This window comes from Ceratotherium simum, chromosome 1 (genome assembly GCF_057802395.1).
Source record: "Ceratotherium simum simum isolate JZ-2026a chromosome 1, ASM5780239v1, whole genome shotgun sequence".
Lineage (NCBI taxonomy): Eukaryota > Metazoa > Chordata > Mammalia > Perissodactyla > Rhinocerotidae > Ceratotherium > Ceratotherium simum.
In genome coordinates, this window is record NC_141900.1 from 41,842,177 (window position 1) to 41,914,265 (window position 72,089).

Genomic DNA, 72,089 nt, shown 5'->3' on the forward strand with positions numbered 1-72,089 from the left:
ATAGAATGTTAAATTTTGAAAACATGTCTATATCTTAACCAATTGACTGTGAATGAAGTTACCAGCTTCTTACTTAGTGTGAGCACATTTGTGGGCTTGTTTTGTCATTCCATTTGATTTCAGCTTGTTTTTAAGACTTCCTTATTGCCTCCTGCTATAAAGGCAGCTGTATTCCCAAATGTGTTCGACTTCAAAGTTATGTTGTAATTCTTCTAAGAAAAAAAAAGATGTAAATAAGACATAGGTAAAAGAAATCCTGGTAAAAAATCGAATGGCATGAAGATGTTGCTCAATTAAATATTTGTATGAGGATACTAATGAGAGTTCTGAGTACATTTCAAGACCCAGAGAACAAACTACATTAAATATAACGGAACCAACATAATTACTTTCATGACTCAGAGGCAGAAGTTGAGTAAGTAAAAATAAATGGAAAACCACACCAAGATATAAATGCTATTACGATATTGACATTGACATTCTCACTATTGTCTGTAATTGAACAATTATGTATATATATAATATTCACATAATCAATTATAAGTGAAAATTAATAAATATAAATTAGAAAAACTAAACATGAGTTAAAATCCTTAATCTTATTAACAAGCATTGTGATCTGGAGCAGGTTATTTAACTTCTGTTTGATTACCTGTAAAATGGGGATAATCAAGTCTACCTCACACAGTAGTAATAAAGACTACAGACGATGCATGGAGAGCACCTGAATCATGAGATTCTTAGTTGTAAAACACCAGAAACCAACTCTAACTAGTTTAAGCAGAAAAATATTATTTAATGTTTTTAAGTAACCACATGAGCTACAGGAGGACCAGAGCAACAAGCTTAGAGGCTACCGAGCTTTAAATCAAATTGTAGACCAACTGGAGACAGCATTTTGGAGACAGCATTGCCATTCCCACTGAGTATGGACATAGTGGTTTGCACTGACAACATCAGTATTGCTGAGCATAGGACACAAGCATTAGAACCTCTGTCACTGCCACCTCTGGGAAACTGGATGTATCTTCTGTCCACCAAGTCGGAATGGATTTTGTACGGCACCTGCATCTAGCAGAGAGAAAGCTTCAAACACTGGGATGGGTGTGTCCGACTGGCAGAGCCTGGGTCACATATTTGCACGGAGCCACAATGAAGCTGGAGAAATGGGTTTCTGGTTTCCATAGTGAGAAGCCTACTTACTGGGTGGAAATTCTCCCAAATTTAAAAAGGATAAAAAGAGGAGAAGCCAAAAAGTATGGAAAATATCCATTATAATCCACTCTTTTGACATCTCAACTTCCTCATATACTCTTCTTCCTTGTATAAACTTTCAAGCAGCTACATCCATTACTGTATCCAGCTCTAAGTCCAGGATCTCTGGGGTATGTTTTTCCCTCCTTCACTTCACAATCCCATCTTGAATAACATGTAACCTATGGATTATAAATATCACCATCAGCAGACTCTATAAAATTATAGGGGACAAGAAGAGGATAAAAAGAGTAAAATAGGTATATTTGAGTACATATATTTGTCACATCAGTCCATTTTTCTTCGTCTCAAAGCAATAGTTAATATTTATGATTTTTCTTTTACAATGTACATCACATGTCTTTGTCCTTAAACCAGCAACACAGCTGGCTGTTGTCTTCATCTGATGAGGTGATGCCAAAGTTTATTCCTGAGGGATCTGATTCTGTGGCAGCCCTGCCTGAATGAAGCTGCTGTAGTCTTTCATTAACATTTACCACACACTGTGCGTGGAAGTACTTCAAGGCACTCCAGAGGATCCTCGGGTTACACGCATACTCTGTCCTTTTCTCTCTGTTCTTTCATACTCTGTTGTTTTTCTCCAAGTAAAGAAACCACATCTGGAGCAGCAGCTGTAACAGGAGTCATTATTTGACTAAGTGTATGACAATCTGCTCACATTCTTAAAGTGCATCTGACTTCTGTATAGGTGAATTGAACCAGAATGTGGTAGGATAATTGCTTGATTAGCTGCAAGTTGATGAGGGCACTCATCTCTGTAATCCCAGAAGTGCGCAATTGCTTTCATTTACTATTGTGGTACGGAGAAGCAATTCTATGGACTTCCAGTTGGTTTTTTCTACAATAAGAACCCTCAGTCCACAAATCAATAAGCCAATAAGGGGACTCTGCTAATTACTGAATATGTCTATCCCAATTCTGGATTCTGTAACTGGGAAATTAACCAAGAGGTGGATTTGTGGACTCACTGGACCCACTGTGAGATGGACCTGAACCAAAACTTCATTAATCATCTGACTTCCATAAGCTTCCACTCTGACTGATGGACCACAGTGGTAGAGAATAGCCACTACAAAGCCTTTCAAGGATCCTGCTTTTCCCCACGTTGATGGATTTTCAAAGTCCTTGGTGAAGGGTACATTCCCTAGGCCAATCTGGGAGTCATAGTTAAGGGGTAGTCAAGTAGTTTGTACATAATAATTCCCATCTCCCTAAGCTTTTGCATTCCTTTGTCTACAGTCCACCAAGGATGTTCTGGCATCTCATCTTCATTTAATATATGAAATTGTTGGGTCTAGATTTCAGTCAAACAACCAAGAAAATGGTTGGAGCCACACTCAGCTGCTTAAGTTAACACATTGATACCAGAATCTCTGGATGACACATTCACCTCAATAAATTCAGTCTAATCCAACATAATATTCTTTCCACCCTGGTCTAATACAGTTAGGATTCATTTCCATACATATTCACTATGTTTCTGCCAATACAAATTGGCAAAATCTTGCAATTTTTGACTTTTATGGTCCTTCTCTGAGACATCTTTTGAACCTGCCTCCTTGGAACTTGTTTGTATCTGAGTCCTGTTATCGGTCTAGAAACTATGAAAGACAGGGAAGGTGAGTTTAGCAGGATCAGCATTTCTCTGTAAGACCTCAGGAGAGTTTATTACAGATTCATCAGTTAAGGCAAAGCTAACTTCCTCAGACAAGGGAAGAAGGATGTTTCTACTGGGAAGGGAGGCTCAGAAGAATCTGAAATAAGCCCAGATGTCCCCATCTCAATCTTCAGGGTTCCACTCTTTCCCAGTTAATGCCCTAACTTTAAAATGCAATATCTTATGAGACCATGAATTCCATTTGCATTGTGATTCAGCTACCTGTAGGATCTAGACCATGTGGTACATGAGATACGTATTTGTTTCAGGGCCATCATGAAAACTTTCTGTGTCTTTACCTAAACCTTGACCTGTAAATATAAAGGGCTGATTCCATGATTTTCTTTGTCTAAGTTCTCCAGCATGCTGAGAAGCAACAAACTCACCTGCAAATCTTATAGTTTTTATTCCCATGATAATTCTTTATTGCAGCAACTACCTGTCACCCTAGTCTTCTATCAATATTTGACTGCAGGTGACCACAGTTTGATCATTTAAGTATCTATTTGGCCACTGCCTGTCATGGATTACTAGACCCCCATTTATCACTTACAATGGGGTCATTAATGCCTTTAAATCTACTCAGATCAGAGAACTAATTCCAGATTCCCATGAAATTCTATTTGTCAGTGAAGCAGAGCCACAATTGGTATTACTGGAATAACAGTTTTAAAATAGGAATTATGGCCTACAGGAATGCAGGGGGTACTAGGAAAATAAAGCTCTGGAAGGAGGAATCTAGAAGAGAGAAATAGTCACTAATCACTTTAGTCTGAAGTACTGGCATGGGAGGAAAAGCCAAACATGGGGAGTGGGGGGAGTCCAAGAAGCCTCATGCACCGAGACCCAAAAGGAATGGCAAGGTGGGAACTTATGGAGGGGTCTGTGGAGGCCACAACCACCAGGGTGTTAGAGCTTCGGAGAATGTCTGTGATGTCCCCACAACTGTGATTTGTGCAGAGCACTGTGGAAGCTGCAATGTCTGTGGAAACCAATGCACTGACCAAGCTGCACCATCTCATCATCTCACAACCCTCCAGTAATAACAACTCTCACCTCATCTCCTCCTCCAAAACTTTTCTACAACATTCTCATTGGTAAACTTTAACTCAGAATTCAGAAGGGATTGGTGATAGTAGAGCCAAACCAACAACAACCAATCCAGCACAGAAGAAAACTATCCTGTCTCAAAAGTGGCATCAGGAGAATTTATAACCTCAAGCCAAGCCTCCCAAGAATCTTTGAATGAACTTATGCTACTTGTGTTGGCTAAAAATCTAGTTGGAAATTTGATTTAATGTAATCTTTGGGGAGTAACATTCACAGAAACCTACAGAAGTAGACACAACCTCTCCACCCTCAAGCTATAGCTCTTCGTGACCCGTCAGCCTCCTGCACTGGCCAAGCAAGTGAGATAAATGGAGATTATTTTGAACGTCACTATCCCTCTATCTTTCAAGTCTTTATGGCAGTGACTTCTGCAATTTTCTCTAGAGATGTGCTATTGCTTTTGGGTTTCTATTTCTATAGGAAGGGGGAACTCTAATGATTTCCACTTAGCCCTTAGTATTCTCCTTACTCCACAGACCACGGTGCCAGTCTGAGAATTCTGCTTGTTGCTGAAAATGTAACTCAGAAGTTCCCAAACTTCCTTGGTAGACTGTATCATTGTTGTCACATAATTTCTACATAGTGTCTTTAGACCAAAAGAAATACCTAACAGTTCTGTTGATTAAGTAGATAAGTTTAAACAACTTAATAAATAGTTCTGTCCTAAAAAATTAGTAGCTGTTTGAAAAAATAGTATACCTTATTGAAATAAAAAAGTATTTTTATTTCATTCATGAATAAACAAAACCATTTACTAATGGGATATGTACATCTCTAGGGCACTCTACAATTTCTCAGATCTTGGAATCAGATTAGAAAATGCCATTCTCATTTCCTATTCCACATTAATTTTTCACATAATATTTGCTTTTTATCACAGCAACTGTCAAAAATCCAGCTTTGCAAATATATTACACTATCAAAAAATATAGCACAAACTAATGAAACTTTGAACTACCTTGAGCTGGTAGTTCTCATGATGTCTAACAGATGTCAAGTATCACTGTGTTTCCCTCAAAAATTTAAAATGTCCTGCCATACCTCTGAGACTCAGAATGCTTAGCACACAATTCAGGAACTACAGGTATAATCAGCACATAGAATAGGCCAGTCTCAGGGTGTAAACATGAATAAATCTTATTTTCTCTCACTGACTCTTTGAAATTTACTTACTTGGAGAAATTTTCTCCTGTTGCTGAAGTGTTGACTCTGATTCAGACACTGTTCTGAGCATGTTACAACTAGCATGTTACAACTCTTAACTGATTTAATCTTCATAATTCAAGGTAGTAGCTACGATTATTATTCCTAATTTACAGATGATGAAACTGAAGCACACAGAGGTTAATTAACTGGCCCAAGATCAACACAGTTGGTAAGTGGTCAATCTGGGATTCAATCCCAGGTAGTCATGTGGTTCCAAAGTCTAACGCTTTTAGTCATCACATCAAGCTGCCCCTTTACTATGAAGTCACTACTTCTACCTCTTTCAAGTGGAGACAGTAACACCACCACCAACACTGGGCACTGAGAGTTATCACTGAAACCTCTGCTTTCTCAGGAAAATGCAGAGGCAGCAATACCTACTGCTATGCAAGCAGAATGTAATTTGTTTGGCACCTTTTTCATTCACCACTAGCTTCTGACTGGTATAGCCTACGTCAAATGGTCAAATTCTTGCACTGTATGAAATGAAAGATGGGAAAGAGATTTATATTTCTATAGTGGGATATAGGGGCTTGAGTTGGAATCACCCAATATAAGAAAGTCATGAATGTCCAGGAAGAATGGCAAATGTCTTCTGTAGAGCACATAATACTGTCTTGCACATATTTAGAGATACACATGAAATATTGGCAGTAATAATTATTGCCAGTAATTATATTAAACAGGCAATGTGTGTTCTTACATGGTGTCTAGATTTTATTGTAATGAATCTACATTTATTTACGCCCTCAACTCCACAAAATGAGTCTTCTGTCCATAATTCTCACTAACTCATAGGAATATGTGCTATGTTGTTTCTTCCATTAACATTCACCAGGCCTACACTGTCATAAACTAAAAAAAAAAAAAAAAAAAGATATAAAAATACATCAACCCACATGCTTTTGAAAAAGAAAGAAAGGTTTTCTCTCCTCCCCATGGTGATTCGCTCTCCTCTAACTTTTCAAAATGTTGATCTAAATATAGGTTTAAATGACTTCTCAGAGCATAATGTACTACATTCCAAGATATTATAGACATGTTCATGTTCTCCTCAAATCCATTTTAATGGAAACTGGCCTAAAATTTAAGGCTATTAGACATAGGAGATAATTTTAAGTTTTAACTTATCTTTGCAGTTGGTGACTCAAATCTTAAAGAAAAATCATACCGCGTCAGAAATAACAGAAGAAGTAAAATGTTTGGGTGTGTTTATGTGTAAATATACCCACACTAACTAGAGAAAAAGAGAGACCAAAAATGAAAACAGGAAAAGGAACATTTTATTATAAGGCTTCATGAAGCACATTACCGAATCAGACCAAAAGTTCAACCAACTTAATATTCTGTCTCAACAAGAGCAGTAACAGTTCCCTCTATGGTGCGGTCCATTTGCCAGACCCACTTGAACTTATCAGATCTTACATTAAAAAGTGGGCAGAATACTACCTATAGCAAAATGTTTTCACATCCATTCAAATACCATTAATTAATTAAAAATCAAAGGATTATTAAGACATTAAAAAATGGCTCTAAAGTCACTGAGAGCATCACGTGACTCTTGAGAAACAGCACTCAAATGCCCTGAGAATGTCTCAACCACTGCTTATGGCAGTCTGCTTCCTGTAGGTTGGATGAGGGAGCAGCCTAAATAATTTCAAGAGATTTTATAAAGAGGCAAGAGGTACATTTATTTGCTTTTCTCCCGGGGGAAGCAGCTGTATACAGAGCTACCTACCACTCACAGTGACACTGCTTGAGTAGAAATGGTGACCTCGACCTCGGCAGAACCAGGTTGCCCCAACAATTCTTTTCACAACCTGCTTCTCACCACTGTCTTCCATCTCCAGCCTTTCCTTCTCCTCCCCGACTCCGTCCCACGTGATACCCTTGACCTACCCAGATCCTTCCTCCACAGTGCCACCCTAGATCCCAACTCACTTGCTCCCTTGCTGATTCCTCCAGCACACTCTTCCCTTGCCCACCCCCTAATCAAAACCTGTTTTTAGAACTGCTCCTTTAGGAGTTTACTCTCTGCTCTTCTAGAACAATTAAGTAATCAATACATTAATGAGGGATAAATTGTCAGTGGAAAATAACGCTCTGGTAAATTATTCCTCTAGGACAGCTGCATCCTAAAATGGGATGCCTGACTCTCCATATGGTCTTCCCTGATTCCCCTGGGTGAACTCTCTTCATCTCTTATCTCTATTATACAACTTAAATGTGACATTTTTCTATCTTATACTATAAAATTTATGAGCATGTCAATCTCCACTTTTAGATTATAAGATATGAGAGGACAGCACAACAGATTTTATATCCCCAAAACATCCAGCAATGACACCATTGAATTGTGTCACCTCTATGAATAAAGCCTGATGGAGGAAGCAGGTTTTTCAGAGCACACAAGTCACACTGCATAGGACGCCTCCTACTCCAGCTTTGCATAAAACCCCTCTGGAATTAGGCAATGGGTGGAACTGCCAGTGGGATTCCCTCCCTTGCCTCTCTCTCCTCCACGAGCCCTGTTTACATTTACATCTACATCCAGCAGATGGGCTCTTCAATGTTGGTGTGACGGGGGGAAGACAGTGAGAGAGAGAGGATATGCAGCAGGTAATAAGGCCTCTACAAGAGAAGATTTCAGGGAAGAGAAAAGAGTGAGAGGGATGATATTCTACAACTTTTCTACTTCTAGGAAACTATTGAAAATGACCTAGAGGAAAGTGGATAAACAAGTGCTATAGAAAGGACCAAAGCATTCCTCAGCACTCTCACATTGTTTAGTGAGACCATGTCCAAGAGGCTGTTGAGTAGTGGTTTTCCTGGCTGTGAGAAATGATGTGATAAGAAATTACTCCCACAGAGCTAGTCAGCCACTTAACCCAGGAAAATAAAATGCGCAAGATTCTAACAGCACGGCATATCGTATCATGTTAATATGCAGAAGGGATGGCTAAAATGATACAGTATGCTAATAAATTTGAGAAAATCCCATTATTAAGAGATATGTTTCTTTCCATTCAGACAAGTGTCTTTGGAGAAAATATTCACATTGTAAAATTAAAGCTACCAGATCCAAAGACAAGATACAGGTAGTTAATGGGACCAAGAATGGAAAGAATGAGAAAAAGAGGAGATGAAAAGAGAGGAGGAAGAGGAGGAGGAGGAAAGGAAGACTCTAGAGTGTCTTTAAGCATTTAAAATATTTCTAGGAGCAGGGATTATGTTTCAGACACATGCCTGTCATATTAATAATTATTTTGAACCGAAATTCTTCTTAGCAAATGCTACAAACTTTGAAAATATAATCTGCACCTGGGGTAAAGACCAGCCTCCTGCTTTGAAAATGCTGAAAAGGGGGTCAGCTTTCCTACTGGGCTACTAAGTGCAGCAAAGAGACACAGAAAAGATACCACTCTGCCCACAGAGGTCCAGCATTCCAGAAAACTTTGTAATAGAAGATGTAAAAAAAGAAAATATGTCAGGAAAGCTCTCAAGTCGAAAGGCAATGAATACAACTTGATATTCTAAATAAACAATCTATCCAGAGGTGGGAGGAGAGCCAATTAGCAGGGAATTTATTCATTCATCCTTTTAGGCATTCATCCATTAATCCATGTATCCTTCTTTTCACCCATTCAACAAGTATTTGTTGAAAACCCTCTACCTGCCAAGTCCTGGAAATACTGTGCTAAATAAAGCAAACACAGTCACGGAGCATATATTTCTCATTAGATAGTAGGCTTTTGCTTTTACTCCAAGAAAGATTATGGAGAAATAATATATTTTGGTCTTGTCATTAAATGGCAGAGTACAGCAGACACTTGATGAACCCCCTCAGGGATGTTAATTGGACTTGGTGTTACTAAGAATGCAATAAATTGATGTTGCAACAGAGTATACTGTCATTAATTACAACTGGCCTCCCTCATAAATATTTCAGACAACATTCTTCAGCTGAAAAGGAAACTAGGGGAACAGAATTTTAGAATACAAAATTTCATAAACTGAAAGATATATAAAGGGGATTTATTTCCTATTCAGTCTCAAGCAGATGATTCATATGAATGTCAATGGTAACAGAGAATTACCAAACTTTGTTCTCTGTCTCTAAGGATTTTACATTTTAAAAGTTGAGTTTCAAAATAAGTGGAAACCTCAGAAGCCTTTAAAAATTATAAATAAGCAAAAACGAGAATATGTTTTGCAAACATTCAGGTTGTCACGACACCCTTCACATACTGCTTTCCAGCCACACTGCCTCTCAAACTGATTTTAAACCTCATATACTCTTTTTATTTCATTGAGAATTTATTGTCAAAAAATGTAATGTATTGAACCCTCAGATCAAGTCTGTCTACTAAATGAAGCTTAAAATCTAGGGCCAGAAAGTGCTCATTGGTCATCTTTAATCTGAAATTCTAGCAGTGAAGACAAATGTGGTTTCTCTGAATACCCTCCCTCCTAGTTTTAGCTGGTTTCCAGTCATCTATCCAAGCCTACTTTTCATAGCCCTAACGTGGTGCTTTGTCATCCCTTACATAGGCTTCCCCTACTCCCACCTCTCCATTTTTTCCTGTGCTCCTCCTCGCATTTGGAGGGACCCATCCCTCCCTCTCCACACATCCAGTTGAGTCATGACCTTCCTTCAAGGTCTAACTCAAATACTACTGCCCACGGACCCAAGGTCTGGGGCCTGATCAGGTTAATGACGCCGCCTCTACTATCTTTGAATTCCTGTAGCACTTGTACTTTTACTCCGCACTTGGACGCTTGGCCAAATATTGATAGCCTCTGTTCTTTGAAGAGGAGGAACTGTTTCAATCAATTAATGAAATATTATAGTACAGAAATACTTGACCAACACTTACACCTAGGTTTTAGAAGGAAAGTGAAAGTCCTCTTTCTTGCTGTAAATGCCTAACTTTTCTCCACCCTCCCATTTTTAAAACTCTAACTTCAGAACACAACAAACACTGAACCTAAAAGGTAAAGGGTCCTCTGGCCTTCCTTGTTCAAGTCATTTGTCCTTGTTCCAAGTATGATCTAACTTAATCATTGAATTATTCAAACTAAACTTGCCCTGGGAAATTATGAAATAAGCGAAGTTTGCCTACAGTGCATCTCACCTTTCCTTTTTCACCTAGACTCTAAGCCACTCTTTCTTCTCAGTGATCTAAAAGCAGAATACATATCTGCTGTCAAAGTCAGGTAAGCTCATCCACTCTACTGAGTGTAGTCTTGAGCCAAGGATCAGGGGAGGTTCTCTTCTCTTTGCTGGGCCCCAAGTTAGTTAGTAATTTTTTGGATAACAGTGAGCAAATGTTCAGATCTCCACTAGAGCAACATTAGGCAGAAAGAGTTTTCAATAAAATCACTCTATTTGCTATCAAAGGTGGCATTAAGGAATACTAATAGCTACAATTATCTGAACACTTGCATAAGATAGCTCATTTAATCCTCTCAACCCTTTAAAAGCAGATCCTACTTCTAATGGCTATCCACCCTTGCCCCATACAACCCCAGTCTATTCACAACACAACAGTCAGAGTGACTTTTTAATACCCTAAGTCAGATTATGTCACTGCCCTGTTCAAACACTCTCAGTGGTGCCCAGTCTCTCTGAGGGTAAAAGCCAAAGTCTTTCCAATGGCCTACAAGATCTTCCAGGATCCGGCCCTCTGTTCTCTCTCTGACTTGACTTCCTACTACTCTTTCCTCCTGTGCTCACTCTGACCACCCTGGCCTTCTTGCTGTCCTTCAAATATAGAAGAACCCCTCGACCACCACCACCAGGGTCCTTGCACTCGCCATTTCCCATGCTCCAATGACAGCTTCCCAGAGAGACTATTCTTTCAAAAACTTCAACACCCATCCCGCCCCCACAGTATTCCCTGTTCCTTTATTCTGCTCTATTTTTCCTAACAGTTATTATCATCTTTGATAGTATTTTATTTATTTGTTTGTTGGGGGGTTTTTTTTTGGTGAGGAAGATTAGCCCTGAGCTAACCTCCGTTGCCAATCCTCCTCTTTTTCCTGAGGAAGATTGTCCCTGAGCTAACATCTGTGCCCATCTTCCTCTATTTTATATGTGGGCCACTTGCCACAGCATGGCTTGATAAGTGGTGTGTAGATCCACCACCGGGATCCAAACCTGCGAACCCCAGGCTGCCAATGCAGAATGCACACTTAACCACTACGCCACCAGGCCAGCTCCTGTAGGCTTGTTTCTTTAGTAGGTTTTGTTTATTGTTTCTTCCCCCTACTCAAGAATGTAAGCTCCACGAGGACCAGGGTTTTTGTGTTTTGTTCACTTGAATTCCTAGCATTAGAACAGTGCCTGGAACACAGTAGGCACGCAGCAAACATCCACTGAATGATTGTATTGAATGATTGTGTGGAAGAAACTGAGGTACAGAGAGGTTAAGACATTTGTTCAAGGACACACAGCTGATAAGAGGCTGAAATGGGATTTAAACCATCTCTGCACAATCCAACCTCTAAACAACAGCAGAGGGACTGTCTAGGGCTGAATTCCTCAGCAGCAGACCCTGAGGCCAGGATTCATTTACAGGTGGTTTGTGAGGGAAATGTTCCCAGGAGGAACCTATAAAGGAGTCGGGGGACGGGCCAGGAGAGGAGGGAGTCGAGAAGGGTGAGATCTCCAGCAAAGTCCTGGAGAGTATTGCTTTTGCCTGACCCCACAGAGTATGTCTGGAGTGTAAGTCACACCCCAACTCACAATAGTCCTAGTCAGACTCAAAGCAAGGGAGCGAGGCTTTAGTGGCCCCTCACTTGGCAGTCATTGGTCAAGGGCTGGGGAATGGGCAAGGCGCACATTCTCAGGCACTTCCTGCCCGTTCTGTGCTTAAGGGCAAAGTTGCTCCACTAGCCTGACAGCAGCTGGGGATTAGAAGCTGGGTATCAGAAGGGAAAGCACACCACAGGGCAGGAAGCTGGAGTAGGGGGTGGACACTAACATGTCTGCTACAGTGGTCTTTCAATGTCCTTCATAATGCCTAAGATCATGCCCCAACTCCATATTGCGGCCTAAGACCCCACATCATCTAGACCCTGTCAACTATTCAAGCCACATCTTGTGCCACTATTCCATGGCTCACTGACAACAGGTCCTTTGCACCTGTTGTCCTCTCCTTCTAGAACACTCCTTATCTAACTTTACACGACAGTCAGCTTTTGATATTTCACAGGCAGCCAAAATATCCTCAAAGAAACCTTCTTTAAGCACTGAACCATCACAGTTTTTATTTCCTGAAACATACTTATCACAATCTGTAATCATTTTTGTTTCATTAGTTTATCTATCTGTTTATTTATTTTTTGCTTGTTTTCTGTTTCCCCACCAAAATATAAGCCCTATCAAGGTAAGGACAATGTCTATCCACTTGCAATATCCCTAGTGCCTAGTACATTATAGGGGCTCAAAATATCTCTTGAATGAAAAGAAACACTGGGAGAGAAATCACTAACCATGCAAGATCACAGTGGCATCCACCTAAATGGATAAAATGGCATCCACCTAAACTTTGGATAAAAAGTTAAATTTATCCAAATATTGAATGAGGCTGGAAAGATGAAAGACATACTAGTTTGGTTAGTATTGTGACTTTTTACATGATAATTTTAGCATCAGAGAAACCCAGCCTCTCTTCACCCTCAGAGAAGACATCACTTTAGATACAGTAAGTGAGACTACAGGCTAAGATTGAGAGCTAACAACAGAAAGGTTTCATTAGCCCATAATTTTGCTAGATTAGTTAAAATTACCCAGGCACTTCAAACAGAGGCAGCCCAGAAGAAAGTATAGAAAAACCTATATTCTTCAGCATCCGTTGACTTTCCCATTTCTCTCTTTTGTGAATTGGAAGACAGTGCACCAAATGGAATGGACAAGTCACATTTTTATCTTTTCTTGTATCAACACTAGAATAAAAGCAACTCTCTCCCCCAAAATCAAAATAGCCATTTTCTTCTCTCTTTAAAAAATAGACTGTTTTGACAAACACAAATTTTATAGCAGATACAAACAGAAACAGAACATGAATTTTATTTTAGGAATTGTTTAAAGTCAAAACAAACCTCCCGTTTGTTGTTTTGACTGTAGAAGCTTCAAAGACTTATTCACGTGTTGTCTAATATGCCGCCAATGACAAAAGCTCCCAACGTACGTAGTCTATGAACATTTCCAGTTTCCAATTTTAAATCTGGTGAGGAGTATATTAGGAATTTCTTTGGAAGAACATATATTATCTAATAACATAACCAAGAATTCTTAGTTGTACTTAAATTTTAATTCTTCTCTTTTTAATCCCAATAATGGGATACATAACCACGTGTCAACTGGGCTTCCTTCCTTAGATTACCTGTAAATAATAAACCTAGAATTGGTTTAAAATCCTACCATCTCTTCAAGGCCACGCTCAACCAATATCTCTTCTAGGTAAATCTTCCCATCCCCACAGTTCTAAGTAATTCATGATACCTTTCTTAAAATTCCCAAAATACTTCTCTGTCTGTCTTCTGGTTATTTACCTCTCTCTGCTATGTTAATGATTCTTTCAGCGATCAGCCCGCTGTCCTCCCTGGAGCAACAGTGGTGTTTGTGTATGAGCGGTCCTCTGGAACCTCACTGCCTCCCCCAACTCCTACCTCCCCAACTGACCGCATCGCATGAATGTACGAATCCTTCCATCAGCCGTATGAGAATTGCGATTTTCTTGAACTCAACTTCATCTCTATTTCAATTCCTCATTCCACCTGACCACAGAAGGAGTTATTTAATTGATTCCAGGTTATCCCAATCAATTCAGGGCTCTCTCCCTCCCCAGTCAGGAAAAGACTGCTTCCTGCTGTTGTATCTATGCTGAGAGGTTGGGGAGGGCTGCCCGCAGCTGTCATCAGCCCCCACCGGCATTGTCTGGGGTACAACTCACCTCATGCATCTTGCTCCTGGTGCCCGTGCACCCTGGCCTACGCTGAGCTGCCTGCAGCCCCACGCTCAGCCGCTACTATTCCTCATCATGACACCTCTAGAAATGGTGGCCCTCAGGGTTGTGGCTTGTCCCTCCTGCCTGTCTACAGTCAGAGTGGCATTTTCCTGGTCATTTTTGTATCATAATAAAAAAATGACAACCTTGCTCTTTTTATGCCTACTTATATATACTATCTTTCCAAGACCATATAAACACATAAAAAGTTGAATAACTCAATGCTCCTTTATACCAAAAAAAAAAAAGTTCAAGAGGGACTTAAAGGAATACAACTAGAAATATTTTTCTATAACATTTCTTTCTTTTTTTTTTTGTGAGGGAGATCAGCCCTGAGCTAACACCTGTGCCAATCCTCCTCTTTTTGCTGAGGAAGACCGGCTCTGAGCTAACATCTATTGCCAATCCTCCTCCTTTTTTTTTTTTCCTCAAAGCCCCAGTAGATAGTCGTATGTCATAGTTGCACATCCTTCTAGTTGCTGTATGTGGGACACGGCCTCAGCATGGCTGGAGAAGCAGTGCGTCGGTGCACACCCGGGATCCGAACCTGGGCCACCAGTAGCGGAGCGCGCGCACTTAACCGCTAAGCCACAGGGCCGGCCCAACATTTCTTTTTCAATACTAAATTTTTATAGTGGTTTATCAAAGTCATAAATGTACATGCTGGTTACAAGCAGCAACCCCCAGCCCCGTCCTTTTCTGCCATCAGATTCAGCCCCTAGCTGTTCATCCTAGTGCTCCTATTATCTCTATAAACAATAGGCTTCATGAGCTCTTTGTTTTATCAGTTCCCAATATTTCCCGTTAACTTCTTGCTATGATAGATGATTTATGTCACTCTCCAATCACTTACCTCCCTTCTCTCATGATCCCAATTTGTATGGCTTTCTTTTCTCTTTATGGGCTACCTTGGCATACTTCCTGGATTCCTTGTTCTATCCACCATGGAGAGCATTTCTTACTTGCCATTTAGTATGCTAAGCTATTGCCTTTCCTAGTCTTCTCTTCAGCTCTCCTCCACCCACCTTCACCTCCTAACTTCTGTCTCCTTACTCTTAATTTTGTTCTGTCAAGATTGATAACATGTGTATGCTATTCTGTAACCACCATCTGATCTTTTGTGTTCTGTCAATACATTGTTCTAGAAGTTAAAAATCAAAAAAATTTTACATTATTGATTATATATATATTTTCCAATGCAGAACAATCATTAAGATAAAATTTCTTTTGTTGTTCTTTTTTTAAATTATCCTAGAATTTAATCGCCTTATTGCTTGCTCTCTTTTTAAGAAAAATTTATTCATTTGTCGTGTGAGATTTTCAATGCCCTTGAGGATGTTTTTTTTCCTTTCACAGGAAAGACTATTCACGGGTTTATTTTGGTATTAAAACTTTTTTAAACTTTGCAAAGCGTTGGCAAAGAGTGTTGGTTTTTTATTTTCTTTCAGTTTTATTGAGATATAATGTACATATAGCACTATATAACTTTAAGATGTACAGCATAATGACTTGCTTTTTATGAGTGTTGCTTTTTAGAGTGTTGCTTTTTAAATCATCACCAAACCCCAGGAGGTCAGAATTTAATGCCACCATTGTAACCTTTAGTCTCTTTCCTCTGCCTATCCAACTGGGAACAAATCTTGTGGAGGGCCAAGTCTTGGCCATGAGTAAGACCTGTTAACTGTGTTCCCATTAGTCATGCTCCATGATGAGAACAAGAGTATATGCTCTTGACTTTGCAGCTGACAAGTGTCAGTCGGGCTAAAACCTCAACTAAGAATTTGAAGATGACGAGAGATGCAATTTTTAGGAAAAAGGGAAAAAAACTGAGGTAATTATACAACTACACATACGTGCTTTACGAGGTACAGAGTCAGTACTTAATAGTAAGGAAGGCAGTAAATGCAGCTCATTGTCTTAAACCGTCAAAGACTGCATCTATTTTCTCCATTTTTTCAGCTGGACAGCAAGTGCGTACAGGTCAAAAGACCCGCAAACTGGATTCTGCTCACCCGCCGGCCTCGCTCTGCTTTCTCTGCAGCCACGTCTGACAAATCCGATCTGGCTGAGATTGAGAAATGCGATAAGCAGAAATTGAAGAAGGCAGAAACACAAGAGAAAAACATACTGCCTTCCAAAGAGACGATCGAACTGATGAAGCAAACAGGAGGATCCTAATGAGGCGAGTGGCCAATACGCACCTCACAGTCTGCAAGCATTGCCTTATGTTACTTCTTTTAGCTGTTTAAAATGCAAAGAGGTTGGCTCAGATTTAAATGATGGAGCTGCTCCTTTCACATCAAAGAATGGAGAACTTCTGACAAGGAAGGCCTGTCTCTCCCAGGCAGGCCTGGCTGGCAGGGAAGGAAAACTACCTGCATGTCAGTGAGGAAGCAACTGGGTTGGCCCACAGTGAATTTCAAGAACAAAACCAAGCTGGTCTGAGGCGTCCTGCAGGCCGTAAAATGCAGTTTAATCAGAGCGCCATTTGTTATTGTTATTCAAATAATTTTAACTATGGGAATGCACCATTTTTTAAATATGCAAATAAAAAGTTTTAAAATATTAAGAAAAAAAAGTCAGACGACCTGGCTTTATATCCGTGCATCACTACTTCATGCTTCAGCATTCCTCAGAGACAAGATAAATCATTATTGAAAACAGAAGAGTAGAGGTTTTCAGAAATGTTTTATAGTTTTCGGTGTACAGATCTTTCACCTCTTTGGTTAAATTTATTCCTAGGTATTTTATTCTTTTTGTTGCAATTGTAAATGGGATGGTATTCTTAATTTCTCTTTCTGCTACTTCGTTGTTAGTGTACAGAAATGCAACTGATTTTTGTATGTTGATTTTGTATCCTGCAACTTTACCATATTCGTTTATTACTTCTAAAAGTTTTCTGGTGGATTCTTTAGGGTTTTCTATATATAAAATCATGTCATCTGCAAATAGTGACAGTTTCACTTCTTCCTTTCCAATTTGGATCCCTTTTATTTCTTTCTCTTGCCTGATTGCTCTGGCTAGGACTTCCAATACTATGTTAAATAGGAGTGGTGACAGTGGGCATCCTTGTCTGGTTCCTGTTCTTAGAGGGATAGCTTTCAGTTTTTCACCATTGAGGATGATATTAGCTGTGGGTTTCTCATATATGGTCTTTATTATGTTGAGGTACTTTCCTTCTATACCCATTTTATTCAGAGTTTTTATCATAAATGGATGTTGTATCTTGTCAAATGCTTTCTCTGCATCTATTGAGATGATCGTGTGATTTTTGTTCTTCATTTTATTAATGTGGTGTATTACGTTGATTGATTTGCGAATGTTAAACCATCCCTGCATCCCTGGAATAAATCCCACTTGATCATGGTGTATAATCTTTTTAACGTATTGTTGTATGCGATTTGCTAGTATTTTGTTGAGGATTTTCGCATCGATGTTCATCAGTGATATTGGCCTGTAATTTTCTTTTTTTGTGTTGTCCTTGTCTGGTTTTGGTATCAGGGTAATGTCAGCTTCATAGAATGAGTTAGGGAGCTTCCCCCTCCTCAATTTTTGGAAGAGTTTGAGAAGGATAGGTATTAAGTCTTCTTTGAATGTTTGGTAGAATTCACCAGGGAAGCCGTCTGGTCCTGGACTTTTATTTTTGGGGAGGTTTTTGATTACTGTTTCGATCTCCTTACTGGTGATTGGTCTATTCAAATTCTCCACTTCTTCTTGATCCAGTTTTGGAAGGTTGTATGATTCTAAGAATTTATCCATTTCTTCCAGATTGTCGAATTGGTTGGCATATAGTTTTTCATAGTATTCTCTTATAATCTTTTGTATTTCTGAGGTGTCTGTTGTAACCTCTCCTCTTTCATTTCTGATTTTACTTATTTGTGCCTTCTCTCTTTTTTTCTTGGTGAGTCTAGCTAAAGGTTTGTCTATTTTGTTTATCTCTTCAAAGAACCAGCTCTTGGTTTTATTAATTTTTTCTATTGTTTTTTTGGTCTCTATTTCATTTATTTCTGCTCTGATTTTTATTATTTCCCTTCTTCTACTGATTTTGGGCTTTGTTTGTTCTTCTTTTTCCAGTTCCTTTAGGTGCATTTTTAGATTGTTTATTTGAGATTTTTCTTGTTTGTTGAGATAGGCCTGTATCGCTATAAACTTCCCTCTTAGAACCGCTTTTGCTGTATCCCATAAATTCTGGCATGTCGTATTTTCATTTTCATTTGTCTCCCCTAAAATTCATATGGAACAACAAAAGACCCCGAATAGCTAAAGGAATCCTGAGAAAAAAGAACAAAGCTGGAGGTATCACACTCCCTGATATCAAAATATACTACAAAGCTATAGTAACCAAAACAGCATGGTACTGGCACAAAAACAGACATACAGATCAATGGAATAGAATCGAAAGCCCAGAAATAAACCCACACATCTATGGACAGCTAATCTTTGACAAAGGAGCCAAGAACATACAATGGGGAAAAGAAAGTCTCTTCAACAAATGGTGTTGGGAAAACTGGATAGCCATATGCAAAAAAATGAAAGTAGATCCTTACCTTACACCATACACAAAAATTAACTCCAAATGGATTAAAGACTTGAATGTAAGACCTGAAACTGTGAAAGTTCTAGAAGAAAACATAGGCAGTACGCTCTTCGACATCGGTCTTAGCAACATCTTTTCAAACACCACATCTGACCGGGCAAGAGAAACAATAGAAAAAATAAACAAATGGGACTACATCAAACTAAAAGCTTCTGCACAGCAAAGGAAACCATCAACAAAACGAAAAGACAACCTAACAATTGGGAGAAGATATTTGCAAACCATACATCTGATAAGGGCTTAATCTCCAAAATATATAAAGAACTCATGCATCTCAACAACAAAAAAACTACCAACCCAATTAAAAAATGGGCAAAAGACCTGAACAGACATTTCTCCAAAGAAGATATACAGATGGCCAACAGACACATGAAAAGATGTTCAAAATCACTAACTATCAGGGAAATGCAAATCAAAACTACAATGAGATATCACCTCACGCCCGTCAGAATGGCTATAATTAACAAGACAGGAAACAACATGTGTTGGAGAGGATGTGGAGAGAAGGGAACTCTCATACACTGCTGGTGGGAGTGCAAACTGGTGCAGTCACTATGGAAAACAGTATGGAGATTCCTCAAAAAATCAACGATAGAACTACCATATGATCCAGCTATTCCACTGTTGGGTATTTATCCAAAGAACTTGAAAACACCAATTTGCAAAGGTACATGCACCCCTGTGTTCATTGCAGCCTTATTCACTATAGCCAAGACTTGGAAGCAACCTAAGTGCCCATCAAGGGACGAATGGATAAAGAAGCTGTGGTATATATACACAATGGAATACTACTCAGCCATAAGAAACGACGAAATCCAGCCATTTGTGACAACATGGATGGACATTGAGGGTATAATGCAAAGTGAAATAAGTCAGAGGGAGAAGGCCAAATACCGTATGATTTCCTTCATTAAGTAGTAGATAATAACAACAATAAACAAACACATAGGGACAGAGATTGGATTGGTGGTTACCAGAGGGGAAGGGGAGGGTGGAGGGTGAAAGGGATAATTCGGTACATGTGTGTGGTGATGGGTTGTAATTAGTATTTTGGTGGTGAACATGATGTAGTCCATGCAGAAATAGAAGTACAATGATGTACACCTGAAATTTTTGCAATGTTATAAACCAATGTTACTGCAATAAAAAAAAAAAAAAAAAAAAAAAAGAAGAGTAGAGGTTTTGCTGCAGTTCCAGAGTCTGGGAAGGTGGGGCCTTGTAGAGCATACAACGACCCTAAATGGATGCGTCTCCTTCACCTGCTCTCTTTTTGAGCTTAGGGCAAATTAATGTCCAAAAGCCTCCATTGCTTTGTCAATAAGACACAGATAACAATAGTATTCGCCTTATAAGAGTACTGCTATAATTAAATGAAATAAGGCACTTATACATCTGGCACTTGGTAAGCACTCATTTAAAAATAACTATAATTATTCTCACTATTCTTTACATCTTTTATATGGCCCAGCCACGTTAGGCAGTTTCTACTGTTGCCTTTTAAATCCCAGTTTGTTTAAAGTGAGCTATGCCTTAATTATGTTATCTAAACTCATGAAGGTTATTCATAAAATACAAGCCAATGCTGCAAGCCTAGATACACAATAAGTAAAGATACACTGGATATGATTTCATTTATAGAAATTGAGCACTGAGTAAGCTAATTACATTCATGTGTACAGAGCTAACTGCTCCCTGGAAATATTCTCCATACCAAGAGACGTCTCTCAGTAAAGTATTAAATTTCCCCTAAAACACTTGAATACTACATTTAGAGCAAATAATAATGATATAATCATGCTTGCAATTTACTGTCTACCGTTTCCCAGGCAGTATACTATGCATTTTACAACATGATTTCACGTTATCATCACAAAAACTTTACAATGTAGGCATATTAAACACACACACACAGAATCAGAGATTAAGTTATATGCCCAAGGTCAAACAGCTGGTATATGATAAACACCAGACAATAAACCAGGTCCATCTTACTGCAACATCTGTGTTTCATTCAGTTATCTATGCTCTTATAACCTCCACCTGATTCTCCTCAAACTCATACTTGAGACACATGTAAAAGAGAGAAACCTAACTGATGGATTGGACCCATGGGCATGAGAGTGAAAGAGAGAGGAGAATTAACTTTGATGCTCAGGTTTCTGGCTAGAGCAATTAGATTGACCATAAGTAGTCAAGGTGGGCTACATTATAAATTTCAAGGAGGAAGACTAGAGGGAGAAAAGCCTAAAAATTTAGGTTGAGTCCATATCAGGGACTATCATAAGTAATGAGTTAAGGGGATTGTATTTGTTTTAGGGAAAAAGAGGAAATTATTGAAGAGTTTTGAAGAGCAGAATAATATAGCTAGAGTTGTGCTATGAACTGCGTTGTATTGGGAGAATTAGGGGGGGGGTGTCAGGAGTCATGGAAAATTGTTGATAAGTTATTGAAATTATATAGAAAGAGATAATGAAGGCTTGGTCCAGGGTTATTAGTATTCCAATGATAAGAAATGTAAACTCAATAGGTCTTTTGGTTGGAGATATCTATATCGTCTATATCTATATCTATATCTATATCTATAATTTGAGGCTGTTTACAATGAAGAAACAATATAAACAATACAAAATAATTTTAAACATCAAAACATAAGAATAAGAGTGGAATTTTAAAGGGAAATGTTGAGTAATTAGACTAGACTAGGAAGCTAGTATAACTGAGTCCAAAAATTAGCTTTGAGTCCTCTGACAGCCAAGATAAATAAGATAAAAACAAGGGGAAAGAGGAGAAAATGTTGGATTATATAGCTCCCATGTGATATAAGGAACCTATCAGTTTTCCAGGGGAGATACACTGAATTATAAAAGAAACAAATCTCACAGTCTTTTATATGAGAAACATTAAAGACCACAATAAACTATGCCATAATAGCCATTTGATAAAAATATATATATTCCTCATAAGCAATTTCTTATATCAAAAATTCTTATATATCTTATATCCAACCACCCAATTAAAACTGAAGATATACTGTACACCTGTGATGGTATTTTTACAGAAAGTAGGAGCAATGAAATCCAAATAATGAGTTTTACAGTGACTTGATCTGATTCAGAAATAGGACTTAGGAAACAGGAAGAGATGGTTAGGGGTTCCCTTAGACATCCCCCACCCAAACACTCAGCACATTAGTGACATCAACTCTACAGCAGTACAGACAACATGGAAGGTCAGACCTAGTGGCATGGACTCTGGAACCAGATAGCCTGAGTTCAAAACCCATTCACTACAGACATCAATGGAAGCAGTGTCAGTAGAGTGGTTGTTGATGACAATTGGCAAGGTGTTCACGGGCCTGGGGTAATCAGGAAGGAAAGGTTCCAATGTAGACTATACTTTCAGCTGGCAAAGAATTCAAAGTCATTTCTCTGGTACATTAACTATTAAACTACTGCCTAGAGGAAGAAATGAATAAGGAATGACTTCACAACTTGGCTTCTCAGTTTGACTTTGAAAAATATACTTCCCTGTTTTAGGGTAGCTGATGAATCTAAATGTTAACATTCTCATTATTAATCTAGTTCAAAATGATTTATTTCCTGATTTTTAACTAGTGTTTCTATGATGTGTTACAAATTAGCCATTTTTCTAAGACAATTGGGCTGGCTGTACCTAATATTAATTGAATTTTTGACCTTTAAGGATCCAGTTTAGCTGCACTGATATCTGATTAGGAGTATTTTCAGTAGACCTATTAGTCTGGCTTATTATTTTAAGATTGCATAGTCATGTTGAAAAGGAGATCACCTTCAGTCTTTTGGCAAGTATATATGATGTGAATTTCTTAACTGCACCCAGAAGCAATGGAAAGAAAACACACTTATTAAATATTTTTAACAACTATTATCCTTGACTATATGTAAATAGTTCAAAAAACCACCAAACTCCTAATCTTTTGATTCAAGAACCACCAGTGACTAGCAGTTTATAAGGTGATAAACAGTTATGAGCTTTGCTCTTCTTCCAGAGCAAGTTATCTTTGCTTGCTAATAGAACTTGTTGATGTTTAGACTGAACCAAGAGTTGATGTCAGTTGACCTCAGCTGGTTTTACCCCTCCCAATCCCTGCCCCCTCCAACATTTGCCACCTTGGTTCTGGCTTCTCCAATGGATAGCCAACGCATATCCTTACCTCTCTGCCTTTGCTTAAGCTGTTCCCTCTCCCTCCCCATTCCTTCTATCCCACCCTCTCCCATCCAGGGAAATTTCATTCTATTCTCCCATAATTTGTAATACATAATAATACTCCTCTGTTACAGCATCTATTATATGTCCTGCCTCCCTGACTTTCCTGAGCCCTCCTGGGGCAAAAACTGTGACTCATTCATCTCTGAATTCCCAGCACCATATTTGCTTGGCAAATATAGTGTACATTAAATAAGTGTTTATTGAATTAATTTTCCTTATGGCAAGTGCAGAAGGTTGGAGGGTTGGAGTATGTGTCCTTTTTCCAGTGATGTGCCCACTTCTGACTTTACTATACCAGGAACTAAAGTTAGTTTCCCATAAGAAATGGCTTTCTGGACAAAGAGATGGCAACACAAGACTAAACTCTTGAAGAGGCAGCATCGTGAAACATAGAAGGAAGTAATAAGATAAAGATACAGGTGATTCGCATTCCATGATGAAACCATATGTTACCTGGTTTTGAGTACAATTGCTTAAAATCCCCTCTAGGCTACCTCAGATGGTGCAGAACTTTGTAACTCTGCATTTGACTCTATTGTGGTGTTTCTTCTCACACACTGGCAAATGGTTAATAACTCAGGACCTGGTAACAACAGTTCTAGGTATTTTTGCTGTAAGAATCTTTGCCGCAAGAAGTTTTGCCACACAACTAATTGGCTGTAAGGGCAATTTGGGCATAAAAGATAAAATAACTGGTTGACAGTTTTGGGTTTCATTCATTATGGTTTCATTTGGATACGAATAGTTTTCATTCTGTTCATTTGGTTTTGTTTGGTTACAAATATGCATCCTAGTATTCAGATGAAACCGATACCTCTCTTAATGAAGGAAGAAATTTCAGAAGAAAAAAAGTGCAAGGCAGAAGGTGGAAAAGAATCAACAAGCAAAAAAAAAAAAATGTATAATACTAAGAATGAAAGACTTGGAAGACAAAGTGCTTAGGCAACAATCCACAAAATCACATCAGTTCTTTGCACAGTAGTGCCATGAGTCTACACACATTTAGCTATTCAAATATTTTGTATTTTCATTTTTCACAGTGAAGTCTTTTTAATTTTGTTATTCATTTTTCATTATGAAAACCATTGTAACCAAATGAAACCAAAAGTGTCAACCAGTTATTTTATCTTTTACAGCAAAATTGTCTTACCACAGATGAGTTGTGCAACCAAACTGCTTACAGAGAAAATATCGGACACAGGTAACACAGTGTAGACTGGAAGGATTTTAAAGAGTGATTGATATGAGTGTGCTCAAATAAAAAATTAATAAAGCAAGTTAGAATTCCCATGAGGCAGGAAGTAAAAAGGAGTGATCATAGCCGCAAGATTTCCCATGTAAATAACATGTAAAAGGTAAGCCAGTGTGTCAGGGAGGAGAGAAGGGGCTTCACCTTGCAGACAACATATTCTTCCAATGTAATATTTGCAGCAACAGCTGTGTTCCAGGGCATTTTCTAAAGTTCTGGAGTTTGGAGCAACAAAACAGGAAAGAACTGATGCATCTACTTGGTATAGGTGATGTCCAACAATTGCACACACGTTTACTAGTCAGGGAACGTGAACACGGTACTATTCCAGGCCTTCTCCAATGCCTACGAAATAAAGTAAAAATTGTTAATTCCTGGAAAAAACTGAAATCCACAATCAGCAACCAAACAAATCAAGAGTCACAGTCTAGTTAAAGCAATCATCTTCAAGAACCTGTAGGCAATGGAAGAAACAGAAAATTCTGGAGCAAAGCAGAGAGGCCTATCACAGCCTGGCTCCACAGAGCCCCTGTCCTCTCAACCTTGCCATCACCTTCCAAAAGTTTTATTGGTAAATTGACAAAATTCTGAGAATTCTCAATGATGCTGCACATGGAGAGGAGAAAACTGAGCAGGCAAATCATTATTTTCTTCCAAAATGCAAGGGATACAAGTGGCTGAGAGAAACTGGTGACACCAGGGCAGAGAAGAACAGAGCTGACTCTTTAAGGGGAGTGGAGGGAAGCTCCAGACTGCAGAGATCAAATCCAAGGGCGTCCCTCGCAAGAAAGACCCTCCAACCAGGGAACTGACATGGAGTTGACATGGAACAAAACACTGCACAAAATCTCAGGGGAAAGAGCAGAGTCTGGGTATTCAGACGGCATCACACTTCAAGCTCCTCCTCCCTCTGTCATTCCCTCAGGCTAAGAAAAGTGAACAGAACACAAATCCTTTTTTTTCCCTCAAAGGGGAAAAAAAATCTCAAATATTGTAGGAACAGAGTCAAGTAGTCATTCTCAGCCTGTCTGCTCAGAGTCACCCAAGCAACATCAAGATGGAGAGAATGGCCCAGAAACTATGCAAATATATTACACATTGTATTGGGATTCTCCAGAGAAAGAGAACCAATAAGGTGTGTGTGTGTGTGTGTGTGTGTGTGTGTGTTATATGTGCATGTGTGTGTTATGTGTGTAGAGAAGGAGAGAAGAGACACTGATTTTAAGGAATTAACTAAGGATTTTAAGGAATTAGCTCACAAGATTGTGGGGACTGGCAAATATGAAATCTGCAGGGCAGCTGGGCAGGCTAGATAGAATTCAGCAAGAAGTTGATGTCTTGAGTCCAAAGGTAGTCTCAAAGCAGAATTCCTTCTTCCTTGGGAGACCTCAGTCTTTTTCCCTTAAAACCTTCGGCTGATTAGATGAAGCCCACTCATATAACAGAGAGTAATGGCTTTACTCAAAGTCTACTAATTCAAATATTAATCGCATCTAAAAAAATACCTTCATGGCAACATCCAGACTGGTGTTTGACCAAATAACTAGGCTATGTTGCCTAGTTGCCAAGTTGACACACAAAATTAACCATTCACACACACACACACACGTGCATACACACATATACACAAAGAGAGCCACCTAGAAGAAGAATAATAGTTAATATTCACTGCATATGCTAGGCACTGTTCTTTACACTTCACATGTATTTACTCATTTAATCCGCACAGCAACCTTATGAGGTAAGTACTATTTATTATCCTATTTGACAGATTAGAAAATGGAGGCAGAAGGTTCTTAAGTAACTTGCCACATGTCTAGCAAGTGGCTAAGCCAGTATCAAAATTGGTAGCGCTTGCTCAAAATTCATGCATTTTACTGCTAAACTAAAATAAAACATAACTCAGGAAATTCCTTTAATTACTTCACACTAAGAATATCTTAATAAGAACATGAATTCAATAAAATAAGTGCAAATCAATAAAATGATAAAGCAATTAAATGAGATGAAAAAGGAAATTACTTGTCTATGAGAATAAATTGGGACTACGCAACATGATTATGGAAATTAGAAACAGTAAGGCGAATTACTGACACAAAAGTGAATTACTGACACAAAGAGGAAAAAGTTAAAATAATCTAAGTGAATGCAGATGAAAAGGGCAAAGAATTAAAGCAATTTGGAAGAATATTATAGACGTGAGATACCATATACATTACTATACTATATGTATATGTATTAAAATATATTATGATCCAGAGAAAAGGACCATAATATTCTTGAAGTGGAATTTCCATTTCAAAGATACATTCAAAGACATAATACAATAGAATTTCCCTAAAATGAAGAAAGAGAATAATTTGCAAAACAAAAAGAGTTCATGATACTTCAAGAAAATGAGATGTAGGGTGATCAACAAAACATAACCTAACTGAACTACTGAATATCAAAGATAAAGAAAGAATTCCTCAGATGTCAGAGCAAAACAGCAAATCACACTCAAGCAGGGGGAAAAACTATCCCACCTCAGAATTCTCCACAGCACTCAATTCCACAAGACAAAGGAGCAATGTCCATAAAGTCCTGAGAAAAATGAAATTTAATTTTAAAATATTACAACTAATCAAGATGTCATTTGAGCAGAGAAGCCACCGAAAGACATTCACTAGTATGAAAGAACTCAGAGAACGCAATATATACGACTTCTTCTTGAGAAAGAAAAATTTGCTTGACAATGACATCCAGCCAAATAAGAGTGATTAAAAAAAAACCTAGAGAATGGCAAAGCTAGATTAAAAGGACTAGTGGTGAACAATGAATCTGTTTAACTATAGAATGAATAGTTGACAGCTACTGAAAGTATGCCAGCAACACTCAATGTGAATTTATAAACCTGAATAATGTTAAAATAATCATGTAACTACAAAAATTGGGAGGTGGGACGAAGGGGAGATGGGGGGACGTTTAAGAGTGCTAAAGTCCTCATCTTTCAAAACAGGGAATAAATAGATATTGTCTAAATATCTATTTTTTTTTAAATGTTACATGCTGGCCTCTTAATGTTTATTCCTAACTCTTGTTTTAGGAACCCATGAATGGGTTCTTTTATGGAAAAAATATCTTGTGGTGAAGAAACATTTTTCACTTTTGTTTTTCCTCTACTAAAGTCAAATAAAATATAAATAGCTATCTTTCATTAAAAATACTTCTGAGGGTCTCATCCTATTTTTATAACTTTATTTGTCTATTGCTCTATTCTTCTAACCATATAATACGCATAGAAAGATATTCACAATGATGTTCTCTTACTGTTAAGAGTTACAAAATTTCTGAGTTTGAAGTAATTTTTTAAACAACACATTACTGTATTTTTCTGCATGGCTTTATTTTTTATAAAGAGTATCTCTTACTTTACAAAAACAATCACGTGACTTTTTTCCCTTTAAAAATTGTCAGCAGTCTATCAAGATGTTAACAGTGGCTCATTCTGGGTTATGAGAAAACAAAAGATAGTAATTTTTCTTTGTATTTTTCTTCATGTTTTTAATTCACAAACATAAAAACTGATTTATTAACTACTTACTTTTTCATCATTCTAATTCTCATGTATATGTATTTTATTAATATGTATATTGTCATAAATTTGATGTTGTTGGAAATAAAACAAAGAGTATAAATATCCCAAATAAAAACAAATAAAGAATATAAACATCCCAAACCCTGCAATGTTCAAGGAGAAAGTGTGTCAGTAAGTGCATGGCCTTACTAGGAGAGCTAATTTAACAATTAATGAATGACGTGGAAAAAGTGGGAAATGTATTTTTTAATCAATCTTTTATCTCATTATTGTTTATTACTCAATCCTATGAAACAGCCTTTATTTTATGTTCTGTGGCACATTTACAACATATGGCATCTGAACAGAGTTATACACTAGTTACCCGGGGCTAAAGGGAAGAAATTGTGAAATAGCTGTCTTTATTGTTACCTCATAAACCACATCGGTAATTGAGAAACAAAAAATATATATATATTTATCTAAAATGCCCCACTTTAGGTATGAAATTTTACAAGGCAGAGAAGGATATGAATACATATTTGCTGATATTAAAATAACAATAATAATAGAAGGATAAGCTAAAAACCTAAAAAGAAATGGCTACTAGAGGGAAAAGAGTAGAGGGACAGGGATTGAAGCTATACTTCTTTGAATGCATTATCTTTTGAATATTTGAGTTTGGAATTATGTATTTTACATAATTTTAAGGTTAAATTAAATTTAAAAAGCAACCCCTACAACTCAAGAGCAAAATGAGCAAATGAAGCTATGTGTGTAAGAGTTTGTAGCATAACCATACAGAGAACTTTTAAAGTGAGTTGGCTGAACATACCTAGAATGATATATCCTAAAGATTACACGTAAAAACCCTTAAACTGTTTCCAATAATCATATTGTTGACCATATTGGCATTGTGTATTGGGATAAAGCAAATGAGTCATCATGTTGATGTCCCTGGGAACTTGGATTTCTTGTCATGGAAGAAAAGAGGCAAGAGGTCAAGGATAGAAGACAGAAGAGGTCAAGGAAAGATCCTATAGTATCCTGATTTGAATACAAAGTGTCAGTATACTTTCACTATTTTTACATATACACACATACACATACACATTTTCAGCTCTATTCATTGAAAAGGTCTTGAAACAATAAAGAATTCAGTAGCAATGTGCACCCATAATGCCCAGTTTATGGTCTCTAATTATCATTTCTAATTCAAAGGAAACAAGAGCTCCTTAAATGCAAATTGCAGGTCCGAGGCAGGAAATGCACAACTTAAACCTGGAATATCTTGTCATACCAAAAAACAAGAAACCCCTTAAAGCCTATTTAAGGGGTATCAAATGTCTCAGGAACCAATTTGAAAAGTCATCTGCAGGCCAACAAATGAGATAATTTGAGCATCAGTTAGAAGAAGGCTTACCTCTATCCTTCTTTGAAGGGTTAAAATACTTCAAATGTGTTTAAATCCATGAGGTCATAATAATCCTAAATATGGGAGAGGAAAGGCCATATACCAACTCATTATTTTTAAAATTGGTAAAGGGAAGTAATCAAGCACTTATCTCATCTTTCCTCTGTTAACCATATCTTGGAGTAACCAAATAGTTGTTGAGGAACAAGTTTCTCTTTATACGGAAGAAATAGTCCAGCTAATAAATACAAAATGAATGATAAAATCAAAATAACACTATTTTGAAAGTACTGATGAATTAGTGGATCTAGAAAATGATCATCAGTGGCTGCTAACATCTCAAAAGGAGAAACAAACAGATATCATGTGCTTCCTGACAACACATAGAAAGTAGCCTTGTCAGGAAAACTGAACCTAAGTGGGATTAAGCTTCCAGATACAACTATCAATTAACAGGAAATGGACAGGACAGAGGAACACATTAAAAGAAACCATTAGGAGGCAATCAGCAAGCTCCAGAATGTAGTACACTTTACTGACCAATTCACAAACTACAAGAGAAAGAGATCGAGAGACCTATAGATTAGGGGAGATTTAAGAGATGTACGAATGTATTGCAATGCATAGACTTCATTACAATTCTGATTTTAACCATTAAACTGCAGGGGGGAGGGGTTTCTGAAACAATGAGGAATATTTGAATATTGACTGGATATTTAACGTTGTAAAAAATTATTTTACGTTGTTTTTAGGTGGAATAATGACATGGTTCTGTTTTTACTTTTAAAAAGCCTTACCATTTATAGATACATACTGAAATATTTACAGTTGAAATGATGTCTGGGATTTGCTTAGAAATAATTTGAGTGGAGGAGAAATAGGAAGGGTTTATAGGTAAACCTGAAAATTTTTTCAAGTGATGATTCTCTACTTTTGTGTATGTTTATAATTTTCCATATAAAAAGTTATAAAAACAAAGAATACAATGCCTCACATTGTGAAGCTAGGCCTAAAGAAATGAGATAGACACATGGAAATTTCAAAATTCAGGGTTGTTTAAGAGAGAAAAACAAATGTTAAAGGAAAAAAAATACTGGTTTCAACGAGTTGCAAAAACTTATTCCCTTAATGCACTATACTAAAAACATCAGAATTAATTGAAAAATATAATACTAAGTAAAGAGAAGAAAAGAACTCCACCCAAGATACTATGTCATTTAATTCATTTTGAGATGAAAGAAATGTATCTGCAAGACAAACTCATGGGTTCATGGAAAGCTGTGATTTCTGTATAGAGGGTATTTATTAACGACGGCCCAATTAGCATCTTCACTACCCTTATTTTCATATACAGAAGAAATCTGTGAATGATTTGTAGAGTCCTTTAACGACACCCGGCAAGGATCCCGTACACCGTCTTGCCAGTGTCTTAGTCTTCAGCAAGAAAGGGTAGAAGAGAAGGGAAAACGTCCTCTTCCAACCCCCGCTTCCGGATTAGGCAAGAAAGAGGACTTAGCAAGCTTGGAACAAAAGATATCCTAGAATGGCACTGATATAAAAGTTCTACGTACAACGCCACGTTTAAATTCCCTTTTCTCCAAAATGTAAAATAAATCTGCTGCCATCGTCTGAAATACTACGGGACTGAAAATCCCTTTGTAAAGCTAAAGAAACGCCAGTATTCTAGCTGATTTGGGAGAAGGATGTTCTGCTCATAGAAAGATGCTGTATCTCAGAAACACTTAAGACACTCTGCAGATGGAAATAGAAGGGGGAAAAAAATGCCTCCCTCCCCACTTGAAGTGCTCCTTCCTTAGCCTGATTTCCGACGACATCTTAATACCTGAAGTTATTCGGCCATCCTTAAAAGTGCAACTTATCCTGACGTCTCAAGGGACGGAAAAGTTGCCGAAGTCCGAGGAATGAGTCACTTTGCCCCATTTTGATGAGTAATCTCAGGTATCACGGAACCCCGTTCGGAAGAAGGAGAGGGGAGGGGGCGTCAGATCTGCAGACGGAAGAAGCCTGGCCGCTTGGGATTGGATGGCGAGATCTTGAATTTCCCAAATGTGCGTCATTTCGAACCCAATTGGGTCCAGATGTTATGGGCACCGACGGGTTACCGTCTCGGAAACTCTCAATCAGACGCAAGCGAAAGGAGAGGAGGCGGCTAATTAAATATTGAGCAGAAAGTCGCGTGGGGAGCGTGTCACGTGGGTCTCGAGGCTGGTCGAGCTTCGGATAAATACCGAGCCGCGCGGTGCAGGCAAGAGAGCGCGCTGCGACCTCCCCTCCACCGCCGCGGCGACCGAGAGTGCGGAGCGCCCGGCGTGCGCTCGGACCGGCCAGAGGAACCCCGCGGGCCTGTCCGCCTCAGTAAGTGCCTGCTCCGGGCCAAGTGGGCTTTCCGCACCGCGCATCGCTCCCAGGCGGCTGCTGGCCGCGCTGGAAGAGCCGCTGAGGCGAGGGACTGTGGGGGGTGAGTGGGGGGACAGAGGGGAGACGGGTATTCCAAATGCCAATGTCCCGCTTTGTCTTCCACCTGCAGAGGTTCTTGGCTTGAAGGTGTGGATCAGTGGGTTGGGGGCTGGGGGAGTTGGGATCCAGGGAGAAGGGAATTTAAGAAGCTTTGGGGCATGCTTCTCTTTCCTAAAGGGTACAGGCAGGTCTTTAGCCCTTAGGCTTTTTATCGTGATTCAGTGGGCCCTGAGTTCCTTTGTGGGACTGAAGTGGGCCCTGAGTTCCTTTGTGGGACCGAGGATTATGCACCCCCAACTCTTGGATAACCGTCCTCCAATACATATATTTTACTCTCCTCGGTCTCTTCTCTCCACTCTTTCCAGAAATCCAACATGAAAATTCTCATAGCCTTGGCAGTCTTTTTTCTCGTCTCCACTCAATTGTTTGCAGAAGAAATCGGAGCCAACGATGATCTGAATTATTGGTCTGACTGGTCCGACAGCGACCAGATCAAGGTGAGACCCGGCCCGGAGACGGCCTGCGCCGTTCTTCCTGGGCTCGGGAGCTGTCGCCTTCGCCCCGCGGTAGCGCCTAGTTAGCCTGGCGGGCACCGCGACAGCCACCAGAGGTGTAAAGGAATGCCATCCCCTGGGTCCCGCACGAGATTTTGTGCCCACCATCCAAGTTTTCTCCCGAGGGCTGCACCGTCGGGTCTCGGGAACTCCCTGGAGGAATGATGCCCTCCCTGAGGAGCCCGGGATCCTAACAAGGCTGGAAACCTCACAAGGTTTAATCCCTGAGTAACCGGGAATTCGGGGACTCCAGTCCAGCTGCAAGGACCGGGCGTTTGGAAACGCTAGGCAGGGGCAGAGGATGGCGCGCCAGATGCAGGCATCAGCGGGGGTAAGGGGTGAGCCGCTGGGAGCTTAGAGGGGCGTAGGTGGGTGGGAAGCTAACTTCCTGCCTTGACATTTTACCGACCTGAGGACGTAGTCGTTAAGTTTTCCTTTACAAGGCTCACAGACTATGGGTGCAAGGGAGCGCGCCTAGCGGGAACAAAGTCGCGCCGTGCAGGTCGCTTGTAAAGCGTTGTCACCCTTCCCCACCCGACGCACACCTGTGTGAATTTAGGGCGGTGAGGCGGCTCCAAAACTGGCGACAGAGTCAAGACAAAGTCAGGGGGCTGCACTGCAGATGAGTTGAGGTCTCCGGGATGGGAGCAAAGAGCGGAAAGCGCGCAGGGCTCGGAGACGCTGCTCCTCCTGCTAACTCGCAAGGGCAGGGCTTGGGGGAGGCAGGGGCGCTGGGCAGGAGTTCGGCGGGGAAGGGTGGAGAAAGGGAGCACCCCGGCCTGGAACCCACTCAGCCCCGCCTTGGGGAAGCCTGGCCTCCCCTCGCCTCCCCGAGGCCCCGGGGGCGGGCCTCACTGCCGGGAGCCGAGGTTCGCTCAGGGTTGGAGCTCACCATCGGAATGACCCGGGTTTCCGGGATCCTCGCGCTGGTTGACTACACGCCAGTTTGTCCGTACATCTGTCCTCCAGGAGGAGCTGCCCGAGCCCTTTGAGCATCTTCTGCAGAGAATCGCCCGGAAACCCAAGGCTCAGCAGTTCTACGGATTAATGGGCAAACGGGATGCTGGTGAGATGGGCAGCTATCCCTCTCTCTGTGTCTCCGGGCATCTCGCCCTGTCTGCTCGCTCGTTCTCAGAGCCCAGTCTCTCTTGCTCTTTGGGTAGAGATTTCCGCCCTAAAAGAGGTGTAACTCCCTGGGCGCTACTCTGGGCCGCACCTCGCTAACACTCGCATATGCCCGCGGAGGGAGGGAGAGATCCGTTTCGCTTGCCTCACAATGTTAGAGACCCAAACCACCAAGAACAGGAACCAACCTTAGCTAAATGCTCCCTTGACTAAAGATCCAAACTGACAAAGAGGGAGAAGGCACGGGGCCTCCGGGGGGTAGTACTCAGAAAGGTCTAGGTGCGTGTGGAAGATGATTATAGACCATTGGGGTTAGAATAGATTAGCTTCCTGGTGTCATGATAGAAATATTCAGTTTGCTTGAATTCATCTCACCATCAGTGGAACGTGTAAATAGTTAATGTCACTTCGTCTCTTGTCAGATTCCTCAGTTGAAAAACAAGTGGCCCTGTTAAAGGCTCTTTATGGTAAACATTTCTATAAATCTTTATTTTACTATTGTGAATGCACATGTAGGAAAGTGAAAAAAGTCTTTTATGGGCTGAAATACAGATTCTTGATTATGCTTGTTTAATACCGAGATAGATTTGCATCTGTCTCTCTCCTTAGCATCAAATGGGTGGCCCTCCATGAAGATGTGTTTCTTATAAGAAAACTGAGAGGTGGTAGGCCCAACAGTTGTTAACAGGCCTCAGGAGTCTCACAGGCCTGCATTTGAATCTGTGACCCAAAGAAAGTACTTAAAAAAATATTCCTTTTGCTTATTAAAATATTTTGTTTTTATTATTAATAATTTGGTTAGCATTTATGGTTCTGCTATATTCCTCAGGATAGTACATGAATGGGAAATGTTACATATTTAAAAATCAATTTATTTTATAATTCTCTTTAAAAAATATAATGTAGTTTCTTTAAAACAAATTTATTGTGTTTGCTCATTTTATCTTTATTTCTTCCAGGACATGGCCCGATCTCTCATAAAAGTAAGTTCAAAATTATTTTGACATTTATCAAATGCGAATGTAAATTAGACTGAATCCCACTTTATATAATATCTGATCTTATTTCTACTATAACTTAGGACCTAATATTTTAAATGAAGACACTATAAGAATGGAGGAGGCTCATATTACATCTAGAACATGATTGTTTAAAGCTCTGTTGTTTAGACATGTCATACTTACCAAAGGAATACATGATGTTAAAAATCCTTTAACTCCCAGCTAAACTGTTGCTAAATTCCTGACACACAGAAACTGTGAGATATTAAGTATTTGTTGTTGTTTTAAGCTGCTAAGGAAAGGAAGGAAGAAAGAAAGAAATCCTTTAATTCCTATAAATTGTTAGTTTTAGATAAGAATTTCAATTCTAGGAGTAAAAATCCACCACACATTCCTCTCCCCGATGGCTCAACCACACTTCCACTATAAAACAAAAACAGAAACAAAACAAGCATTTACAGGTATCTTCTAAATCATTTTAGTATGATGGCTCCCATAATGACATCACTTAGTAGGGTAATCCAGCAGCCAATTAAGAGGCTTGAGTGAATGTCTGAATAGAGAATCCTTATTAAAGGTAAATATAGATAGAAATGCAGTTTTTTGATTCTATAATTGAATGGGAAACCTCAGTCCATCAAAACACAGTGAAACATTTCTTAGGGGGGTGAAGGTGGCAGTAGTGTGGCACTTGATGGCCATTAGATCCCAGTTTCCCAGTTAATGGAACCAGAGTTGACAGGAAGTCCCTGGGGTCCATCTTAATTATACTGTCCACTTACACTGACTTGGATTTTGGTTCACTGGGCGGCAGAGTAGGCCACATTAAGATAGCAACTTTATTTTCAACTAATAACAGTGAAAACCAAGAGACGTTCTCCTAATACAGTTAAAATAATAACTTTTCCCAAAGGTTTCATCTTTGAAAATAAATCATTCATATTTACTTTCAAAGGATTTGAGTTACAAGGGAATTCCATGTAGAAAATTCTATGTAATGAAAATAAATGTACTCTATTAATGTCAAAACTAACACACGTTTTCAAAAGGAGTATTTTTTAAAAATGCAATAAAATAGAAATAGTGACCTTTTAGAAGTTTATAATTATAAGGTATCTGACTTAACTAAGGTTCAGTTCCTGAGAAATACAACATACTCAGTGACATAAGGAAATAGGCTTGGATATTTCTCTGTCACACAAATGTGAAATTGACTCCCTAAAAATCAAAGCTAGCTTAAATAGCAACAATATATAAAACTTTATATTTAAACAAATAAAATATAATATGAATAAAGGATGCTTGCTAATATTTAGATATAGAATTGAGGAAGTGCTTTCATGGTATTGTTTTAGTGTTATTTATAAGACTTATTAGAAATCTTCATTTCTTCAGGCTCAACAAAACTTGAAATAGATATATATTTATTAAATGGGCGTATATTCGGAAGCTTGCTTTTTTTTTGGGTACTAGTTATAAGAATTTATTTCCTCAAAGATATACATATTAAAATACCCCTAAATGTATTTTTCCAGGGCATAAAACAGATTCCTTTGTTGGACTAATGGGCAAAAGAGCTTTAAATCCTGGTATGTATAAAATAATGACTGAAAATAGTATCTTAAATCTACTTGTATTTTTTCTTTCTAAGACAGTTTTTAAAGTATTAAAAAGGAATAATAAATTTAAAATGAGCATTTATGGTGAAAAAAAACCTAATTGTAATAAATAAATCCAAGAATGGGTTTATAGCTGATTAAGCTAATATCACCACAACATCCATCTCTCTCAAACCACCAGCCTTATCAGTGTCTGCCTCATTTAATTATTACCTAACCTGAATCTTTGGTCTAGTCTAATATTCTTTCCCTTATATCTGTTAAATAAGCCACATTTAACCTTACTGAACTAAGAGGAGGAGGGTATGTGGGAAATAAGACCAAATTTTCACTTGTTGCCAAGGTAATTTGAAAGTCTTACAAGACGTTACATCTGGCAGTCTTCCAACACAAAAATAAATAAACAAAAACAAACAAATCTATTTATACAAATCACACGCTCTTCATAAAGTTATAGAAGCTCAAACTCTAAACATCCTGATGGATGTTTGAGAGCATGAGAGTAATATAGTCCATTCCAGTGCCTTCAAAAAGAAACACAATTAAATCATCCTGGAGAGTTCTAATTAGTTCTGGCCATAAAACCCTTAGAGACAAGGGATGCCACAATTCTCATAACCCATTTTAATTCTGAACAACTCTTTCACTTGACAAAAGGCTACATATTTCTTTTCTTCTCTTTAGTGTCTCTGTTCTATATAAATGACACATACATATATCTGAAAACTCTTATTTCTTAACTCATTCATCACAGTATTCTCAAGGTTAAATAACCCCTACATCATTTTCATAGGGACTGATTTTTTGCTAAGCACATTCAGGCTTTAATAGTCCTTAGGTTAGATTTCATGGGAAAGCTAGTCAAATTCTCCTTGTTTTACCTTCAGTGAAAAAAGAATTAAAATACTAATCATGTAATTATTTAGAAAGTAATCATCAGCCGTCTTATCCATTTAGAATATTACAAGTTTCTAAAAAATCTATAACTAAGATGTGCTGGCTTAATTATCTGGAAAAGTCATACAAAAATGATATATCCTAGTATTGATATTAGTTCTCTACCTTCCAGATTTAGACACTATTTTTGTATTTCTTCATCAGTAATTTTTGGGCTGCTCAAGTTTAAATTTTAAAGAAGTTATCAGTGATCCTAATGAAAAACTTAAAATTGTTTTATTAATATATATTTTCTTCCAGCTTTTGGAAACGGAATATAAATTTAAAACACAGTGGCAGAAGTATACACTAGCCCTTATATAACTGTGGTTTTCTTGATAATCATACTAGTCATCAACTTTGCGTTTCCAGAATTGATACAAGTTTCAGAACATGCTTAACTTTACAATAATATAGATACTGTGCAATTTATTGCAGATTTAATGCTATTAAATGTACTTAAAGTTATAATATAATTATAGATAATAATAAATAGAATCACTGGAATGACTCAGAATCAATTTAAGACTAAATCTTTGCTCCTCCATTTTAGTTAAGAAAAGAAAAGAAAAAAATGTGCAGAAAATGTAATCTATAGTCAGAGATCTTTTCATATAATCAGCTGAGACAAGGTAATCATAACCTTCTACAGCCATCTGATCCTTACTTTTTGTGGTCACAGACCCCTTTGACAATCTGAGAAATCTAGAAACCCTCTTCCCAGAGAAACCCTCATCAGCTCATACACACAAAAACTTACACTTACATTCGGTTTGAGAGAGTTCAAGGACCAGGTAAGAAACTGCTTCCAGTTAAGAGGACATGATACTCCAGCTAAATGACTAATCTGTCTTTGGTTAGTTTACATTAGCTTTCACCTCACTTCTCTGAGGAACAGAATCGGATTCCCTAAAGCTTATCAGGAACTGAACATGTGCTAGTCATCCTCCTAACACAAACAAACCAGCATGAGAAATGGACTGTGTCCTTCCTTCAGAACTGCCCAGTTGGAGGCTCTGACTGTTCCACCCCAGAAGTGCATCCATGATTGACATGAAACATTCAGCTTATCCTTAACCCCATTTAGGGGAGTGTGGATGCTAAAGATCATCTGCTCAGTGGTAAAAGGTGAAAGTGATAACTCCAGAGCCTTTACCTACCTTCTCTCTCAGCTAATCCTTCTCGCCAAAAAAATCGTTTGCAGTGGCATCCATGATTCCTACACATCTTTCACAGTTCTTTCTACTGTTTCTATTTAAATTCAGTATTTTATACAAAGCGTACTGAATTTTAAAAAGCACAGTAGTTTCACTGTAGTGTAAATATAAATGTATAAAGTATTAGCTAAAATGATGAAAAATATACTTAAGTATTTTGATCACAACAGTCTGATCCTTACCCTTTTGTGGTTACGGACCCTTTTGAAATTGTGTATAACATAATATAATGCAATATAATATAATTTTAGCTTTTTTTGTCCAGATAGTCGAAGTACTTAAATTACTTGTTAGCTATATGTTAAGTACCTTGGAAGCAGTGATTAATCTTTCACAGGCCATTAGGGTGCTAGGAGGTAAGTTAAACAGTGTTGTATTTAGATGGCACAGTTGCCCTACCTACAGACAGTGAGGTTGTTTTTAGTCTCAGAGACAACCCATCATGGGAAGGAATCCACAAGACAGGAAGAGACCCTCATACCATTAGATACCCCTGTAACAGGAATCAGCATCTTTTTTTGTAAAGAGCCAGAGAGTAAATATTTTAGACTTTGTGAGTCATGCAGTCTCTGTTGCAACTACTCAGATCTGCCATTTTAATGCTAAAGTAGCCACAGACAATACATAAATGAATGAGTGTGGCCATGTTCCAATAAAACATTGTTTATAAGAAAAGATGGTAGGCTGGATTTGGCCCATGGCCTGTAGTTTATTGACTCTGTCGTAGAATAAAAGTCCCACATTTTGCTTTCACCCTACTCCTATTCCTGGTTATTTTAGGCATTGTCCTTTCGCCAAATCACCATGGGTGTCTGCCACTGCTTGAGAAAGCTGTTGAGAACCAACATTGCAATATATTGTGGAAATATGCTTTGGGGGCACCAGGTTTATAATGGATGACCAAAATAACCAAGAATTCTCTGGTTATATCATTTCCAATCAGGATAGAGACTGAGGAAAGATTGGAAGATGTGCAAATAAAACTCTTAGAAATACTTCCATGGAAGGGAAAAAAGTCATTATGAGTTTAAAATAAGTTACTGTATGCTTTGAACTTTATTTGTTTAACTCCCTCAGTGAATCCTCTTTAAAAACTCTTTACCTTCTCTTTGTTCTCAGTGGCTTATGAAAGGAGTGCAATGCAGAATTATGAAAGAAGACGTAAATAAACTACCTAATATATTATTTATTGAGCTTCATTTGTGTCAATGGCCCATGAAAAGTAAAATGAGACATGCACTATGAGGAGTAATTATTTATTTAATAATAATTGTTGTTTTGAGTTGAAAACTCAGTGTTTATTTTTTCATATTGTGCCAATATGTGTTGTAAAGGTGTATTATAATTCTAATACGCTGACTCCCTCAGAAGTAGAAATCATTGATAATTTCTCAACAAAGCACAGTGTTCAATGAAATTATAAAAACCTGTCAATGATACAGACTCCAAAGGAAGAAATCCTTTTTGTTGCTTGGGAGCAGCCACGTCAGCTACTGCTCAAGGAAAGGAAACTCACAGGCTTGTTCTTTTCCATGTATTTTCTTGGTGAAAATGTGCTGCGATTTGGTATCAAACTGTATTGGTGTCCCTGAAGCATGTTTCATGTTTTGTGACTATATAGAGATGTTTTAAAAGTTTTAATGTGATTCTAAGGTCCTCATTTATTGTATAATGTGTTGTGATATTTAACATTTTAAATAAAAGAAAAAATATCTTGAGAATTGGGCTTTTTTCTTTCTTTAACATTTATGTCAAATCAGCAACCTTTCTTTTGGTAGATGAAAAATATTCAAAGCTGTTTTGGCTGCTAAATAATGAAACATAAATCTACTAAATTTCCCTTTATTAAGTAAAGTGACTAAAATGTAATCTTGGTTTCTCTGTCATGCAAACACATTTTTTTTTTTTTTTTTTTGGCTTAGCCATTTGGCATGAGATCATTCACGGAGGAAAAAAATTACATTTTGGAATCCGAAGAGTAAAGGCTAAGTTCTGTTTACACATGCCTATGATTCCTTTTTACAAATAGGATAATAATCTATTTTAAAGATGCATTTCTTTGTTGGGTAAAACACCAGCACACTGCCATTTCAGCCCTGCCTGGATCCCAGGTATAAATGCACCAGTGTGTGAGTCTCATTAGAATAGAGACACCAAATTAAACTCCCACAAGATCATCAGAAGATGGTACAGGAAGATGGGGGGCTGATAACATGGCATCATCCCCATAACGAAGAGCCCTTTTCCAGCATTTCTAAGGGGTGCCTGTGAATGCTAACAGTTGTACACTCTCCAGCAGAAGCACATGCATCAGGAATAAATACAGAGCAATCAGAAGGAGGCTCCAGTGAATTTATTTAAGGGGAAGGATTGATAAGTGTCCTTGCAACAGTTTTCTGATTGCAGAGAGAGTGTGAAATATTGACAAGCAGTAAAACGACTCAGGATAAGCATTGTTTGGTGAAATAAAACTTCATGGATTTAGCCTGGATTGGTGACTGCTGTTAATCAATCTTAAAACCATTTGTGGTGCAGGAGAGCTAAAGCATATTTTAACATTTATATCTTTAAATGAATAATTTGATTTAAAAAAACTCCAACAAATTCATTTTTCTTATTACACATTTAAATATTACCAATTATATTGTGATAAGCAAAAGGGAGAAAATCAGAGTCATCTAGCACTCCACTCTGCAACAGTAATGTTTAACATGGTATTCAATAATAATAATTGTAATATATAATAATCATCATCATAATAGCTATCATAAATATTTAATCACTCAGTGAGGGAAGTATTATTATCATCATCATTTTACAGATGAGGATATGAAGCTCAAGGAAATACTGAGGTCAGAGATAATATGAGAGGAGTTAGGATTAGAAAGGAACTATTAGGGGGGAAACAGAGCAAATTAATATTGCTCTGTTTAATATTAAGCAAATTGGCATATTGTGAATAATGTCACTTAAGACATTACGGTGTGTGTAGTGACATGACACAACATATATGGTATGTTGTTAGGCACAAAGCAGTATTTCTGCGTTATATATACATATGTATTTCCACATAGACATAACAAGAAGGAACAATGTAATGGATAGGAGTGTGGGGTTCAGTGTCAAATGCTCAGGTTTGAATCCTCGCTCCATCACTTCTTGACTGTGGGATGAGTCTGTTAACTTTTTTCAGCCTATTTTCCTCATCAGTAAAATGGGATGATTGATGGTATCCACTGCTATCACACACTACTATACATCGTGGATAGTATCCACGTGGAGCTTAGATGAGGCTGTGGGACATGATGCATGTAAAGCTCTGAGCACACTCTGTTGCACACAACGAGCATTCCGTGAATGTTACCTGCTGCCCTTGTTAGCTACTCTCCAAAATTTCACCAGTGAGAAAATCAGCACTATATTAAAACCACTAAAATATTTTCACATAGGCACACTGAGGAAGCAGCAGTGTGGGGGGTGGTCTCTAAATAGTTGCCATACCAATTAAATCTAGGGCTGTCTCATAAATTGCACAGGGCTTTGTGCTTTCATCGCTGCATTAGACAGTCCCCACGGCCCCGTCCTTCTCTGAGATTCTATAAATCTCTGCAGCATGATCCCGCAGTGCTGTGTGAAGACCTCATTCAGGCCTGCTTTCCCTCCAGGCCCAGAAACCCAGCAACAGCATGAGTAGGGAAAGGGAGAGAAACTCCAGCTTTAAGTTCGTACTCATGAAATATTTACTATGACTTCCCCTCTGTGGCTTATTTCCTTTAACTAAAATAAGTTTTCTTCACCTATATTTTTTCTTAAATATTTTAATTCTGTTATGAAACAGCAAAAAGACCAATCTGTATAGCTAAGTTACCTGAATACTTTATCACTTTGGTTTTTTGTTTTGGTTTCGGTCAAGATCCAGGGAAAAAATGAATGACACTCAAGGTGAGTAATTTGAGGAGAATCTAATAAAGGGACTAATCACAAAGGTGTGGGCAGGATGTAGAAGAGCCAACAATGGAATGTGGTTCTCCAGGCCAGCACCCTTGGGAGCCACTGCTACCCCTAGGCCTGAAGGATTAAGATGAGGAAGTGAGGGTCTCTGTGTGCAAAGGGCCACCTGGCAGCTGTTGTCTTCAGTAGGAGGACAGAACCAACACAGGGTAACCAGGTACATGTGGGGGGAAGAGTGTGAGGAGGCTAACAAATAAATATTCCAACCTCACTCTCCTCCCACTGTCTGATCTACCATTTGTGCCTCCCATTGGGCAAACCCAACTGGAAAACAGAGGACTTGGAGCCCTGGATGCTGCCCCCACCATACGCAGCATAGACAGGACACCAGAGCAGGTGGAGAAAGCTAGTGGGCACATTTGGAGCTGGAAAAGGAAGATGTTCGATGCATCAAGTATTCCATTACTTTGAATCAAAAGAAAACTCATAAGCAGAAATTCCAATAGAGAAATGTAAAGAGTAAAAAATAAAAGTCCTCCTCTAGACACTCAATTCTACTCCCCAGGGATACAGTTTCATATGGACCCATACAAACAAACAAACAAACAAAAATAATATCTTATTTCAACTTGGCACGTGCTGAAATCTACCATTTTAACACCAAAGCTTTATAAATGTGTTCTTAAAGAAGTTAATCATTGGGATTTGTGAAAAACGGAGTAGGGACTTTTGGTGGACCAGAAATTATGTGGATCCCTGAAAAAGAAAGCCCACAGGTAAATTCCTGGCAGGAAATTGCAGAGGCTGCAGAAAAAGGTACCAACCCCAGAACAGGGAATTGATGGCTGTGGAACACGGACTTCTTGTCAGCAACACTTGGTACCATGAAATAAGGGAACAAAATCCAAAAATTATTAAGGAAAATAATATTTAGCCAAACTATCATTTAACAATGAGGATGAACTTGTGAAAGAAGAAAAACCAACTAAATGCTGTTAGCGTAAGCCTTTATTAAAACCATCACAACAGGAGAACAGCTCAAGATGGCTGTTCTGCTGGAGGACAGATAGCCTAAAGAATTCACATGTTACATTGACGAAGGTCAGTCAAAGTCCCCCTATATTCTGAAAATTGTTCACTGTTCCAATTCTCAGAAGGTATGGAGAACCTAGACCATACTCGTCACGGGACAGATTAGATAGTCAATTTGGATTTAGTAGGAGTGGTAAGGAGGAAGGGGTGAGGACCAGATCTTGCTAGGGTCAGTGGAATAAATTCAGCCATTCAGCTTCTTTCACAAATTAAGGACATTTTCAATCATACAAGACCTCAGAAAGTTTACCATCCATATTCTTTGAAAGAATTACTAGAGGATGTATTTCAGCAAGATGAAAAATATATCTGGGAGGAAGTAATGAGCAAGAAACATGGTAAACAAAGTAATCATTTAAAAAATATTGCTAAACTGAAATCAGTCGTGTGTGTGCATGTGTGTGTTAAATAAACCATCTGGAAATAAAATTCCATAAGAAGTCAACATGAGAGTTAGGTGGGGAAGAAAGAAGGAGAGTGTAAAAGGGAAGAAATGCATGCTGAATTTCATTTCTTGTTGAGAGGAAGAGTAGAACACAGATGTATTTGACTCTAGATTTTTGTAAAGAAAATGTAAGTTTCTGTATGTGAGCTCAAAATGTGCACAACCTGAACACAAAGAGAATAGATGCATAGTTATGCAACTATCAAAGCAGAAGGGAGAAAATGTTGCAAAACGCAATCTAACCAACAGAAGGCAAGAAAGCCTTAAAAAATTTTTTGGCAAATAAAAAACAGAAAAAACTATGGTAGGAATAAATCAAAACCTATCCATATTTAGAATAAATGTGAGCATTTTTATCAAACCTATTGAAAGACAGACTGTTAGGTTGGTAAAAAAGAAAATCTAGCTATTATTATTTACCAGAGACAGACCTGAAAAAAAGTAATATAGAATTGTTGAAAATAAACGTATGTTAAAAGAATACCTGCCAAATACTAACATGGTGATTCTATAGCAATATTATTATCAGACAAAATAGAATTCAAGGTAAAAACTTTCAGGGGATCAAAAAGGATATTAATATTGATAAAAGTAGTAATTCACTAAGAAGATATAACACTAGTGAACATTTATGAATATGAGATATGTTCAAAATATGTAAAGTGGAATCCAATAGAAATATTAGAAAGTATTAAAAATGAACACACCTATAATAATTGTGAGAGACATCACAATTGCAGTAAACAACAGATTTGTCAAAAAATAAGCAAAGGTAAGAGGAACTGAATAACATAATTAAGAATCTTCATCAAATAGACATACTTTAAAAAATATATGTGGACTGTTCAGAGAATTGAGCAATAGACACCATTGAACTCAAAATTTTCAAAATATTTATCTCATATAAGCCATAATCACATAGGATTGCAATAGAATCAAAAAATCAACATGTTGCCAGAAAACCCATATGTCAGAAAAGTTTGGGACAGACTCCCAAATAATTCTTGAGATAAAGAGACAGATAAAGAGACAGTTACAGAATACCTTGAACTGAATAACTATGTGGGTCAGGGGTCCTCAAGACCATCCCCACATTTGGAGATTTGCTAGAAGGACTTACGGGACTCAGCATATAGCTGTACCCATGGCTAAGATTTATTACAATGATATAGTAAGGGTACACAGCAAGTCATAAGGGAAAAAGACGCAGGCGGAATCTGGAAGAATCCATGTGCAGGCTTCCTTATCCCCTCTCTCTCCCATGAGGAGTCACACAGAGCACACTCTTGTCCCAGCAACAAAAAAGCGGAATCAGTGTGAGATGCTTTTACCCTGGGGAAGCCCAGTAGAGACTCAGCACCCAAGGTTTTTATTGGGAGCTGGTTACATAGACACCCTCTGCCTAGCATGTTCCAAAACTTCTAGACTCTCAGAAGGAAAGCAGGTGCTTGGCATAAAGCGCCTTGTCTGTACACACAGTTCAGGCACAGCGAGCGACACTTATTATACAGGGAAAGTTTTATTTCAGTGAAGAAATGAGTTTACCAGTCAAGTTCTCAGACACCAGCTTGACACCAAGTCAAGCTTGCAGGCAGGTCTTTTCAAGGATAACAGTCTCAGGCCTGCTGTGTGAACTTGTTTCTGCACAACATGTAAGGCCTGTAAATCAAAACCTGAGTATGGAACCAGCGTAGTGCTCAGGAAGAAATTTATAGCCATAACTGAATTTCTCCCCAAATGAAAAGAGCTGAAATTTAATGAAAAAGATTTCACCAAACGACACTGAAAAAAACAATAAAATAAGTCCAATGAAAGCAGAATAAAGGAATCAAGATAAAGCCAGATATTAATAAAACAAAGACTATAAGAACAAACCCAAAATAATAGGCTTGATCAGTAACGTAAACCCTAGTTCTTAAAAATAAATAATTTTTAAAAAGATAAAACTTTGGAAATCTAAAATTAAGAAAAAAGAGAGAAGGTAAAACTTGATATTGACAGGAAAATAGCTATAGATACATAGGAGTTTGAAAATTATTAAGATAATACTATATAAAATTTTATGTCATTGTGAAAATATCAGTGAAAGGATAGTTTTTTATATTAGAAATTATAAATATGGAAATTAGTTAAAAGAAACAAATAACTATGAAAGAATTTATTGCTGTACTCATTAACTACACCCTCTCCCCCACACTGACACCTGAAAGGCAGTAGCCAAGGCCATTTAGTGGAGAATATCAACTAAAACTCCAGGAATAAAGGAATGAAATTTTTCATCTTTTACAAACTGTTTCAAAACCAGGAAAAAAGGGCAGGTTATCTACCCAACACAATTAATGAGTTTGGTCTAACCCTGAAAGAAAGTACCCAACTCATTTGATAAGACCAGTCTAACCCTAAAGACTCCACCAAAAAACTGTTAGAACTAATCAACAAATTCAGTAAATTTGCAAGATACAAAATCAACATACAAACATCAGTTGTATTTCTATACACTAACAACAAACTATCTGAAAGAGAAATAAAGAAACCAACACCATTTTCAATTGCATCAAAAACAACAAAATACTTAGGAATAAATTTAACCAAGTAGGTGAAAGATCTATACACAGAAAACTATAAGACACTGATGAAAGAAATTGAAGAAGACACAAATAAATGGAAAGATATTCTGTGCTGGTGGATTGGAAGAATTAATATTGTTAAACTGTCAATACTACCCAAAGCCATCTACAGATTCAGCATAATCCCTACCAAAATTCCAATGGCATTTTTCACAGAAATATAAAAACAATCCTAAAATGTGTATGGAACCACAAAAGACCCCAAATAGCCAAAGCAATCTTGAGAAAAAAGAACAAATCTGGAGGTATCACGCTTGCTGATTTTAAACTATATTACAAAACTATAGTAATCAAAACAGTATGGTATGGGCATAAAAACAGAAACATACACCAATGCAACAGAATTGAGAGCCCAGAAATAAATCCATACATATATGGCCAACTAATATTTGACAAGGAAGCCAAGAATAGTCAATGGGGAAAGGACAGTCTCCTTAATAAATGGCGCTAAGAAAACTGGATATTCACATGCAAAAGAATGAAATTGGATCCCTATCTTACACTGCTCACAAAAATTAACTTGTAATGGATTAAAGACTTAAGTGTAAGACCTGAAACCATAAAACTCCTGGAAGAAAACATAGGGAAAAAGATCCTTGACAATGGTCCTGGCAATGATTTTTGGATACGATAACAAAAGTAAAACAATACAAGTAAAAATCAACAAACGTGACTACATCAAACTAAAAAGCTTCTGCACAGCAAAAGAAATAATCAACAAAATGAAAAGGCAATCTAAAGAATGGGAGAAAATATTTGCAAATCATATATCTGATAAGCCGTTAATAACAAAAGCATATACAACACTCATACAACGCAACATCAAAAAATCAAACAATCTGACTAAAAATGGGCAGAGGACCTGAATAGACATTTTTCCAAACAAGGCATACAAATGGCCAACAGGTACATGAAAAGATGCTCAACATCACTAATCATCAGGGAAATGCAAATTAAAACCACAATAAAATATCACCTTACATCTGTTAGAATGGCTGTCATCAAAAAGACAAGCAATAGCAAGTGTTGGTGAGGATGTGGAGAAAAGTGAACCCTTATGCACTGTTGGTGGGAATGTAAAGTGGTGCAACCACTATGGAAAACAGTACGGAAGTTCCTCAAAAAATGAAAAATAGAACTACCATATGATCTAGCAATCCCACCATCAGGTATATATCCAAAGGAAATGAAATCAGGATCTCGAAGAGATATCTGCACACCTGTGTTCATTGCAGCATTATTTACAATAGCCAAAATATGGAAACAATGTAAATGTCTGTTTACAGATGAATGGAAAAAGAAGATGTGATATATATATATATATAAATAATGGAAAATTATTCAGCCATGAGACACCAGACACCGAATCACCTAGCACGGTGATCTTGGACTTCCCAGCCTCCAGAACTATGAGAAATAAAATTTTGTTGTTTGTTTAGGCCACCCAGTCTATCGTATTCTGTTATAGCAGCCTGAACAGACTAAGACAATGGGGATACAATCACAAATGTCCAAACGGTTGGAATCTCTAAAGAAAAACACTCAACTCCTCAACAGATACATTCAAAGATTAAAGAAAAGGAAATGGAGAGGTACTTATAGATGAAAAGAGACTTACAAGACACATCAATTAATTGCAATATATGGACATCCTTTGAATACTATATAAACAAATAAACTAAAAAAAATTATGAAACAATCACAGAAGTTTGGACACTGGATATTTGATGACAATAAGGAATTATTGTTAATATTTGGATGTGATCATCATATTCAGTTAGGGTTAAACAAAACATGAATCACAGTCCTCGACCTCAAGAGTCTCATGGTGAAGGAAATGCACAGGCGAAAAATGATCAAAATGCAATAGGCTATGCCAGTGGTAAGTGGAAAATATCATGGGATCACAGAAAGGGTACCATCTGAGAGGCCGAGGGAATGATTCATGCACGAGAGAGAGGTGAGTCTTGAAGGATGGGAAGTTTGCCAGGGGAGTCAGAGAGGAAGGGTGCTCCAAAGCAAGGAAAAAATATGAACAAAGGCAAGGAGTAAAAGAACAGGCTGTGTTCTAAGGATTGCAAATATTTGAGCACAATTACAGCACAGAACAAGTGGTGAGAGATGAGGCTGGAGAGACAGGCTCGCCTAAGATCCTACAGGATCTTTCTTGATTCCACACTAAGGCTAATAATGAAATTCCTGGTTTTAATTACATTCAGAGACAAAGAAATGTCACCGAAGAGTTACAAACAGGTTTCTTTTTCTAGAGATGAAGACTTCAACGTAGCTTGGGAGAAAATTTGCTTTGTTTTATAAATATTACCAAAATGTGTCATTTATCACAGAAATATTAAGGAAGCATTGAACTTGGGCAAAGTCAAGAGAAAGAATAGTGTTATCAAACAAAAAGCATGTCACACTGTTTGAATTTTATAAGGGAAATGTCAGGATCCACTGTATTAAAGAAAACTCTACTGTGACGGGTTAGTTCTCTCAACAACATAGAGACACAATACAAATCGAGGTTTTTATAGACTTTGAGTACAATGTATCTTTAACAAAACTTCTCAAGCCCACCATGGAATCATTTACATCTACTGTCGCAATATTCAAGCCACTATTAATTTTCACAATAATCGACTTTAGTAATTTATGTAATCTATCTAAACAATGCTTGGAAACACTTGAAATAACAGATAGATAAAGGGACCTTACAGGTACAATATGACAAGGTTGTGCTTTATCTTTTTTCTTGCTAATCAGGAGCAAGAGAACAGTAAGTTTGGTAAAAAAAAAATTTGTAGTCTTTAAACATTTTCTTAACCTTTAAACACAGCTGTTAACATTTCAGTAATAAGAAATTGACTTCCTTTCCTTTTTCTCCTTTCCTCTCCCCCTCCTCCTCCCTACTCTGTCTTTCCTTCTTTCTTAAGGGGAGTGTCTGTGCTTAAATATCATTGCTATAAAGTCACCATTAATCTGCATTTAGATGTTTCAGACTAAGAAGTTGTGTTCTAATGATGCAAATTAATACATCTTTAGCAGAACCATTTCTCTTCAGAGTTAGCATTTTTCACTAGAATTTCTCCACAATTTTGGCTTCTTTATGCCTGGAAAGTATCATTTGTTCTTGAAAACTGTGTGCATCTTTTTCTTCAAAAAAAGTTTTCTTCAAAACTTGCTCACAGGAATTCCTGATGATTGTTTCTTCACCTTGACAGCGAAGACAATGAAAAGGAGCTGGCCTGTTTCTGGCATGGTGTAAACTGGATTGTTGTTCCCCCATATGTTATATTATTTACAAAACAAGCCAGACGTGGGAGAACATATGGTCGCCTGTTGCAATGGCTTTGTCTGAGCCATGAAACCTGTGGGTTGGAGAAGAAGTTCTCCCCTCACCCCCCTCTCCTAAATTTCTTTCGAAAGAATGAGTGTTTCACTGACAACTTTTCTGGGAAAACAAAGGAGAGTAAACCATGGAGAAGGAAAGAGAATTTTCTCCTAACTGAAGCAAAAAAAGGAAAAGCTCTCTGGGGATTCTCCTCTCTAGGAGCTGGTTTGTCTTCCACTATGGGACCAGGCAGGGACTTGGCATCTGGTTTGGGACCTAAGAATGGCCAGTTCTATAGCTTTTTAAAGCTACCCTCTGATTGTATGTTTGCCATTATCAAGATTTCAGCAAAGTTTTGTGCACGTTAGAACCTGGTCTGTCTATCTGAGGGTTTGCACCCTTGCCAAGCTGTGGGGGCATTATACCGTGTTTTCTGTTTTCAAGAGAACTCAGACTAAAACACTAGCCACCCCATCATCCACATATAATGGTAGATTAAAGATATTTTCAAACATTCCAATTAAAAAAACTTACTTGCACAGACCCTTTCTCAAATATTTTTAAGTGGCTGTGCTCACCAAGAAGAGAGTTAATGAAGAAAAAGTAAGAAATATGGGAAACAAGCTTGGGACACAGGAAAGAAGTGAAAGGAATTCCCCAGAGAATTGAGAAGGTAGATCTCAGGGTGACAGCTATGCACCAGAAAGAGAGCTGCTTGTCTAGGTTGGAGAATATTAGCCAACATGCAAAATACAATGCAACTTGTCATCTCCAAGACACGGCTACCGTGGTACCACCTTCTCAACTCCAGGACAGAACATTCAAGAGAACTGGCCCATGTGCTGATGAGGTTCCTGCTTTCCCTTCCAAGTCATGATGCCTAGATTAGCTGAGGACAAGGTTCTGTTTCCACACTCCTGAGACCTGGAGTTAGGCCTCAGGGAGCTGCAAAGCAGAAAATGGAGATCAGCCTCCTCCCTCTGACCACATTTCCTCTTAGTATGCGATTCCAGGTCTGTCCCACATTTCTGCCAAATGGTTTTATGTTTCTAGGACTTGTTCACAGCTTTGCCTACTGGTTTCCTGGAAATGACACTTGTAAACTCCAAAGGAAGCTGAGGCCAGCTCATGGCCCAGAAATTCTGTTTGGCTTACCTTCTCCTGGAGCCTCCATCTATAGTGGTAATATTCCCCTTTCCTTGCACAGTTAGGTTTGTGCTTGCTATTGAGCTAAAAACAACAACAAAAAACATCTAAAACTGGACAACATATTATTTAGAGATACATAGGAAAGTGACAAAACTACAATGAAAAACCAAGAAATGATTAACACACAGACAGGATAATGGTTTCCTTTGTTGGGGGAGGGAGTGGAGGGGCACAAGGGGCATTTCTCAAGCACTAGATGTGTTCTGTTTCTTAACATGGGTGGGGGTACATTGGTTTTTGTTTTATAATCACTCTTCAAACCACATGTATATACATTATATACTCTTTTGTATATATGCTACATTTGATCATTTCACACACACATACAATTTTTAAAAGTTACTGGATTCAAGACAAAACCTCTCATAGCTCCATCATCTCAAACTTTTCCTCCAGACACCAATCGTGTACCTTGACAGCAGAGTGATGCTGACCAATATTTGCCTTCCCCTTATAATAGACAACCTGCCTCTTGAAAGGAAGAATGATACAAGTGTGTGTGAGTATATGAAGAGCTGTAGGTCCATTTTACTATTATTGGCTGACTCTGACCCCAAATGCCTGGTCCTGGGCGAACTTGTAAAATTGAAACAAAATCTCCTCCCTTTGCCCCACGCCCTTGAAACTGAAAAATATTTTACAAAGTTGAGTTAAATGAAATACCTTCTTTTTTTTTTGTTTTAAAGATTTTATTTACTTATTTTTTCCCTCCAAAGCCCCAGTAGATTATTGTATGTCATAGCTGTACATCCTTCTAGTTGCTGTATGTGGGACGCGGCCTCAGCATGGCCGGAGAAGCGGTGTGTCGGTGCGCGCCCAGGATCTGAACCCGGGCCACCAGCAGCGGAGCGCACGCACTTAACCGCTAAGCCACGGGGCCGGCCCTGAAATACCTTCTAATAGAAACTTTTTAAGTGACTCTGCTCATGAATAAAAATAATTTATACAAAAATAATTCAAGCTTATAGAAAGAAAAGATAAGAAGACAGCTGTTGGGGCAAAAAGTACAGGAAGAAATTAAAAGTTAAAGAGAGAAAGAAACAAACCCAACTCACACTGACAGCTCCTCAGGTAGGAGGGAATGTACCTCAATACATGACATTTCCAGCAGATATTATCCTTCCTCAGTTCCCTAAACTTTGAGTGTATTCATCTCAATTCTTTAAAATATTTACCTGTGTACTCTCTTTCCTCTAAGCGAGTTTATACACAAGTAAGAAAACTATTTTCTAAAATAAACCAAGGTATAGACAAAATTTCTAACTGTTGCTTCATCGAGTTATTATTTGGCATAAAAACATATTTTAGGAAATTAAAAAACTTCCTCTACTGCTATTTCATAAAATGGTATTCTCTCCTCTACACTTTAATGGCCTCTTCTAAATAGATATTAAGCCAACTAAGTAAACATGCCATTCTGCATTTGCAGCCTTTTTTTCAAACCTGGTTCAATTAGGTTAGGCTATAAAAATGTATTCTGCGATTCCACAGAAAAACTTTCAAATGGTTTTTTAAAAATGCCATTGTAATGGCTTCTTTGGTGTCCAAGTATTTCATGTGACTCAAATCCATAATGATGGAGGTTGGGTTTGTTTCATACCATTTCAGGTGTTTTATGCATTATTCAGGCATAATAGGTCAGAAAGCCTGGTTCACTCACTCAAGTATTTATTCACTCACTTGTCCATTCATTCATTCATCACATGTCAATTGTCTTAATTGTAAAACATCATGATAAGTGAATTAGACAATGATACTGACATCAAAGCATTCACTATCTTATAGGAGAATGAGATATGCCCAGATAAGTAAACTGTAGTAATTGCCATGAGAAATACAGATAAAGTATGATTATCCATGTGATGGCAGACACCATTTCCCTCTGACTCTCTGGTAATCCCTTGCACCTGGAATAGTGCTGGCTCAAAGCAGATGTTCATACTTGCTGAATGGGGGGGAAAAATGAATGAATGAATGAATAAAAGAGGTAATGGCATGTAATCTAGGCTTTGATGACAGAAGAATCTGGTTATGGGAAAATAAAGAAGGCAGGTTTCAAGAACCAAGATGAATGGATTAAAAAAAAAGTGGTATATACATATAATGGAATACTATTAAGCCTTACAAAAGAAGGAAATTCTGCAATATGCTACAACATGGATGAACCCTGAGGACAAGTGAAATAAGCCAGTCACAGAAAGACAAGTATTGCATGATTTCACTTATATGAGGTATCAAAAATAGTCAAATTCACAGAATCAAAGAGTGGAATAGTGGTTGCCAGGGGCTGGAGGGAGGGAGAAATGGGAAGTTACTGATCAGTGGGCATAAAATTTCAGTTAAACAAGATGAGTAAGCTCTAGAGATCTGCTGTACAACATCGTACCTATAATCAAAAATAATGTATTGTACACTTAGAAATTTGTTAAGAGGGTAGATCTCATACTAAGAGTTCTTATGATAACAAAATAAAATTTTTAAAAATCAAATTATTAAAGTAAAAATGGATGTTCTGTTGCTGCAAAAAATATGCCATTACATTATAGTGGGTAGTTGAGGGTTTATTTAAATAAAATGGTAATGTAACCATCTAAATCAGTCTCCTTTTCACTTTACATGCTTTGTCATCATGTAGAGCAAACATTCTGGGGACGTAATTGTGGTACCTCTTCAAGATGTTCGATAATAACATTGCCAAATTGATATATTTGCACATTTAAGTGGAGGAAATATCAGGGCTCCCAAATATCAAAGCTGTTCTTAAAGGATAAAAATGTAACCATTGTGGATGTTTAAAAAGAGCTGATGCAGATTCTGGAGGCAATTTCCAGAGTTCCAAGTGTATATTGAATAATGTCAACATTGTGGAACTAAGTGCATAAATCTCAAGGTGACTCTTTGAAAAGGACAGCACTCATTTGCTAGATGGATAATAGCTCAAAGAATTTTCCGTAGTTTCTGGGACTGCGTTTGCCTTTGTGATCATGGATGATTTCTCAAGCGGTTGTGACAGGACAGTGTGGAAAGGGAGGTTTGGGACCACACAGAGGCACTTACTGCTCAAATGGAAAAGAACTGAATTAGAGTGATCAAAATAAGATTCATAAGCATGAACTTGGTTCTTGAAACTTGTCTTCTTTATCTTCCCATAACCAGATCCTTCCATCATCAAAGCTTCGATTACATGCCACTTCCTCTTTTATTCATTCATTCATTCCTTTTTTTTCCCTCCCATTCAGCAATTACAAGCACCTGCTATGAGACAGCACTATTCCAGGTACAAGGGATTTTCTGGACATTTAAGTTGTTTCCACATCTTAGTTATTGTGAATAGTTCTGTAATGATCATGGGAGTGCTAATATCTCTTTGAGATCCTGATTTCAATTCTTTTGGATAAGCACACAGAAGTGGGACTGCTGGATCACATGGTAGTTCTATTTTAATTTCTTTTTTGGTGGTGGGGATCTCCACCCTTTTTTCTATAGTGGCTGCACCATTTTGCATTCCCACCTACAGTGTGCAAGGATTTGTAATGGGATAGTTTTCAAAAATTCAATGGAAATGAAGTACTAATTAACCATATATTGGAACTTCTGTGTAGCCAGCAATTCAATAAGAGTTTGAAGTAAGATCAGACTAACAACTTGAAAGTCTTAGACTATCATTTTAAAGAGTTATTTCACAGCAAACAAGCACATCAAGAGAACTAGAATTTTTTATTAATGAAAAATATGCTGGTGCTTCTGAACTATAGAAAACAGCCTTGCAAAAACTTCAAAGAGCAGATGAGCATCTCTGACATAATACCCAGCAGTAACATATACCACGCAACAGACGAAGGAACACCATATTTTTAAAAAGTGTAAGATGGCTCAGAAACAGATTTTATCTGTGCTCCTAGATGGTTAGTATACTTTCCCTTGTATCATCATCATGATGTATTATTAATGCTGTGTGTTCAAAGTTTTACGTCAGTGAAGATATGCCAATGTCTTTCCCTTAATGTCCAGGATAGACTATATTTTATGTACACCATATTTCTATGTTAACTATATATTTCTTCTATTATTCAGTAATAGTCAAAGATATCCTTTTTACAGTTGACCCAGAAAATGAATCAACCTTGTGGATCCCCTCTAATCCTGGTAGGTTTTTTTAAAATACTTTCAGAAAGTTCTGTTAACTAACAATAGTATAAAGAATATTAAAACGCCCTTGTTGTTTATTTTAAAATACATCTATCTCATTTTTCTTTTCACTTTACATTTTAGATTGTGAAGGTTTTCCTCAAAATTATAGTAATAATTTACAAGAGAATGTCATGTCCCTTCACTCTTCCAAAACTTTATAAGAATTTCTTACAAGCTTGTGGATGTCACTGTCTTAATTTTAGTAGAAGAAACTGAGGAAGAAAAATTTCCAGCAAGTATTTGTCCAAATATTTTAGAAACTAGTGAAACTTAAGAAGAATACTTTTTCAAATAGCAAATCATTTATGTAATACATGATAAATAATTACCACTCACTTTAAATATACTGAAACTATTTTCCTCTGTGATTTATATTATAAATCATTAGGCCAACTGGAATGATGTATTTCAATGTAATCCTAAATGGAGGGCTGCAAAACAGGCAGGACATTCTGAAGATTATGAACAATTCCCAATCATGCTACCCTCAAAAGACTCATGCTCGAGAAAACATAAGGAATGCAAGTGAATAAAAATGGTGCTATTTTTTTTACCTTATCTTTTCTCCTTTTTAAATTTCAAAACCTTAGAATTTTAACTATTTTTTTTTAGGAGTATGTATTTATTACTTTTGGCGAGGGAGATTGCCCTAGAGCTAACATCTGTGCCAATCCTCCTCTATTTTTTATATGTGGGATGCCACCACAGCATGGCTTGATGAGCGGCGTGTAGGTCTGCACCCGGAATCCAAACCCACAAACTCCGGGCTGCCAAAGCAGAGCGAGGGAACTTAAACACTACACCACTGGGCCAGCCCCTTAACTATTATTAATAACAAATTTGTTGTGATCCACTTCACATCTGATCCAGACACACCAATATTTTATTCTAGTTGCCAATACTGCTCTCTGTGTCATTCGTTAGTTCATTCATTCAAACACCATTCTTTTGCCACACGTTTACTGAATGTTTGCTAGGCTTCAGACTCTGTGATAGGCACTGGCACTACAGAGGTAAATGAGGAGTCCCTGAACTCAGTTTTGTTTCTTACTGATCAATATATTGAATGCCTGTGAATGCCAAATTGCTGTTTTATGTTAGACTTCTTACGGACAAATTATAAAATGTTCTTTATTTTAACTCAAGATTCACTGTAATTTTTAAATTACTGAATATCTTCCCTATTTCACCTAATGTGCATTTATTGATCACTATGTATTTGATAGAGAGGCTGAATAGAAAATTCTAGGTTTTAAGAAAACCAATCAGAAATAAAACCATAAGCTTCTGGTAAAGATGGCAGTTTGCATGTACCGTATGCTTCTCTCCTCCCTGAAACCTACTGAAATTAAGGAAAGAGAGGATATTACATGTATAATTAAAATCTTCCAACTTAGCTTTCTAACCAAGAAAAATTAAAAGTGAACCCTGCAGCTCCTCAATAAAATGAATTGAGACAAACACTGAGCCATCAAGTAAAAGAAATAAGAGTTTTGTTCCATTTCCAGCAATATGGAATACCAGAGAGCCCCAAATCATCTAGCCTCAAACCATCTTAAAATATTTTTAAGGGGAAAGTATTTTTAAATATGCTTTTAAATTAATGAAAGATGCTGCGAGAAATTAAGAGAAATCATGTGAGCCCGGTACCAAAGTGGGATTTCCAGCCTGGGAAGTAAGTTAGGAGCCCAATGGCCCAGAGCACTATAGTGGTTCTCAAAGTGTGGTCCCCAGACCAGCAGCATCCTCATCACCCAGGAATGTGTTAGAAATACAAATTCTCAAGCCCCCTCCTAAATTTGCTAAACCAACTGAGAGTTGGGAGTTGAGCTCAGCAATCAGTGTTTTAACAGAACTATAGTGATTATGAAATTATAGCACATATCAGAATCCTTTAAATGGCTTGTTAATTTTCTTAGTATGTAGTCTGGGCATCAGCAGCATTGTTAGAAATGCAGAATCTCAGGCCCCATCCCAGACCTACTGAATCAAAACCTACAGTTTAACAAGATACAGGTGACCCATGAATATTAAAGTTTGAGAACCACTGGTTTACAGTAATGTCTTGCAAACATTTTTGACACAGAAATTTTTCTTTGTGACACAGTACACACACATTGAAGTAGGTTCAGGACTAAGTGAGATGAGTGAGGTGCCCTGGGTGCAAAATTTAAGAAGGTACTTACTCTCAGGGTCATGCAAATACACTCAATGAGTGTGTGATTAGGACTATATATATTTTGGAATATATATATTTTTGCTTGTTTGCATTGTCAATATCTCTACAATGAACCTGAATCAATTCTACAATTTAAAAAAGAAAAATTTCCTCTTAGTCTTCAAAGATAAGAAGAGGAATAAATGAAACAAATACTAAGACTCTTCTTAAGATTGTTGTGTTAATAGAAGCCCCAAATCACAGTGAGGTGGGTATAGAAATATTACAATTTAGAATTTCATTCAGGAAATTTCACTCATTTATAAGAAAACTGGAATCACTAAATGCAATGACTTATTAATATCCGTTAAGTTGCAGCGCAAAACCAGTTTATTGACCGTCAGGAAGCCTGGCTTTCAAATCAGTGCAACAATCATGGCATCGTTATTCTTACTGAGTTGGGGTGAGGAGCATGTCACACTTTTTTATGCCCACTGCAGTGGCCAAAGAGTCTTACACTGAATAAATTGTATATTTGGTCTGCCATGAAGCAGAGACAATACATCCTGAATGGATCAACCGACCTGTTTTTGCTTTCTTCTTTTGTGCAGTTTGGCCTTGTTTGTTTTGTTTTTAATAAAATAATGTAAGGATGTTTCTGCTTAAGATGATAGACCCCAAACATGACATATTTAACTTTTAAAAGACGTATTACTAAATCCCTCAACAAGCACCAAGCCATCCGTAAGGGTTTGAATGTTTGTTCAGAATGCTGAAGCTATAGTTTTCCATATCCATCTCAAGACTGTAGCACAGGTGAGTAAGCTGGGAAGTAGGAATAGAAAGATAAAACCATATCTTCAGCAAGCACAACAGCGTTATTTCCAGCAATTTCACTTCCTCCTTCCCCCCTAATACTGCAGGCAGAGAATGGAATTATTCTTTTAGCAATAACTTTCATTTCATAAGTTATAGGTAGAAGTGGCCAGAGGAAAGTTACAGAATGTTCGAGCTAGAGAAACCAGATAGGATCTTACCTAAGTGCTTCATTTGTGAGTGGGGAAGCTGACGTCCAGAGAAGTCATGTCTCCCCTCAGTGACAGCAGAGCAATGATGAGAGGGCCTTCCTCTTAGTTTCTGAGATAATTAATTGGTTGTAGTTGTGAAAATATGATTTATTGGCTTTTCTTAAAGCCAGGCAAATTTCAAGTTTAGGACTTGCTTAAGTTTCTATTGCTATCTAACAAATAACCACAAATTTAGTGGCTTACAACAACTCCCATTTCTGTAGGTCAGAAGTCCAAGCATAGCAAGGAGAGGATCTCAGCTCAGGTTCTCCCAAGGCTGAAATCAAGGTCTCAGCCAGCTGTACTCATCTGGGTCTCAGGGTTTCTTCTAAGCTCTGGTGGCTGTGGCAGAATTCAGCTCCTTGATGTCGAAGCACTTAAGGCCCATTGTCTTGCTGATTGTCAGCTGAGATAAGTTCTCAGCTTCTAGAGGCTACCCATACTCCTTGCCACGTGGTCTTCTAATGTTCAAAGCCAGCAATGGAGAATCTTTCTCAGGTCCAATCCCTCTTATGCTTGAAATTTCGCAGACTTTGAATCTCTGTCTCTAGGAAGAGCCCCATTCCTTTTAAGGACTCATCTGATTAGGTCAGGTCACCCAGAATAATCTCTCTTTTTTTAAAGCCACCTGTGCTATGTAACATAACCTAATCATGAGAGTGATAGCCCACCATATTTACAGGTCCCTCCCATACTCAAGGGTTGGAGATCATCTTAGAATTCTGCCTACCACAGAATCCGTGCAATTCAGCAGCCTGCCGTAACGCTGGCCCAGCTGTCAGCTCCATCGAGCTGAACAGAAGGTGCATCAGGATTCAGCACATTTCTGAGGGCAATGCTACTGAGATTGTGGGCATGGAGATTAATGAGCTACACAAGTTCTTGCTCACTCACCAGATTTTAAATAAAAATGTTAGAGGCTTATAGCTTTATGTAAAGAGAGGTACCCAATCTAAATAACATAAGATTATTGAGGGAAACAGGAACACTTTAAGAGTCTGGTTTGAGATTATATATATCAACTATTCAAAATTACGCTCTTCCTGTGAAAGAGCTGTGTTCTGATTCTCCCCTTCATCATGAAAATAAAAGTAATGACAAATGACGGCTTTGCATATTGTAAAGACAATGCTCCATCTATGATGATCTTGAGCCTCTTTTTTGAGCTAAATCAGTAAAAGATGCATTCATTATACAGACCAAAATATATTGCATGCTGCTGGCAGCTGTCCCATCTGCCCATTTCCATGGCTACAGCTCTATTTCAAATCTTCCATATCTTTCTCCTGGGCCTGGCATTAGCCCCTCACCAGTGCCCCAGGTTCCATTTGGTATGCCATGTAATTTTTCCAGACTTGATGTGCTAGGTAAAAGGAACTGCTGGAAATAGGTCTTTAGCAACGTGATGGTGAGGCGTTGGGGGAGGGGAAGTGTTCTGTAGTCCTATGATTAGGTCTCAGTCTTTTCTTGAGCCTATGCCTCTGGACTGTGAACTTCATAAGAGTTTCTCAGCTTTTTTCTCCCCCCTTAGATGGGACAGGATGGCTAGAGTGGGCTGGAGTTGGTATTTCCCTTCCCCCAGGTCAGTTAGGCTCAAATAATATCCCAGGAAATTAAGCTGTGGTTAACTAGTTCCCCCTGAGGGCAGGCTTTGTTGAAAAGAACTGCGAGCTTTGGCATATTTCAAAATGGTTCCTTTTCCCCTCCTCTCGCTGGAAGCATGAGGCGATTTTTCTCTGATATTTATTCTGAGAACCCGGCCGAGCTCCTGCAGGTAAATCTCACAATATTGTTGGGGCTCCCCCCATGACTGGGTTCCTCTGGCGTTTATAACTCTCAGAGTTGTCTACACTGAACCGCCAATTCATCAAGTCCAATTCTGCTTTTCTTTCCTGGACACTCGTCCCCGCTGCTGTTTCCACTTGTGAGTCCCTGTTCAGGTAAGCCATGACTCCCTGCATTCGCCTGTCTGTCTCTCCAGTCTTGGGGGCTACAGTTTGCCTTGTGTCCTCACTTCTCTTACAGATCCAAGAAGAGTTGTTGGTTTTTCAGCCTGTTCAACATTTTACATGTTAGGAGGGAGTAAAACTCCCAAGCTCCTTACATGCAAACCTGACAGTCAGGATGCTTTTAACTCATGTACTCTTCCAAATCCTAATACTCAGGGTGTCACTAATGTCCAACTTTAATTCCCCTCTGCAGAACATTTAATACTATTTTCTTTTATTTCTGTAGCCAAACGATTGCTTACATAATATTGAGAAATTTGTCTCAAAATCTACAATAAATAACCAAGAAAAATATCTGTTCACAGCACGTGGTTAAACTGCACTTGACCGAATAAATGGATGTTGTCTGAGACACGTGTTCTACAACTAGCTTTCCATAAGCCTGACAAAGCTGAGGTTGTTTTTCTACCCACCCCAGAAGTTAAAGTTTTATTTTCAAATTTCTCAATATTTAACTAGTGTTAAGAACATTCATATACCAACTCTGCCCATTATACAACTGACACCAAACCATTTGTCATTTATCATTACTAACTATATCATATACTAATTATATAATAAATATATTAAAGTGATGAAAATTATACAATACCAATTCCCATATTTATACAAAATAGTAATAAGATCTGTATAGCCAACACTAAGTTGCTCCCCAACAGATCTTCCAAAAGAGAAACAGTAGTTGCCTGTTGATGTCTGCTTTGTCCCACGGCCCAGGCATGTAAGATGAGACCTGTGTTCTGTCTCTTTCCAAGGTCATCTATTAAACACTTCCATGGTATCCAGCACGATTCTCAGGATTGGAGTGTGATAAGATATTTACTAGCAAAAGGGGAGTAGGAATATAGCCAATCTCTGCGACAAAGTTGCCTTTCCTAAATACTTGAAGTATGATATATTACACACACACACTAAAATTTTTACTTATGACATTGACATTTTAGAAGAGAAGTAGCTACCATTTGAATTTTATTTAAAAATCATGATATGCAACCACATTTTCAGTTTGGGTTTCTCATGCTTACTATGATCTTTCCTACATTCTCCTCCCTTATCCATCTCCCAAATCTGTTCTAATTTAGGATCTGGTATTAGTAACGGAGGCCTTAGTTTGAATTTAAATCATTGTGTTATATTCTCCCAGTTCCGCACGATGTTGCTCCCAGGGCAACATCACTTTAAACCTTAAATCCAAAAGTAGAACGAATGGATTATCCACTGTCGTAGACATTTATAGTGTCAACCAACAGATGGGGAAAGGTTTTAGAAAGTGGGAGAACTATCCAGATGTACCTGAAGCCATAAAACATAGGCAACAATGAGACCAGCCCTTCATAAACTTGGCCTTTTGAACTCAAACTTGCTGTTAATACACAGAAAACCTCACGCTGTCTTTGCTTAAAATTTTCAGTAGCTCAAGTTTCCAAATATGTTGTTTTATTTACAGGTTGTCACTTCCTCTTTGATTTTAAAGTGCATGACTTCTCCAACATCTTAATCTTCCATCAAAAATCAGAAACTTTGCCTAATATAGTTAAACTGTATTATGCTCAAATGCTTCCTCTAAGGCTGGTTCCTATTATCACCTGTTTATATGTTTCTATCCAAAGGAACATGTTATTGAAACAGAAGAGGGATGTTATTATAGTGTTTGCTCTCTAGCACACAAACACCTAACAGCTTCTAGCAACAAAATAAAGGATGTATATTTAAGATGACAGCTTGTGTTTGAAATATGCTATAAAGCACTTCTCTTAAATTATACTATGTAGGTGGGATGCTATAAGAAGGATGTTCTTCTTTTCATACAATGTTACATTACTTTGAATTTTTTTTTAACTTTTTTTTTCTTTAACTGGGAAAGAGTCTCCCTGAGCTAACATCTGTTGCCAATTTTCCTCTCCTTTTTTATTCCCTCCCCAAAGCCCCAGTACATAGTTGTATACTGTAGTTGTAAGTCCTTTTAGTTCTTCTATGTGAGCTGCCGCCACATCATGGCTATTGACAGAGAAGTGGTGTGGTTCCACGTCTGGGAACCAAACCAGGGCCGCCTAAAGCATAGTGTGCGGAACTTTAACCACTAGGCCATGGGGGCTGGCTGGACTGAATTTTTTTGTGTGTGTGTGATTAACCCTGAGCTAACATCCATTTCCAATCTTCCTCTTTTTGCTGAGGAAGGTTGGCCCTGGGCTAACATCTGTGCCCATCTTCCCTTACTTTATATCGGATGCCGCCACAGTGTGGCTTGACAAGCGGTACATTGGTCTGTGCCCGGGATCCAAACCTGTGAACCCTGGGCTGCGGAAGCGGAGCATACGAATTTAACCGCTACGCCTCCAGGCCGGCCCCTCTACTTTGAATTTTTAAAAAGGCTTTTTAAGGAAGAAACAATTCAAATTTGCCATTTTTTCCACGTTATGAAGTTTATCATTAGTTTACAAGTTAGAATCTCAGAGTCTGAGGCTGTTTCATTTCCAAGAAATATAAGCCACCCCCCTTAGACAAACAAACTATCAAGGTGAGTTTGGTTCGCTGTGAGTGATTATAGCTACATAGTACTAAATATTTGGTTCAGTCCTGGTGCTGAAACCATGTTAGACAAAGCAGTCAATAAATACTTATTTACCCATATAAAATGCAAGATTATCTATTAATTTCCATGTGGGATATAAATGCAAGTTCTCTGTCCCTTACAGAGCTAACACTTGAGTTGAACAGACAAAGCAAAGATACATCCAAGAAGACAAAAGGGGACAGTTCACAGCTAATGCCAAATAAATAGGAAATAAACACCAAGGACTCTCACAGGAGCAAGATCTCATAGCAAGGGTATATTGAGCAAACTATCACTTCTTCTATGTAGTGTTAAAGTGTTTTATTTTTAACATACATGTGTATGTGGATGTATTCAGACAGCATTTGTAGAAGTGACCCTTGCCATCTTAACATTTCTTTCATGTGCTGGGACTTGAGATGTAGGGATAGCAAATCTATTACACAGATACTACGTCTTCCCCTACAGCAGACATAGAAATCCTTCCCCAAATAGCCCTGCCAGCAGCAGCCACCACCAAATGATCAGCACTGGCAAGCCAGGGGCAACCTGCCTGTCAGACTGTAATATGCTGTGGGTCTCCTGTATCCCCAAAACTTAGCAGTCAGCTTGGCATATAAAGATCTCTAATAAAAAATGAGCTTAGGTAATTAATTAACTTATTAAGTTACATAATTTTGGGCTTGCCTAGGTACGAACAATTTCTTTGCTCATAGAATACTGCATTTTACTGCTCTCAGGACCAAGGAGGGACACTGTTGGAATAGGATCACAGGTTGGTGGCATGAGAGCAAACTACTAAGGAGTCAAGGAGACAGTGGAATACAAAAAACTAAAAAGGCATAAGGGTGGAGCCCGCAGAGTGGAAAGGGAAGGTCTGAAATACAAGAGCAATGTAATGGTATCAAGATCAAGTTAAGCAGACTTAAAATCTGAGGGAAGTTACTGTCCCATCTATAGGTACCTTTTGTTAAAATTATAAAATAGAACTTACATACAAGTGTGTATAGAAAGCATTCGTATAGTTTAAAGAGTAATAATGAAATAAATTCCATACACCCCCTACCCAGGCCAAGAAATAGAATATTACCACCCCTAGAAGCCACTCTGTGCCCTCCCAGATTGAATACCACCCCCTCACCCCTCTCAGTAGTCACCACTATCCTGAAGTTGTAATCATTCTCTGGTTTTTCTTTCAGTCTTTACAACCTATGTGTCCCTATGTTTGAATGTTTGTAATGGAATAATACTATGTCTCTTCTTCTATAACTCGCTTCTTCTGTTCAAGTTTATGCCTTTGAAATCATCCATGTTGACGTAGGTACTGGAGCTAATTCCTTTTCACTGCAGTGTATTTTACTATGTAACTATTCCATACATATTTATCCATCTTACTATTTATGAACACTTGGGCTTTTCCAGTGTTTTTCCTATTACAAATAATGCTGCTGTAAACATTCAGGTACCTGTCTCCTCGTACACATGTACTCAAGTTTCCCAAGAGCGTATACTTGGTAGCAGAATGGCTGGGTCGTGTGGTATGGTCATGTTCAACTTTACTAGATAATGCAAACTGTTTTTCAAAAGTGGTTTACCAGGGCTGGCCCGGTGGCGCAAGTGGTTAAGTGCATGCACTCCGCTGCAGTGGCCCGGGGTTCGCTAGTTCAGATCCCAGGTGCACATCGACGCACCGCTTGTCAAGCCATGCTGTGGCGGCGTCCCATATAAAGTAGGGGAAGATGGGCATGGATGTTAGCCCAGGGCCAGTCTTCCTCAGCAAAAAAAAAAAGAGGAGGATTGGCAGATGTTAGCTCACGGCCAATCTTCCTCACAAAAAAAAAAAAAAGTGGTTTACCAATTTGCCTTCTTGCCAGCAACAGATGAGCATTCCCACAGCTCTACATCTCTGGCTGTACTTGATATTATCAGTCTTTCTATTTTCTGCCAATTTGATGGAATCTCTCTGCAGTATTAAATAGCATTTCCATTCTTTCTTTTGCTCATTTCTTCTATTGGATTGGCTGCCTTTTTCTTATTTACTCATAGGAGTTCTTTATACATTCTGGGTACTAACCCCTGCTAGTTTAACCACGGTTTTCGAAATATTTTTTCCCAGTTAGTGCTTTGTCTTATCCCTCTCTTGAAGGCCTCTTTTGATATCTCTAAGTGAGAGAGAGTCTTGGTTGCTGGGGGAGCAGGCAAGTGGTTCACTGGGGAATATCAGAAAAAGAAATCGAGAGGCTAGAATAAGGAGTCATTGTAGAGAAGAGAGTCAATTCCTGACACAGGGTTAGAATAAGCTGGGCCAGGGCCGGCCCCGTGGCTTAGCAGTTAAGTGCGCGCGCTCCGCTGCTGGCGGCCTGGGTTCGGATCCCGGGCATGCACGGACGCACCGCTTCTCCGGCCATGCTGAGGCCGTGTCCCACATACGGCAACTAGAAGGATGTGCAGCTATGACATACAACTATCTACTGGGGCTTTGGGGGAAAAAATAAATAAATAAAATCTTTAAAAAAAAAAAAAAGAATAAGCTGGGCCAGGCAGCATTTAAATGTAAGTGAAGAAGGAACAAAATCATACCTAAGTGTTTTCCTCTAAAAGCCTGATCCACATTTTTTTCCTTTAAATACAATGCTTACTAACATTTTTCAAGTTAGTTATTTTAGGGGTATTTTTTTTTTTAAGGAAGAAAAGCATGTTTGCCTCTACCTCAGACACTTTCTGGAAAGCACTTTCAAAAATTCATGGCAACATACTCAAATTGCAAATTTATTTCTGTGGGAGAAGGTGAACTCTGTGAAAGCAAAATCCTCATGTCTAAACATAAAACGTGATCATAGCAAATATACCGTGATTTAGGTTTGGGTTTTGTTGTTTCATTTTTATTTCATTTGTACATGGCAAATGAGCATTCATTTTATATTTTTCATTTCTTAATTTTCTCCCATCTCCTTTTTAAATTCTTGTTACATTGCATCATTAGGGTCACGCATTAATTCACAAATGTTTTGAGCACCAACCAAGTGTCAGGTTCTCTGCTACCATTTATAATAAAACAATAAATAAAACTGGGCACTCTCCTTAAGAAGCTTACACCTTAATGGAGGGCAACAGACAATTGCAATACAATAAGACAAATCTCATATTCTGGGTGAGAACAAGGTGCTATGAAAGCAAATAACAGGGACATCCAACTCAATCTAGTTCAATCTCATTGCCTCGTTCTGAAAGTTCTCCAATAACACTTTTGTTATGCATCCCTCCCCCAGAACCAATGACAACTACTGATCTTTTTACTATCTCCATAGTTTTGCCTTTTCCAGAATGTCATATAGTTAGAATCATACAGTATGAAGCCTTCAGATTGGCATCTTTCCTTTACCAATATGCATTTAAGGTTCCTCTGTGTCTATCTTGTGGCTTGATACTCTTGGTTGGTTTTTTTTTTTTTATTGCTGAGTAATATTCCATTGTCTGGATATACCACACTTTATTCATCCATTCACCTACTGAAGAACATCTTGGTTGCTTCCAGGTTTTGGCAATTATGAATAAAACTGCTATAAACATTTGTGTGCAGATTTCTGTTTGGACACAAGTCTTTAATTCATTTGGGTAAATTCCAAGGAGCACTATTGCTAGACCATGTGATAAGAGTATATTTAGCTTTGTAAGAAACTGCCAACTGTCTTCCAAAGTAGCCGTACCATTTTGTACTATTACCAGCAATGAAGGAAAGTTCCTGTGGCTCTTCATCCTCATCAGCATTTGGTGTTGTCAGTATTTTGGATTTTCACCATTTTAATAGGTGCGTAGTGGTATCTCATTGTGTTTCTAAGCCCAATAATATTTTTATTTCAGAAGAAGTAATTGCATTCTTTAACTACAAGCTTTGTCAAACCATTCACTGTAGGGTTTTTGAAAGAACTTTAAAACTCTCATAAGTTATATGGAAAAGCAAAAGGCAAATAATAATAATAATCAAGATAATTTTGTAAACTTTTGGAGGAAAACATCTATGTATAATTTGGTGCCTTCTTTACTTATATTTAAATGCTGTCCAACTCAGCTTAATCTAACCTTATGTCAAAAATATCCCTGGTATCAAGCTTATTACAAAGTTATAGTAAGTTATTATCGTAATATTGGCATTGGGATAGACAAGTAAACAAATAGCACAGAATTTGGATGCTGGGAATACACTTACTCATACATAGAAATAAGCTGCTTTTGCAGATTAGTGGGGAAAGGATGGACTTTTTAACAATTGTGTTGGTACAATTGGTCATCCATATAAAAATGCTAATTGGTACTTCATTTTATACACAGCAACAAATTCCAAATGGATTGAGGACAAAATGTAACATTTGAAAATCAAACCTTTAAAACTTCAGAAGATAATTCAAAAGAACATCTTTATGACCCTGAAGAAGAGAAGAATATACTACACAAGGTCAAAAAAGCACAACCCAAAAGGAAAGATAGATGAATTCAACTACGTTAAAAATGTCTGTTTATTGACAGACATCATAAAATAAGAGAAAAGACAATCTACTCATTGCTATGCATATGACTGATAAAGGGTTAGTGTCTAGAGTAAATAAATGACTCCTACAAGTTAATAAGAACCACCACTCCCTCCCCCAGCAATTATCTAGGAAAGTTTTAGATGCACAAATTCTATGGTCTAGAGTTTCCATTCTTAGGCATTTACCCCAGAAAAACTCATGCATATTTGTTAGCAGGAGGATGAACAAAGAATTGTGGAATATTTAGTCAACAGAATACTATACAATAGTGAGAATGGCTAAATCTCAAAAACACAATGTTGAGAAAATGTTGAAAATGAAAAAAAATGTTGAGAAAGTACACATCCTTTAATTAAAATTTTAAAATATGCAAAACAATACTATCTATTGTGCATAAATACTTGCATATTTCATAGAAATAGAACATTAGTAGCAATGATAAACACAAAATTCAGGATGGTGCTTACCTCTGGAGGGGGGCCTCCACAGTACGTGTATTGTGTTATTTCTTAAGCTGAGTGATGCGTACATAGGTGGTCATCAGCCTCTTAATCCCTTTTTGTATGTCTGAAATATTTCATAATTAATTAAAGGTTAAGAATCTACTTTTTTGAAGGAGTACCTAAAATAGGGTGCTGTGAGCACAGCAGGCCTTCTGATGAAAAGAATCTTCTTTAAAGATCTAAATAAGGCCTCTGCCCTCCTCCTAGTGCTCATTCCACACCCGGTATGGAATCCGTCAGATGTGACCATGCTCCTGCCTTCCATTGCAGTGTTGACCTCTTTGACCTAGAGCCCTGCTCCTCCGTCCTGCATTTGCCCTCAGATAACACCCCTCCCAGTGTGCCATGCCCCTGCCCCTACTCAGCACTCCCACCCCACAGCATCTTCTCATCCGGCCTGGCCTCTGCCAAAAGAGGACCCAGACAACCGCTCTGGCCATTCCCACTTTTCTCTTGTACATTTCAATTTCATGGAGTGCTTCAGGAGCCATTTTTTAAAGGCATTTCTGAAACGACCAGTGATATGGCATTAATAAAACATCCCTCCCAGCACGGACATTTACTGAATGTTCTCATTACTGAACTCAGATGGTGTCTGCAGAGTGACTGGTTTTCTTGAATAGTTCTTGTTCATCTACACAGCTGGCTTTCCCATTTGATATTCTGCTTAAATATCTACAACTCTATGTTTAATAGTTAAGTGCAAAAATGCTCCAAGTTTTATTGCCATAATTGGAACTATTTTCCCACACTCTCTGCACAAAGTACCCAAGGCTGGACTATCATTTGGTGAAATGATGCCACAATTTATCATCTTTAGGAAGTTTTTTATTGCAAAACACTCCTCCATTACTGCCAAAGGACATTTTGGTTTTTGAAAAAGTATGAATTCCCTGAAAATTGGCAAAGATGTCTTACAGGGAAATTTTTGGTCCTAGTTACTCAAATTAAGTGATGTTGTCACACCCAATGTGCACAGATAAAGACAGGGTAACCCAAAACTACAAAAAAGAATTTAAAATATTAAAAAAAGAAATGTTAGTGGAGAAAAGTAATGTGTCAAGTCAGGGTTAGGTGTCACCAACCCTCCCACTCTGACCACACACTCATCTCCCTTTTCTGTTTCTCTTCTCATTCCCAGTAACTCCTCATCTCACTGTGTCCCCGTGTCCTCATTCTGCCTCCTGCTGAAATGAATACAACAGCTGTGCCCACCTGGCCCAGCTCTTACGGAGCAGTTCTTAATTCCAAGAATCTCTCCTTTCCTTCCACACCACCATCAAAACCCACTTGTTCTGTGCCTCATCCACAAGGGCTCATTCAGTTTTCACAATGGAAACTCGTCTTCTCTTGATACTAGTGGAAGGTTATGGCTCCCTGTTGTAACTTCCACAGACATTTACATGAGCTCTAATCCAAATAAATGAATCTTTGATGATAAAATTTTACATGCCATAAAAGGCAGCAAGGAGAGACATTTGGGGGGCTAAATGTGCTTTTTCGGTTTCCCTAAATCACAATCCTTGTAACTGATAACTCCATCTGCCCCAAAGCTATGTAGTGGGTTGACCTTGGAGTAGACAGAGCCCTGCTTCTCTCTTTTTTCATGGTTTTGTCACTCCAAGAAAACCTGTATTGTGCCATGCTCCTATAGGACAAGATGGGACAAGCAGATAGAGTTGATCTCAACACTCTGCCTTTACCTCAGGCCCAGGACAGCCAGCTCCCAGGACAGGCAGCTGCAGGCACTCAGGTGTCCTGACTTTGAGCCCGCATCAGAAGCCACTGCATCTCACTTCCGGGTCTTCCCCTGCAGGCTACCCGCTCTGCACCTCTTGCTTGTCTTTCTGTTTGAGACTTGAGCACTCTGCGTCTGGTGTTCTGCCCTCCACCTCAACCCTGGTCCAGCCTCACCCACTTATACCATTTCTAGCTACTCCAGGTGTCTATCCCACCTGACTCAAGCCTGACCCTGAGACTACCCCAGTGTCAGCCTGTCTGGCTGGTGCTTCTCACTGGCTTTCCCAAAGGCTAAAGGTAAGTCTCAGCTCCCACTTAGGTTCTTCTGTCTCTGATTTCGTGGTCAGAATGAGCAAAGCTAGCCTCAGACATGGGTGCAGGAAGTGGTTGCCAGCACGGTGATTACGTGTGTGGTATAATCTGAGGGGCCGTTTTACAGATAAGTGGTTAGGAGCCCAAAACCTGGAATTAAACCACTTGGGTTCAATTCCCACATCCATTACCTAGTAGCTGTTTAACACTGGGAAACTTCCTTAACCTCTTCAAGCCTTGCTTTGTGGGAATGATCATGGCACTTACCTCATAAGATGATCGTTAAAATTAAAGGAGACATAAAAATACTGTGCCTAGCATAGTAACAAGCATGTAGTGAATGGTCAGTGCATTAGCTAGTGCTATAACCGTTGCCACAACCAGGTGTCGTAGGGCCTGTGCTTCCACTATTAGAGATTCAGTCCTTTAGCAGCTCCTCTTCAGACCCATTACACTAATACAGGGTGGACTTTTGGTGACATTCAAAGAACTTTATTCTTGATAGGAGGGCAGTGAATTTAAGAAAAAGTGAGGGTGGAAGTGGGTGGGAAAAGTTGAAGCAAGAGGTATAGATGGAGAAGGAAGCACTAAGCATGAACTTCACCTAATTCACAGGTGTGCCTGGGCTGACCCTTCTGACCAGTCAGGGGATGGGTCTGTTACTGGGGATGGAAGGGGAGATTGTGTATTGAATCGGTGACCATCATGGTACTTCTGTGTTGAACAACTCAAGGAGTGTCATGCACAAGAGAGATATGCTGGGGGTGCCATTAAATAAAACGATGTGAAGAGTGCCCCCTGGAGTTGTGTGACAGGGTGGCGCTGAACTGATAATGCTTGTCACACTCCTCAACGTCCATTCCACACCACTCCACCCCACCCCCATTGTGCCACACCCTGCTCCAAGGTGAAGACTGATTGGTCTAAGCCAGGGGTTCTCAACTAGGAGTGATTTTGACTCCCAGGGGATGTTTAGTTGTCACAACTGGGCAGAGGAGAGGGTTGCTACTGGCATCCCACAGGTAGAGGTCACTGATGTTGCTAAACATCCAACAATGCGCAGAACAACCCCCATGGCAAAGAATTACCCAGCCCAAAATGTCAATAGGGCCAGGCCTGAGAAACCGCTCTAAGGTGATCATGGCAATCGTTTCTCCCTGCCAGTGATTCGTTCAGGGGCTCAGACATGCTTATGTAAAGAATGCTTGGTGTGCAGGGGTGGAAAGTGAAGAAAGGACAGAGTTTCATGTGAGAGTTGACATAGTGAGAATCCACCACTGTATAGATGAAGTGACCTTAAGATTACTAATTAGCCCCACGCACACTCCTGCTTTTGGGAATTCATAGAAAACTGAAGTTCTACATTCATTTCACCTGTCTTGAAGTGTAGGGAAGTCCCTAGCTGACACTTTACATTTCTATATTTTTAAAGTATATTTTATTTCTAGAAAAGCACATACGTAGATAGCTCCTTATCAATTAAAAAAACAAAAATTAACCTTCCCTTTTCCTAAAGCCTAGGTAGACATAATCTTGGGATATGTGTAGTTTCTTTCTCTGACTTTCCTGGGACCTGCCCCTGGGCAAGACCTCGTCACTCTCCTCTTCTAAGCACTGGACTAGACCACAAGATCCTTGAAGGGAGATTCTCCATCTTCCCCATCTTTTTCTTACCCGTACCTAAAACAGGACCTAAAACAGGTACACAATAAGCACTCCATAAAGTGCGTTGAATGATGAATGGGTGAACAATAAATAAACATAATCTGGAATTTTGTTCCCAATTTATTTTGCTGTTTTCGTGCTAAGAATTAGTAAGCATCTTCACCGTGTTTATACATCGACTGGTACCTGATAAGAAAACACGACTCCAAAGTATCAATGTCATGTTTTTTTCCTAGAACGTTTTCACCTCTCTCCTCATATTTCTATTTAATGTACTTGCCTGTGAGTCTCTTGTCCATCATAATCTTCCCGAGCCTCATGAAATTCACAAAAGCTCTTGCCAGCTTTTCATCCTCTTTGTGCTGAAGCCTTATTCTTTCCCCACAGTGTCGGGCTACTCCACACCATCCCAGGAAGAAGAGACCCTCCCAGAGTCTGCTCCAGCCCCAG

General features: G+C 38.5%; 2 protein-coding genes across 3 annotated transcripts; both read left to right on the plus strand.

Moving 5' to 3' along the window:
• The first annotated feature begins 13,412 nt into the window (after positions 1-13,412).
• LOC147918187 (thymosin beta-4-like) lies at positions 13,413-16,440 on the plus strand. The gene is made up of 2 exons (XM_087434071.1): positions 13,413-13,439; positions 16,222-16,440. The coding sequence occupies exons 1-2, from the start codon at positions 13,413-13,415 to the stop codon at positions 16,438-16,440; spliced, it is 246 nt and encodes an 81-aa protein (XP_087290197.1).
• A 15,003-nt stretch (positions 16,441-31,443) lies between these two features.
• TAC1 (tachykinin precursor 1) lies at positions 31,444-39,977 on the plus strand. 2 transcript variants are annotated; one of them, XM_004431377.2, is made up of 7 exons: positions 31,444-31,702; positions 32,170-32,301; positions 33,328-33,424; positions 33,906-33,950; positions 34,443-34,466; positions 36,020-36,073; positions 39,376-39,977. In XM_004431377.2, the coding sequence occupies exons 2-7, from the start codon at positions 32,179-32,181 to the stop codon at positions 39,423-39,425; spliced, it is 393 nt and encodes a 130-aa protein (XP_004431434.1). In that variant the 5' UTR covers positions 31,444-31,702; positions 32,170-32,178; the 3' UTR covers positions 39,426-39,977. The 2 variants fall into 2 exon arrangements, with proteins under 2 accessions (XP_004431434.1, XP_004431435.1); XM_004431378.2 differs by lacking the exon at positions 33,906-33,950.
• The last annotated feature ends 32,112 nt before the right edge of the window (positions 39,978-72,089 follow it).

Coding starts and splice junctions, on each gene's coding strand:
- LOC147918187 (XM_087434071.1), top strand. CDS start 13,413: ATGCCGCCAATGACAAAAGCTCCCAAC. Junction 13,440..16,221: donor CAATGACAAAAGCTCCCAAC/GTACGTAGTCTA, acceptor CCATTTTTTCAG/CTGGACAGCAAGTGCGTACA.
- TAC1 (XM_004431377.2), top strand. CDS start 32,179: ATGAAAATTCTCATAGCCTTGGCAGTCTTTTTTCTCGTCTCCACTCAA. Junction 33,425..33,905: donor AATGGGCAAACGGGATGCTG/GTGAGATGGGCA, acceptor GTCTCTTGTCAG/ATTCCTCAGTTGAAAAACAA. Junction 36,074..39,375: donor CAAAAGAGCTTTAAATCCTG/GTATGTATAAAA, acceptor CTTTGTTCTCAG/TGGCTTATGAAAGGAGTGCA.